The sequence below is a fragment of the Callospermophilus lateralis genome, chromosome 2, assembly GCF_048772815.1.
Source record: "Callospermophilus lateralis isolate mCalLat2 chromosome 2, mCalLat2.hap1, whole genome shotgun sequence".
NCBI classification, from domain to species: Eukaryota; Metazoa; Chordata; class Mammalia; order Rodentia; family Sciuridae; genus Callospermophilus; species Callospermophilus lateralis.
In genome coordinates this window covers 89,253,653-89,325,741 of record NC_135306.1, presented here as the reverse complement: position 1 = coordinate 89,325,741, position 72,089 = coordinate 89,253,653, and the positions used below count along the sequence as shown (strand labels likewise).

Genomic DNA, 72,089 nt, shown 5'->3' with positions numbered 1-72,089 from the left:
ATGCTGAACACTTCTTTACTAGTTTTTCACAAGATTTTTGAGAAACCTATTATTGCAATGATATAATCTAGTTTTTGAATTTTTTAAGTGGGAAGTGTATTTGAAAAAGTGTGTTTTATTGTAAGAAAGTCTTTGTATTTGGGCCAGAGATATTCACAGGGATATTTACATTTCAAAGACTAATTGGGCTCCATTGTAATGGTTCAAAAGGTAAGGGGGGAAAAGGTGGGGGGAGAAGCTCTTTCTTTCTCAGGTGCTGATTCTTGAGAAAAAAGTACTTTTCTGGTGTTAATTTACCCAGAATAGTGAAAAAATTCTGTTTTGATGGGAACTTCTGTAGATTTTGAACCTCTGAGTACCTCTCCCTATACACTAGGTTTGAAGTAATAAAACATCCTTAAAATGGCCTTTAGGCCAATTGATTGAGTAGAGTAAAAAGTTTTCTCTCTGAACCTGGCTTCAGCCAAATAAATCTACTTTCTGATATTCCTCTGGTGTCTGACCTTGTCTCATTCTACTACACTGGTTTGTTTTACTTAGGAAAATGCATTTAAGTTTTATTTTGGTTGTTGAGCTAATTAATAGGCTACTCTTTTCTTGTTGAACGGATTTTTAAAAAAAATACATATACTTCTCCATTAATTTGCTAAAGAATTTTTAGTAAATTTGCTATATTTCCATATATTCCATATATTAATGCTACATTTAGCATCAATTTGCTATATTTCCTCCAATTTAAATTGTTGTTGAATAAATTTGCTGTGGACATTTGCATATGTGAAAGTGGCTTGCCCCATGCTTTGAATATAACCCTTGCCACTCTGCAACTGAGGCTTTTTAAAAGAGAAAGGAAAAAGGGGGACATTTCTCACTCTCTCTCTCTCTCTCTCTCTCTCTCTCTCTCTCTCTCTCTCTCTCTCTCTCTCTCCTGTTCCATAACTAGGAACTAGATTGCCTTTTCCCATCCATTAATCAGACAGCTTTGAGAACACATCCACCAGAGGAACCAAAAAAATTCAGACTTCAAAGATGGCCCCAGGAGATCTAAGGAATAGCTATCTCCCAAATTAACAAGTGAACAGTTACTCTTCTTTACAGGAAGTACCTGGCAGGCAGTCTTTGAATAGTTTATTTTGAAAAAACTTTTTGTTCTGCCAGGAATGGTGGCTCATGCCTATAATTCCAGTGCCTAAGGAAGATGAGGCAGGAGGATTAAGTTCAAAGTCAGCCTCAGCCAAAGCAAGGTGCTAAGCAATTCAGTGAGACTCTGTATCTTAATAAAAATTTAAAATAGAACTGGGAATGTTGTTCAAAGGTTTAATACCTCTGAGTTCAATCCCTACTTCACAAACACAGAGACACAAACACACACACACACACACACACACACACACACACAGAGAGAGAGAGAGAGAGAGAGAGAGAGAGAGAGAGAGAGAGAGAGAAGATTCTATTCCCTCGGATGAGCAAAATCAAAGCCTCTGGAACTGGAGTCCCCTGTGCTTCTTCTTTACTAGCAAAGCAATAATAAACCTGCTTTGCCTTTTTCTCAAAACCATGTCCTCCTTATTAAATTGGCATCAGGGAGAAGGATCAAGGTTTGGTAGCATATACACCATTTCTGTAGGCATCATTTTATAAATAATGAGTCTAAAATGTGGAAGTGTGATCACTGAATCATATGGTAACTTTATTAAGGATAAAAAATACAGTACTTTTTTCCCAGAAGACTGTGTTGACATCCAAGCAACAATCAAAAAAATTCCTCTGCTCCACAACCAATCATTATTTCTTACTATTGTGTTTTGTGTGAGTGTCTGCCATTTAATAGTGGCTAGCAGAGTCTACTATTAATTTTAATTTAATTTCCCATTTGACAAGTGCTGTTTAGCATCTTGCAGATGTTTTCATGCTCTTTCTAGAGCTTATTTGTGAAGGGTCTTTTCATGTCTTCTTCTCTTCTATACTTTTCATTCACTGGAACTCTTGTGGCACAGTATTCCACCATTTAAACTAATTGAACATGATCATTAATTGAGGAATTACTATTGTGTATTTTGATTATTTCATTATTTAGAAGATAGACGTTTACAACTTTTCTACAAGTTACCTGAACCAGTTCTCAATTTTCAGTTGTTTATTACATCATAATTTTAAATACCAAATTACCACACAAAAGGAACAATATTAAGAGACAGTATAATATAAGATATATATAATATTTCAACATTTCCCCACAGTACATCTTTTGATATTTTCAGTGACATAAAATACAGACATCTATTTAGAAATAAAATGCAAAATTATTTTTTTCTTATTAAAATAATACTAAAAATCCATATTTTTATGGCATGAATATTAAAGCCACACATTTTTTATATATTTCTGTATCATTTGAATTTTACATTTTGATCTCTTGTGAAACATATAACACAGAAAATTTAAAAAAAACTGTTGCTACATAAGGCAACATACTCTTGAAAATGTGAGCAGCATAGACTGATGTTTAATTGAATCCATAGCTGGAACTCCTCCTCCTTCTTTGAATACATTGCAATGTGGCACACACCTGTAATCTCAGCTACTTGGGAGATTGAGGCAGGAGAATCAAAAGTTTGAGCTCATTCTCTAACAACCTAGGAAGACCATATGCAACTTACTGACCCTGTTTCAATGAATAAATAACTAAATAAAGTATTGGAGTTGTGGCTCAATGGTTAAACACCACTGAGTGTAATTTGTGGGCAAAAAAGAAAAGAAAAAAGATTTGATCCCAATCCACTAAAATGCTTTAAAATTATATGTTGTATACAAATTATATGTTGACATCTTTAGAATCATGATAGATGAAATTCTATTTAATTTAGAGAAGTTTTTCACAGCTGTTTATAAAGGTACTAGAAACTAATATATATTTTATATATTCATTTTATGGGGTACATTATGATAATTCAGTACATACATATAAGTAGTAGTAATTATAGTAATAAGTATTTTCATCTCTTTAAATGTTAAATATCTTTATGTATTGCAAATTTATTTGTTTGTTTGTTTGTTTGTTTGTTTATTTATTTATTGGTTCTGGGGTTAGAACTCAGATTTACTTAGCCACTGAGTCACAACTCCAGCCCTCTTTGTTATTTTACACAGAGACAGGTTACTGAGACTGATTTTGAACATAACACCTTCCTACTTCAGTCTGTAAAGTCAGTGGGATTTCAGGCATGTGCCACCTGCCAGATGCAAATTATACTTTGAAACACATTTAAAGTTATTTTCAACAATAGTTACCCACCTATGCCATAGAAGTATCAGGAGTGATTCCCCCATTTTGATCTTCATGATCCTCAGTGAACTCTTTCAATCTGTCCATTTCTACTCTTCCCGTTCTCTTGTGATCACTATTCCATCCTCTTATATTATATTTACTTATTGCTTTCTACAAATAAATGAGAACTTGTGGTGTTTTGTCCTTCTGCACTGGGCATATTACACTTAACATATAAAAAAGGTCATGGTGTACATCTTGTTAAGATAAGTTGCACAAAATAGAAAACTTACCATTTTGATCCTTTCCTTTCTTTTTTTTAAATACCCACATCATTGATTTACTTGAGTGTGTGAGTGTGTGTGTGTCGGTGTGTGTGTTTCTCTCTGTGTGTGTATATATGTGTATATATATGTGTATATATATATATATATATATATATATATATATATATATATATAAAATTTTGAAATTTTATACATATTTAAGTTGCCATCCACTAAAATTTAGGTCTTTTTTTTTTGGTTGAACTATTAGATGCTTTTTAAGAATGCAGATAAGAAGCAGTAAGCACATTTGTACTATTGTGAAAATATTCATCATCCATTCCATTATTTTTTTTTCTTTTCAAAATATCATTGACACCTTTTCTCAGCTCCTGGTAACTGCCATCCTATTTTCTGTCTCTATGAGTTTTTACCCTCAATTCCACCTTCTACATTAAAGTTTTACAGAATTGGATAATTTATGACTGACAGGTCACTTGCAATAATGTTTTAAAGGTTCATAAATTTCTCCTGAAACATTTTTTGTTGTTGTTCCAATCTCAATAATATTCCATGGTATGCAAATGTCATGTTTTTTTTTTATATAATTTCATGTGTTTGGGGACATTGGGTTATTTTCATCAGCATTTGTTGTTAAAAATGCTAGTATGAGAACTGGTGTACATATGAAAACTTGAGTCCCTACATTCAATTCTCTTTTTTTAATTTAATTTAACTAATTTTCTAAATACATGACAGTGGAATGCATTACAATTCTTATTACACATATAGAGCACAATTTTTTATATCTCTGTATGTATATAAAGTATGTTCATACTAATTCATGTCTTCATACATGTACTTTGGATAATCATGTCCATCAAATTACACCATCATTGATAACCACCTGCCCCCTCTTTTGCTTTCCCACCCCTCTGCCCTATGAAGAGCTCCTCTATGTCTCCCATGCTTTCTGTAAACACCCAAGTATAGGTTTTGTCTTTGGGGGACTGGATAACTTCACTTAGCATTATCTTCTCCAACTCCATCCATTTACCTGAAAATGTCATAGTTTTATTATCATTTATAGCTGAGTAATATTTCATTGTGCATATATGCCACTTTTTATCCATTGATCTACTTAAGGGCATGTAGGTTGGCTCCACAGTTTAGCTATTGTGAATTGTGCTGCTATAAACACTGGTTTGGCTTTGTCCCTCTAATATGTTGTTTGTAAGTCCTTTGGGTATAGACCAAGAAGAGGGGTAGCTGGGTCAAATGGTGGTTCCATTCCCAGTTTTCCAAGTAATCTCCACACTGATTTTCATACCAGATGCGCCAATTTGCAGTCCCACCATCTATGTATGAGTGTACCTTTTTCCCCCACATCCTCACCAAAATTATTGTTGTTTGTTTTCATAATAGTTGCCATTCTAATTGGAGTGAGATGATATCCTCAAGTAGTTTTTATTTGCATTTAACTAATTTCTAGAGATAATGAACTTTCTTTCATATATTTGTGGATTGATTTTATATCCTCTTCTGAGAAGTGTCTGTGCAGGTCCTTAGTCCATTTATTGATTGGATTATTTGATTTTGTTTGTTTTTTGTTTGTTTGTTTTTGGTGCTTAGCTTTATGAGTTCTTTATATACCCTAGAGGTTAGTGGTCTATCTGATGTATGAGGGTTAAAAATTTGCTCCCAAAGTGTAGGCTCTCTATTTACCTCACAGATTGTTTCTTTGCTGAGGAGAAACTTTATACTTTGAGTTTTTCTTAATTTCAATTTTTATTCCACAGGAGTCTTATTAAGGAAATTGGAGTCTAAGCCCACATGATAAAGATTAGGGCCTACTTGTTTTATGAGACGAAGAGTCTTTGGTTTAATTCCTATGTCCTTGATCCATATTGGGTGTGTGGTGAGAGATAACAGTTTAATTTTATTTAGTTGTATATAGATTTCCAGTTTTACCAGCACCATTTGTTGATGAGGCTGTGTTTTCTCAGGTGCATGTTTTTGTCACCTTTGTCTAATAAACATTCTGGAAAAGGAAAATATGCAAAAACAGGTTCTCTTTATTTATCAGAAAACATTATTGTATTTCTCATTACTGACAGCATAAAATATGTTAATTTGAATACAAAACCCATATAAAATTATTTCTCCTTTAAAAAATTTGTTTTCTACATATTATGCAAATATGGAGTGCAAACCATTCCAATTTTTATCCCATTCTTGTGTGGGTACATTAGTCATGTGTTCATATGACCATTGAAAAATCATGTGCAATTCATTCTACTGTCTTTCTATTTCCACCCATCCCTTCATTTCCTTTTGTCCAATTCAGTGAACTCCTTTACTTCCCCTCCTTTATTATGGGTTAGCATCCACATCTCAGGGAGAACATTTGGTCTTGGTTATTTGAGACTGGTGTATATCACTTAGCATGAGAGCTTCAGTTCTATAAATTAAAGATTAAATGTCATATGTTCATTCTTATTGAGACTGGTAATATTCCATTGTGTATATATACCATCTTTTTTTATTGATTCATCTGTTAAAGGGCACCTAGCTTGTTCCAACAATGTTAATTGTTAATATTACTCATTTACACACTTAAAAAGGCTAAGATGTTATTTTAAAGGAATTACTATTTGATATTTCTTAAGTATCATTTAAATTAATTTATTCCTAACTGAAAATTATGAATTTATAATGCCAGCATATTTTAATACAAAACAACTATGTACATATCTAACTTAAGAATGTTCAAATGGCATTATAAAATTGGATACTTAATAGTGCTTGGGTCTGTAAAATAAAATATGCAATAAACCTGTCACTCTTGTAAGTTGTTTATTTTAAATTATACTTTTAACAAAATTAATGTCAGTCTAAAAAATGCCTAAGATGGTAAAATCCATTATGTTTTTATCACTTGCAGTAAAAATGAAGGAATTAATGTTGCCCCTTAATCAATATGCTTGAAGGACTTATATATAACAAGATAATGGGAAGGGAAGGACCTGTGATAAGAGAAGCAGATAGGAGTGAGGCAGCTGAAAGCTGACAAAAATTGAGGAGAATTAAGGATTATCACCAAAGCTAGGAAGAGGAAAGGATGGATTTTATCTAGAGTCTCAGAAGGAGCAGAGCCTTGCTCATGCCTTTATTTCAGATTCTGACTGTTAGAATTTGGAGAGAATAAACATCTGCTATTAGCTACATAGTTTATGGCATTTTGTTATATAACTTTCAGAAAAATTACATAGTCCCATTCAGGGCTGATCTGTCACATAACTATTAACCACACGTGGGCAAAAATAATAAATAAACCATAAAGCGATTACAAATTGAAAAACTAATTTTGGTGTTTAAAAACATTAACATTTACCTACTATTACTACTACTACTTGAAACACTTTAGTCATTGACTGGAGTTACTATGGAATCAGGACAGAATAGTTATGTAATTAGTTATTATGAAAATTTGGTCTAGTAGGGTGTGGATTTAGGTATTTTCATTGTTATTTTGGACTCATGCAAAAATGAAAAAAGCTCAAATATTTGAAAACATATAGAGATAAGAATTTGAATTCTAATTTTAGTACCTCACTATTTTTAAAACAACAGGTAGTTGTTAAATTAATTTAAAAAACATAGTTTTCTTTATTTCCATTAATTTATGTTTTATTGAGAGAAATATATCCATTTCGGCTTGCTGGTTTAGAATTTAGTGTAACAAAATCTGAAAGAACTCTCTAGATACTAAAACAACAAAACATTGCTTTATGTTATATATATATGTATGTATATATACATATATATGTATGTATATGTTTACATATATGATTACATGTATTTAATGTGTACATACTCCACAATGTTCTTTGAAAATTGCATAATATACATTGTAGTTAACAAAAAGTGTTCTTTTATTACATTTCAAAAAAATACACTTTTTTTATAGCTGCACATCTGAAAATAAAATGGAAGTAGGTATAAATATGCAATTTTTGTTTAAAATGCTATTTTTAGGAAAAAATATAAACTAGACTGATCTCTTATTAATAATAAATTAGCATAATATTTATAATAAATATTTTAAGCATATACAAATTTATTAAATTTTCACTGTGATGAGACAGGAATCATATTTCTACAAAATAGTTGAAATGCTAGTGTTATATTTATTGTAAAAAAATTATATATTAATTACATTTCTAAAGATGGCAGAAGAAAAATTACATAAAAATTACTGTCAGCCTCATTAATTATGCATTGATTCTAAACTTTATTGAGATGCTAATGGAGTTCTACTAAAGATACAGGTGATAATGTAACTGAGAAGACTTTACCTACAGCTTTTTCTTCTGCTGTAAGGTGCTTAATGTCATGCTTCTTAGAACTTGAACATACAATGAGTTCTACAGTTTAACTTACAATGCATGTGCTCATCCATAAAATGTAACACATTTTTTTTCTGTAACTTCTGGCAAGATTTCTATAAATAAAATTAATAATACAGAAATTTCAAGTTCTACAATTAATTTATCAGATTCATTTTCAAAAGAATTAGAAATTTTCTAGTTTTCCATTGTTATATAATATATCTGCTACCTTGTGTCCACACTATAATGTTTCACTATAGTATCATGATAGAGTTAAATATTGTAGAATTACTCACTTTTATTTTCCAGGTATTTCTGCTATGATTAGTTATACTTGATCATATTTATGCATTCTATACAAATGTTTTTGTTAAATTTATACCTTTTAACTATTATCATTTATAGCTTAACTTTATTACTTATCTTTTTTAATTCAAAATATCCTGATTGTTTATTTTTCCCCAAAACAATAACAGTGCTATTTATTTCAGTGAAGTGTTGTAGATTTTTTTAAAAAAACCTTAGATCACTTTTTCGAATTATTCCCAGAAATACTGATGCAGATATTAAAAAGAATTTTTATTTTTACCTTATATCTGAGTGCTGATACTAGGGTTTTTATTATACTGTTCCCTTAACAAAGATGTGTAACATGACATTTCTTTTTAGTATTTATTTTCAGTGCATAAAAGCATGTTAAGTTTTAAGTTGCAAGGAGGCGAAAATCAGTGAAATATTCTTCATTATGTCTCAATAAGTAAGAGAAGATGATGCTGCTAGAACATGATTCATCTTACTTCTGCTAGTCTCTTAAGCAATTAAAATTGGGAGAACAATCACCTATATTGAAGAATCACTGGAAGGACTAAATTAGAGAACTTCTATAATTTGTTTAGCTGATCAACTAACAAAAGGAATTCATTATGTTAATTTCTTTTTTGTTTATATTTATATCTTATAGGTACATCTGAAGTAATGTGACAAGAGTAAATATTTTTGAAAGAAAATTCTCATGTAAGTATAAATAATAGGAAAAGCTACAGAAAATAAATAACATGAAGACAATTTGGGAGGCTGTTAGTAATCACATTTCAGTAGCTGTGGTTGAATGGGCTCCAAGAATGTCATCCAACAGTGTATGAACAATGCATAAAATTTTTCAAACATCTGTGTGGGAAAGGAACCATTCATAACCACCTGATTTACAACAAACTAAACCCAGAAAGAGTAGCTGTCACAATTTAGATCGCAGAAAATCAATGATACTGTCATGGATTAAATCTCTCTGATACTACAGCACTGTTGTGAAATGACCACAAAGGACCACAAGATGGATCACAGTGGCAAGAGTCACTGCTATTTTTGTTGGGCACTGTCTATATGTCAGCTGTCCCCATGTCATTTATTTAAAAAAAATGGAAAATACTATAATATTTATATATTTATTGCTACATTTTAGATATAGAAATAAAAACAGAAAAAATATAAGTAAATTGCCTCAGTTCCCAAATAGCAAATGGTTCAAGTCTTGATGACTTGACATGACAGAACACACATCTTTGAGTCCTTTGTAGAGGACAAGGTGACTGTTTCCTTCCTTGTCATATAAAAAGCAATAATATCAAATTGCCTTTTTAATCTCCAAACATGTTAATAAATAAATGGATAGACATATAGATAAATTTTTATATCAATCAGAGATAAAGAGAAAAATAAATATTTTCCAAAGTCCTTGATATTATTTTTATACTTCTATATTTCATTCTCAAACCCCAGTCTCAGTAAGCCTCCAAATTAGGATTCTTAAGTCATATTTATGATTAATTGACTGATATTAACAAAGAATGGTGGCAAAACCATGCCCACTATGCACTAGATATAACTAGCTAGCAACTAGTTATTAACACAAAGAAATATAAATAATTAAAGTATTATAGACTAAGAAGTCTAAGCCAAGGTGCTGCCAGGCTCATTGTTTGACAAGGGCCTGATTCTTGGTTGCAGAACTGGGTTGACCTTATGTTCTTACATGGCCTTTTCTGTGTGTACTTAGAGGAAGGAAGGAACATTGAGTATTAGAACTTCAAAATTCGAGGTTTTTTTTTTTTTTTTTTTTTTTTTTTGGAGGAGGGAGACACACTTTTAATCCATAGCTATTTACAATTGACTTTGAAGAAAATGAAACCAAGTTTTAGAAAGTGATTGAAAATCATCAGTGTACTGAGTGGATCCTTTTTTTTTTGGTTTTGGTTTTGGTACTGGAGATTGAACTCAGGGTCACTAAACCACTTTGGCACATCCGCAGCCCCACTTTTTGTATTTTATTGAAAAACAGGGTCTCACTGAGTTGCTAAGAGCCTCATGTCACCATTTCTGAGGCTGGCTTTTGAAGTCACAATCCTTCTGCCTCAGCCTTCTAAGCCACTGGGACTTAGGATTGTGCCACCAGGTAACAACAACAACAACAGAAACCATATATTACTATCATGAAGTATTTTTTACATTTGACATCATCTTTGTCACAAAACATTTGATTTTTTTTCTATGTGTGTCTAAATTTTCATAAAATGTGATAGACGATAGATTCTTTTATTTTTATTGATACTGGTACATTAGAGTTTATATGGGCACAGTTGTGAATTATACATGCACAACAAATCAAGTCCAAGGTTGTTTGTTTTGTAGTCGTTTTTATTTTAGTGAAAAGTGTTATTTTTACTCTGATGCTCTCTATGCTCCATCAAATTTGTATCTGTATTATCATCACAAAAATAGAGTTGGCTTTATTCACAGATTTTATTTCTGTGTATTTTTCTTTGTTAATTTAATCATAACTTCAAAATGAATATCCATGGACGATTTGCTTTGTAGCCATTCATCTCAGTGAATAGTGGTAAAATTTGGTAAAATAGTGGTAAAACAGAATAGTGATAGAATTTGAATTGCTCAACATACGTTTTTAGCTGAATACTTATGTTGTGCCTTCTTTCAGCTCTGATATTATAAATAAGTGTCCTTTATATAGTCTATGTTGTATTTGGGGGTAGGTTGGTTGGTGTTTCTTGTTTGTTAAAATTTTGAACAATAAAAACACTATCAAATATAGAATTGAATTGCTGTGTATTGGTCCTTAGTGCAAGAAGGCTATGAGGTACCTATAGAAAACATATATGTTTCAGAAAGCTTCATTCAGACTTATGTTATAGTGCTGTTAACTATGAGTTATTAGCGAATCAGCATATATTAACATCAATATATATTAAACATCTTGAAACAAAAACACACATAAAACAGGGTACATTTGATCAGCTGATGAAAATGTGACCAGACTGTCAGGGTAACCTTGTATCTCTTAGGAGTGGTAGGTAGGTTGTTATTCACCAATAAGTGTTCATGGTAACATTATAAAACTTAACTATTCTGAATAATGGAACCAAATATATTTTTTTTAAATATTTTTTTAGTTGTAGTTAACACAATATCTTTATTTACTTATTTATTTTTATGTGGTGCTGAGGATCAAACCCAGGGCCTTGCATATGCTAGGCGAGCACTCTACTGCTGAGCTACAACCCAGCCGCTAATTTTATCTTTATCTTTATTTTTGAACTTTCTAACTGAATTGAAATAGCAATTACAGAATACCAGGTGTTTTATATTATATGGATGAATATTCAAAAGGTTTATTTAGATTTCACAAATTAGATGGAGCAAGCAAGCCATTATTGGAACTGATTTTTCTAATGGACACTGATGGACAGCTAAAAATATTAAACTGTGAATTTCTTCTGTTAATGGAACCAACAAAGTTACATTCATCATTTTACCTTGACTGTGTAATCAATTTTGAATCAGAGTTGAGTTTCTTTTTAAAAAAGTAATTTTATCTAGATAAAAAGTCTGCCTTTATAGAGCAATATATAAACACTTTCTCTATCTGCTTTTATCCATTGGTGTATTTGACTAAGTCTTAAGCAGGGTCAGCAGCACTGGGTTTTTCTTTTGGGTACTCTTTTTGAGAGTCAGGTGTCAGTTATGATACTTACAAGAGGTAGGTTTTACTGCTAGGTATTTTTCAGATATTAAGTATATGTTAAATTGATAACTGGCTTCACTGTGTGTGCATCTCATACATAACTTTGAGCTAATGCCAGAGCCTTAAAAAATCACAAATACATCCCAGCTTATTTCAGTGTTCCCACAAAATATCATTGGACAGTTAAAAATCTAGGATATATGATAAGTTGGTTAGGGAACTGAACCCATGGGCATAAATTGGGATTATCTTGGGGAAACTGACACACATGGACAGTTTACCTTTGAAGAATCTCAAAACATCAAATTCTTGATTACTGTTTTCCCATCAAAAAAAGCTATGTCCCCCAATATGATTCACTTGTTTGTGACTATTTTGTAATTTCCACAGCATTGTGCACTCAGAATGTGAAGCACTCTGCTCTGTCAGTTGTATTCATTGTTTCAGTTCTTGTATTACTGGATCATTTTCTCTTCATGTTAAAACATTTATTAAATGTTTCATGATTTCAATTTTATTTATTTATTATTTGATTTTTATTGTTGGTTGTTCAAAACATTACATAGTTCTTGACATATCATATTTCACAATTTGATTCAAGTGGGTTATGAACTCCCATTTTTACCCAGTATACAGATTGCAGAATCACATCGGTTACACATCCACTGATTTACATATTGCCATACTAGTGTCTGTTGTATTCTGCTGCCTTTCCTATACTCTACTATCCCCCCTACCCTACCCTCCCCTCTACTCTTCTCTCTCTACCCCATCTACTGTAATTCATTTCTCCCCCTTGTTTTTTTCCCTTTCCCCTCACTTCCTCTTGTATGTAATTTTGTATAACTCTGAGGGTCTCCTTCCATTTCCATGCAATTTCCCTTCTCTCTCCCTTTCCCTCCCACCTCTCATCCCTGTTTAATGTTAATCTTCTTCTCATGCTCTTCCTCCCTACTCTGTTCTTAGTTACTCTCCTTATATCAAAGAAGATATTTGGCATTTGTTTTTTAGGGATTGGCTGGCTTCACTTAGCATAATCTGCTCTAATGCCATGCATTTCCCTGCAAATTCCATGATTTTGTCATTTTTAATGCAGAGTAATACTCCATTATGTATAAATGCCACATTTTTTAATTCATTCATTTATTGAAGGGCATCTATGTCTGTTCCACAGTCTTGCTATTGTGAATTGTGCTGCTATGAACATCGATGTAGCAGTGTCCCTGTAGTATGCTCTTTTTAGGTCTTTAGGGAATAGACTCAGAAGGGGAATAGCTGGGTCAAATGGTGGTTCCATTCCCAGCTTTACAAGAAATCTCCATACTGCTTTCCAAATTGACTGCACCAATTTGCAGTCCCACCAGCAATGTACAAGTGTACCCTTTACCTCACATCCTCACCAGCACTTGTTGTTGTTTGACTTCATAATGGCTGCCAATCTTACTGGAGTGAGATGGTATCTTAGGGTGGTTTTGATTTGCATTTCTCTGACTGCTAGAGATGGTGAGCATTTTTTCATGTACTTGTTGATTGATTGTAAGTCCTCCTCTGAGAAGTGTCTGTTCAGGTCCTTGGCCCATTTATTGATTGGGTTATTTGTTTTCTTATTGTTTAATTTTTTGAGTTCTTTGTATACTCTAGATATTAGGGCTCTGTCTGAAGTGTGAGGAGTACATATTTGTTCCCAGGATGTAGGCTCCCTATTTACCTCTCTTATTGTTTCTTTTGCTGAGAAAAAACTTTTAGTTTGAGTAAGTCCCATTTGTTGATTCTAGTTATTATTTCTTGTGCTATGGGTGTCCTATTGAGGAATTTGGAGCCCGACCCCACAGTATGTAGATTGTAGCTAACTTTTTCTTCTATCAGACGCCGTGTCTCTGATTTGATATCAAACTCCTTGATCAATTTTGAGTTAACTTTTGTGCATGGCGAGAGAAAGGGATTCAGTTTCATTTTGTTGCATATGGATTTCCAGTTTTCCCACCACCATTTGTTGAAGAAGCTATCCTTCCTCCATTGCATGCTTTTAGCCCCTTTATGAAATATAAGATAGTTGTAATTTTGTGAATTGGTTTCTGTGTCCTCTATTCTGTACCATTTGCCCATCCGCCTGTTTTGGTACCAGTACCATGCTGTTTTTGTTACTATTGCTCTGTAGTATAGTTTGAGATCTGGTATCGCTATACCGCCTGATTCACACTTCGTGCTTAGAGTTGATTTTGCTATTCTGGGTCTTTTATTTTTCCATATGAATTTCATGATTGCTTTATCTATTTCTACAAGAAATGCTGTTGGGATTTTGATTGGCATTGCATTAAACCTATAGAGAACTTTTGGTAATGTCGCCATTTTGATGATGTTAGTTCTGCCTATCCATGAACAGGGTGTATTTTTCCATCTTCTAAGATCTTCTATTTCTCTCTTTAGGGTTCTGTATTTTTATTGTAAAAGTCTTTCACCTCTTTTGATAGTTTGATTCCCAAGTATTTTATTTCTTTGAGGATATTGTGAATGGAGTGGTTGTCCTCATTTCCTTTTCAGAAGATTTGTCGCTGATATACAGGAATGCCTTTTATTTATGCATGTTGATTTTATATCCTGCCACTTTGCTGAATTCATTTATTAGCTCTAATATTTTCTTTGTAGACCCTTTTGGGTCTTGTAGGTATAGAATCATGTCACCTGCAAATAGTGATAATTTAAGTTCTTCTTTTCCTATTTTTATGCCTTTAATTTCTTTATTGTCGAATGCTTTTTCTGCATCTATTGAGATGATCATATGGCTCTTATCTTCCAGTCTATTGATGTGGTGAATAACATTTATTGATTTTCGTATATTGAACAAGTCTTGCATCTCTGGGATAAATCCTACTTGATCATGGTGCACAGTTTTTTTCATATGTTTTTGTATCCGATTCACCAGAATTTAATTGAGGATTTTTGCATCTAGGTTCATTAGAGATATCGGTCTGTAGTTTCTTTCATTGAAGTGTCTTTGTCTGGTTTAGGAATCAGGGCGATGTTGGCCTCATAGAATGAATTTGGAAGTTCTCCCTCTTTTTCTATTTCCTGAAATTGCTTAGAAAGTATTGATATTAGTTCTTCTTTAAAGGTTTTGTAAAACTCTGCTGTATACCCATCCAGTCCTGGGCTTTTCTTAGTTGGTAGTCTTTTGATGGCTTCTTCTATTTCCTCAATTGATATTGGTCTGTTTAGGTTGTCTATATCCTCCTGACTCATTCTGTGCAGATCATATGACTTAAGAAATTTATTTATGCCTTCACTATCTTTTATTTCATTGGAGTATGAGGATTCAAAATAATTTCTAATTATCTTCTGTATTTCTGAAGTGCCTGTTGTGATATTGCATTTTTCATTCCGTATGATAGTAATTTGAGTTCTATCTCTTCTTCTCTTCATTAGCATGGCTAAGGGTCTGTCAATCTTATTTATTTTTTCAAAGAACCAACTTTTAGTTTTGTGAATTTTTTCAATTGTTTCTTTTGTTTCAATTTCATTAATTTCAGCTCTGATTTTAATTATTTCTTGCCTTCTACTTCTTTTGCTGTTGTTTTGCTCTTCTTTTTCTAGGATTTTGAGTTGAAGTGTGAGATAATTAATTTGTTGTTTTTTTTTTTTTTTCTTTTTTTAAGGAATGAACTCCAAGCAATGAATTTTCCTCTTAGGACTGCTTTCATTGTGTCCCATAGATTCCGATATGTTGTGTCTGTGTTTTCATTTATCTCTAAGAATTTTTTAATTTCCTCCTTGATGTCTTCTATAACCCATTGATCATTCAGTAACCTATTGTTCATTCTCCAAGTGATGCATGATTTTTCCTTCCTTCTTTTATTGTTGACTTCCAGTTTCATTCCAATATGATCAAATAAGATGCATGGTATTATCTCTACTCCTTTATAATGTCTAAGAGTTGCCCTGTGACATAATATATGATCTATTTTTGAGAAGGATCCAAGTGCTGCAGAGAAAAAAAGTGTAACTGCTTGTTGTTGGGTGGTATATTCTATATATGTCAATTAAGTCTAGGTTAATAATTATATTATTGAGTTCTATACTTTCTTTACTCAACTTTTGTTTGGAAGATCTGTCCAGTGGTGAGAGAGGTGTGTTGAAGTCTCCCATAATCATTGTATGGTGGTCTATTAGACTCTTGAACTTGAGAAGAGTCTGTTTGATATACATAGCTGCACCATTGCTTGTGGCATATATATTTATGATTGTTATGTCTTGTTTGTATATGTTTCCCTTCAGCAGTATGTAGTGTCTCTTAATCCCTTTTCATTAACTTTGGCTTGAAATCTATTTTATTTGATATGAGTATGGACACTCCTGCTTGTTTCTGAACTCCATATGAGTGATATGATTTTTCCCAACCTTTTACCTTCAGTCTATGTATGTCTTTTCCTATCAAATGAGTATCCTGTAGGCAGCATATTGTTGGGTCTTGTTTTGTGATCCATTCTACTAGCCTGTGTCTCTTAATTGTGAGTTTAAGCCATTAACATTTAGGGTTATTATTGCGATATGAATTGTTCTTCCAGTCATATTTGTTTATTTATGTTACTTAACATGGTTTGTTTTTCCTCTTTGATTATTTTTTCCCTTTCCTGTACTACCTCCCACTTTTGGTTTTCATTGTTATTTTCCATTTTCTCTTCCTTTAGTGTTTTGCTGAGGATGTTTTGAAGAGATGGTTTTCTAGCTGCACATTCTTTTAACTTTTGTTTATCATGGAAGGTATTAATTTCATCTTCCATCCTGAAGCTAAATTTCGCTGGATACACAATTCTTGGTTGGAACCCATTTTTTTTCAGCATTTGAAATATGTTGTCCTGGCTTTCGGAGTCTGTGTTGAAAGATCAGCTATTATCCTGATTGGTTTACCACTAAATGTAATCTGCTTCCTTTCTCTTGTAGCTTTTAAAATTCTCTCCTTATTCTGTATTTTGGGCATCTTCATTATAATGTGTCTAGGTGTGGATCTCTTAAGATTTTGCACATTCGGCATCCTGTAGGCTTCTAGGATTTGGGATTCTGTCTCATTCTTCAAGTCTGGGAAGTTTCTCATATTATTTCATTTAACAGATTGCTTAATCCTTTGGTTTTGACCTATATTCCTTCCTGCATTCCAATGACTCTTAAGTTTGGTCTCTTTATGTTATTCCATATTTTTTGGATTGTCTGTTTATGGTTTCTTAACAGTCTCGCCGAGATGACTATGTTCTTTTCAAGTTGAAATACTTTGTCTTCATTGTCTGATGTTCTATCTTCTAAGTGTTCTACTCTGCTGGTAGTATTCTCATTTGAGTTGTTAATTTGGTTTATTGCTTCCTGCATTTATAGTATTTCTGGTTGTTTGTTTTTTATAACCTCTATCTCCCTGTATAGTTGATCTTTTGCTTCTTGTATTTGTTTATGTAATTCATTGTTGAAGTGATCTTTCATTGTTTGATTTTGCTGTTTAATGTCTTCCTTGAGACTCCAGATCATCTGAAGCATGTAAATCCTGAATTCTTTATCTAACATTCAGTCTGCTGCAGATATTACCTCTTCTAAAGTTGAGTTGACCTGCATTGCTTGTGGTCCTTTCTTTCCTTGTCTTTTCATACTGCTCGCATTTTTTTTTCTGCTTGGTGAAACTGTTGTGTTATTGAATTTCCCCCCTATATATTTATATTGCTCTTGTATAGTTGCAAATTTTCCCTTGCAGGGGCAGACGGCATCTGTGCTCCTCCTCCAATAGGGGTGATCAGTCTACCACACTGGCTGGCCGCTAGGCCTGTTCTCCAGGTTGCAGGTCTGCCTACCTTTCAGGGGTAGGTGGTGGTTGTGCCTCTTCTCCAATTGGAGTGATGTTTCAACTAGGCTGGCGGGCCGCTGGGCCCCTTCTCCAGGACGCGCCATCTGCCTACCTTGCGGACAGCAGCTGGGCCCTTCCTCCAATTGGGGTGATGTGTCTTCCACGCTGGCGGGCCACTGGGCCTTTTCTGCAGGTTGGTCGCAGGTTTGCCTACCTTGCAGGCACGGGTGGCGGCTCTGCTCTGCCCCTCCTCCAATTGGGGTGATGTGTCTACCATGCCGGCGGTGGGTCGCTGGCCCTGTTCTCAGAAGCTGGAAGGTGAAGAGACTTTCCTGGGGAGTAACTGTGTGAAGAATGTAGCAGCAGCTGGAGGTCTCGAGAGCAATTCCATATGCAGGGAGGTGGTATATTTCTAGGTCACACTGGTGTACACAAGCACGCATGCATGTGAACTCTGCCATCCTGTGCATGCCCAGCCTCAGAATGTGGCCACAAATTTACTGCTTGCTGAGCCTGCCCCGCCAGGGCACCGGAGGAGAGGGCCAAGTGGGGCCAGGGCTGAAACCAGCAGCAAGCCAAGGTAGGGTTTGGGGTTGGGTCGGACCCCAGTGACCCGCAGGTATCCCTCTCCTCACCCCCGGGCCTGCCCCTGGCACACGTCATGATTTCAATTTTAAAGTAAAGATAATAACACTAATAAACCATGCAATTATTTTTCCTGAAATTAGTTTTTTTCTGTTATGTTAGTACAAATGCACAGTATTTGAAAATGACAAGAAACTAATTTATATATATCTATATATATATATATATATTTGATACAACTGGATTATCTATGTATATAATACCACTTTATACTTTATTACAGAATTAATTGAACAGATTTACTCTTTATTTATTACCATGAGAGTCTTAGAAAATAGGTTAGTGACAAAGCTCTTTGGAAGAGCTGTTTCTAGAATATTATGTCATTTGCTCTCATAAGTTCTTGACAAATAGGCATTGGGCTATATCTTAGTAATTTACTTTGTTTTCTCTTAAATAATACAATAGTAGAAATATCATTTTTATATGACACTTCATGTAACTTTTTTGTACTACCCAGTAATCATGTTTCCCAGAGAACTTCAGGTTTATTATCTATAATAATCATACTAACAATATCATAAATAGAACATAAATGTGTAGCATGTACCAAAATATATTACACTTTAAAAAATTATTAAGTGCAATGAGGTACCTTCTATTGTTCCTAGAACCTTAAAAAAGATGTTAATGGAAAAACAGGAGTTTAGTTCAAATAATGAATCAATTTTGATTTCTTAGGCCTGACAAATGTTTCTATGATTTTGTAAGACGTGAACTTTAGGGTAAAATGGGTAAACAATGTATGGAAATTCTATACTATGTTCATAAATCTATTTTGTTAATCTAAATTTATTTCAAAATATACTTAAAGTAAATAAAAAACAAAGTTTCTTGATTTGAGAATTATAATTTGGAGGTAAAATTTCTTTGTAATGGGTTTTGAAAAAAATAAGAATTATTACCTTTCAGAATCCAGACTCCATGAAATGGAGATGTAAGGAAATAACGTGGTCATAGAAGAGTGGGATTTCAACTTTGAACACTGGCATGCTCTTCATGAACTCATCCTAGTACTTAGTATAGGCTTTCTTTTTTATTCCTTTAAGGCATTTGTATATTTTTTTTATCATTTTGTATAGCACCTTATTTTAATACAAGCAGGCCCTTTAAATTGTTCCCATATCCACTCTTTCCCTCCCCCTTTGTTAGTGTACTAGAGACAAAAATGTCAATGTTCTGACTCAGTGGTTTGGAATTAAGACATTGTTGAATATAGTTTTGTTCAGTTACTGGAGCTTTTAGGTCAAATTGTAGACATGGTTAATCTCTTATTAATTAGAATAAATAAAATGAACATACCTTAAATAGCCTTTCTGAAATTGAGCTAAAATAATTTAGAATTGATTACTGCCTATTAATATAAATTCTGTGTCATAGTAGACTTTAGTATGAGAACTCCAATTTCTATAAATAATAAAAAACTGTAAGGAGAGAACGCTGTAGTTTGCTGAAACTGGTATGTAATTTCTCATTAACAAAATAGCCATGCTAGTCTTATGAATGGCTTTTTGCTTCTGTTGCCAACCTTTGTAATTTTAGTTAACATTGTAACTAAAAGATACAGACATTTAAAACCATGGTTCCATCTTGAATGAATGTTTTTAAAAAATACTTATTTTTTTAATTTTAGGTGGACACAATATCTTTTTTTTTTACATTTATATGGTGCTGAGGATCGACCTCAGTGCCTCGTACATGCAAGGCAAAATCTCTACCACTGAGACACAACCCCAGTCTCTTGAATGACTCTTGTAGAATAATTTTTCAGACTTAGAGATTGTTGTTTTGCTTTTATTTATTCAGAATTTATGTTGTTAATCTTATGTTAATAGGATTTACAAATCTACTTTATTGTTGAATAACATTATTGGTCCAAATTTGGCAGGGGAGTTTGGAAAAAATGATAATTATTTTAGACCAATCTTAAAATCTTTTGATCATCTAATATTTCACACACACACAAACACACACAAAAAATGAAGCTATTTTTATTCTGTGCTAGAAGAGCATTAAAAGTGCTGTTTTTATGGACATGCTTACCATTTAGCTAGTTGTCATTTTTGTGGTCATAAAATCAAGAATACGTAATATATATTGCACACTTTTTATGAGCCAAGCCCTTTATTTTTATTTAATCATCACTAAACCTATGAGATAGATTGGAATTCCCTTTATAAATGAGACAGGGAGAGTACCACAGGTATTGCTATGCTATTCCTGAGGCTATGGGGCAGAAAAACAAGAGTCCTTTGTATTCATTGCCCATGGTTTGGTTCATATTTTTAGCAGCTTCCAGAAAATGCTGACACTTTTTCATGGAAAGATGGCAATCTTCAGATTAGTTCCACTTTTTTTCTGTGATAGAGTACTAGATCTCACTCTATGACTTAGAGCAGATTCTCTTGGGGAGAACAGCCTACATAAGTTCCCCTTGTCCTTATTCTAGCCTTGACATGGCATTCTACAGAGCACTAACATGCCAGTTTTTCTCTGTTACCTGGTATTTAATGTGTTAACTGATTCACTGCAGAACACTCACCAATTGTGTGCTTCATTGATCATATGCCAGGAACTTTTGGCAGCTCTGGGGAACATGCTCACAACATGCCTTTGGTCGATTGGATAGCTAGAAGTTCTTAGTTGGTATGGAAACTTGGATCCAGAAAAACTTGCCAGAGCCCAAGATAGAGTGGTTGTGCATCTGAGAGGTGAAAGTCACCTTTTCAGACTCAGTCAGTTGTGCTGGAATGGAGTTTGCTTTTTAAACAATTATGTCAGTCCCCTTTGTAGATCACCTCACTTCAGATTGCTTCCACTTTTTCTACCACCACACTCAAGATAAAACTCCAAGACTTATGTTTCTTCTTACTTTCTGCTTGCTTACTCTGTTTTTACACACACTTGCCTCCCTGATGTTCCTTTGATACTCCAAGCCTAATTATAGTTGACTACTTTCACTTCCTTCCAAATGCCAAACTCTTATTGCAGGCAGTTTAGTCTCTAACTTGGACCAATTTTGGTAAACTTTTTTTTTTGGTTACCAATGATTGAACACAGGGGCACTTAACAAATGAACCTCATCCCCTGCCCTTTTTTTATATTTTATGTGGAGACAGTGTCTCATTGAATTGCTTAGGGTCTTGCCTTGCTAAATTGCTGAAGCTGGTACATTGAACTCACAAACCTCCTGCCTCAGCCTCCTGTGCTGCTGAGATTATAGGAATGCACCCTTGTGCCAAGCTACTGGAGGCAACCTTAAGAGAATTTTTAAGGAGTGGGGGTACTAGGGATTGAATTTAGGGAAAGTCAACCACTAAGCTACAGCCCCAGTAGTATTTTGTATTTTATTTAGAGACAGGGTCTGAGATGCTTAATGCCTAGCTTTTGCTGAGGCTGGCTTTGAACTCACCATCCTCCTGCCTCAGCCTCTGAGTGGCTGGGATTACAGGTATCCACCATGGTTACTTTGACTTAACACATATAGTTTGAATTACCTCCTGTATTGACGTTTTCATCTTGACTTGAGCTGGAATCCTCCTAGGAGGAGAGATTGTAGATATGATGATTGCACATGTGTCATGGTTCTTGATCTCTTGGTTCAATGCAAATTGAGTTTAATTTTTCACCTGCATTTAACAGAAGGCTAAAATATTTACCCATCCCTTAAAACCAGTAGTGAAGCAATACATGAAGAGAGAAAAATTCGCAAGTGTAATATACATCTTTCTAGAGGCTTAAAATTACATACAGTTATGTTCATAAGTTCATGTCTTAAAATGGTATCTTTGGTTCATGTAAAGCCACTTTATTTACTCATATTCCTTTTTAATGGTAATAGCAAACATATAAATGGCACTTAGTGTATTCCAGATGTTTTATGTATTTTAGTTAATTCTCATAGCAATCCCTTGAGGTATACCATTATGATCCCCAATTAACAGATAAGGTAAATAAATTAAGACCCATTTAAGTAATTTGTTCAGAATTATACAGCTTGGTGTGTCAGAGATGGGATCCAAACCCAAGTTATAACCACTGGTTGTATTGATCATTCAATTCTTGAATTTATAATTCTAAGCCTGGTTTCTCACAGCATACACAGCAGGTCAGAAGTTAAAATATAAGAGAGCATGGTGACCTAGGATTCCCACTTTGATGTATCTTCTCCTAATGAAGTAATTCCTTAAGAACACAAAGCTGCATATGCAGGGGAGTTCTGTACAGTGTTAACAGTTTATGATAGGAAAATAATTGAAAACAATACAAAATATTAGTGATGGAAGAGATGACCTGAAAATGATAGAGATGATGAAATTAATGGACAAATGTGTTAAAACAGCTATTGCACATATGATCCATATACATAAACATGGAGAATGAAATTGAAGATACCAAAAACTAAACATTGGAACATCTAGAAATAAAATTAAGTAAAAGTTTTGCTAAAATTGTCTTTTAAAAGATCATTGGACTTAAGAACCTGTTGAAATTTTAGATACCATGAAGCAAAGAAAGGAAACAGTTTTATGAAGATAATAGAGGCTCTGTTACCTGCAGGATAATAATAATCAATAGTCAAATATATAATGTATTATAATAAAATTGTAGAAGTAGCTATGTGATAAGATGAAATATAAATATAAGCAAAGATACGCAAAATATTTTTTTCACTTTAAACAAAAACAAAATCCAAAACCAGCTTTTATATTGTTATTTTCTTAACATTTAAAATATGATAATGTTGATAGTTCCACATCGTCATGTGAAACAATTTTTTAGTAGTGAGAAATTGATAAAGAAAAAACCCTTATTCTCAGATCCACTAAGCTGGGGAACTTTCAGAGAAGTGATTTAGTAATAGATGCTTTTTTAGCCACTTATTTTGTCTTCAGTTTTTCTTTCTGTTTTCTCTATATTTTACTCTTAATACTAGGTGAAACACATAATATTGTATGCTGACTTCTTACATGCAATGATATGACTGTGTATTAACATTAAGTACCAATTTGCAGAGTTCCATTTTCCTGAATAACAAAGAGAGGTAAAAGGAATTTCATATTTATCTAGTTCCATACTGTCATGTTCCCTTCTGACTTGGCACAGTATGTCATTTCTTAGATTTAGTTGTCATGAAATTTCTTAATATCAATTATTATTTTTAAATATTTTTTAGTTGTAGATGGACACAATACTTTTATTTTATTTATTTACCTTTTTGTGGTGCTGTGGATCAAACCCAGGCCCTCATATGTGCTAGGTTAGTGCTCTACCACTGAGCCCCAGCCCAAATATTCTTTTAGTTGTTGATGGACCTTTATTTGTTTATATGCAATGCTGAGAATCGAACCCAGGGCCTCACACATGCTAGGTACGTGCTCTACCACTGAGCCACAACTCTAACCCTAATGTCATTAATTCTTAACCACAAATATTGAGAGCAAATGCTGTGTGTTTTTGAGAACAGTTCATAAAAAAATTTCATACAATATTATGAGTTTCACCTAGTATTAAGAGTAAAATATAGGGAAAAATAGAAAGAAAAACTGAAGAAAAAGTAAATGGCTAAAAAAGTATCTATTACTAAATCAGGTGAGCTGTGTTAGGTTGATTTCTGTGGGAGATCCAGCAGTGAGCAGAGTAGGCAGAGTCCTACCTTCATGAAGCTTGAATTCGTATTTCTGTAGAGCAAGAATAGCTGAAGTAAATAAGACACATTAATTTCTCTTGTTGCTTTTTCATTGTATTTTTAACTAATTTTGGAGTTTGATGATTTTTCCAGTTCTGTTGTTAGTGGAACTAAGTTGAAACAATAATATTCTTGGACTGGCTTCTTCCATTCCTGCCCCTTCCACTTCTGTTAGGGCCTTTTGTGTCTTGTTGGATGGCCCTTGTCTAGATTTGGCTTAGAGTGGAGCTCCCTGGTGACCTGGGACTGTAAGGTGCCTTCCAGTATCCAGGACCTGGGGAGGGGCTGGAGGGTGCCTGAAGGCTGGGTCTGGTTGGAGCTCCGGGTAAACCTACTCTTGGGCCTTGAACCCTGGGGTCTTTGTGGGAGGTGTCTGGCACAGAGCTGGAAATCCCGACCCTTAACCTGGTCATGTTAGAGCCTGTGTTCATTTCAGGCCAACATCTCCAGGACCAGGAGTGAGTCTTCTGTGTGTGGCATGGCTTCCTGTGTCGCCCTGTGGAGTAGGAAGAAAGAGTGTCTCCTGGGCACACCATATGAAGCATAGACAGAATGAAACTGTGATGACAATTTAAGATCAGTTGTCTAGATTTTGAGAGTTCAGCAGAAAACTCGAGTCTATGGTGGAAGGCAGCGTGGCTTGGTAGGACAAGATGGCAAACTGGGAGACCACCCTGACACTTGTTGATGTGTCAAATAAGAGTCCCTCAATGATGGACTGTTCTTTCCCAGCTTTTTATCTGTTTCTGTAGCATTGATGGTTCTTCACTTTTCTCTCTCTCGACTTCTACCTTGAGTTGTCCTCGCATCCCTTCTGTTAGGCATATGTTGTATCTCGTATCCCTTCTGTTTGGCATATGCTTCTTTATGACATCATTTCTGATGAATTTTTTATATGGACCCTCATGCTTTGTGTGGCACTTTACATACCATAATGCCAGCTGTCCTCTGAGGGATAGCTGCACACAATGCTGCTGCCCATCTAGACTGTCGCAGCCTAGCTGAAAGAATGCCCAAACTCTTCATGTGCACAGCTGTCTTACTTCATGAAGCAGTGCTATGCTGCTGAGAACATTCTCAAGCATCTTTTTGAACCTGTACTAGGAGTAAAGGAGGGAGAGGTACTGCAGCCCACTTGCTGGGGGCCAGATTGCTGGGCTGTGGGGTGTGCATTTTCATCTTCCACTCTGCCAGAGGCCTCCAACTGCCCTTGGAACTTCTGTCCATTTATGGGCTTGTAGTAGTGTGTATTGAATTTTCATTTTTCCACTAGGCCACCAGCTTTTACTTTGTTGTTAGGTTCTGTGTGTCGTGAGTTTCTGTTCTGTCTGTGTTGTAATCAGGATAGTAGTAAATGCATCCAGAATCCCTAATTTCTAATAATTATGTTCTTTAGTTCTCTTATGGAATTTTCATTGCTGATTTCTGTAGCTTCCATTTGTTGTTGGAATTCTCCATCTTTCACCCTTTTATATACATCTATTTTCTCCAATATTTTAATCACAGTTATTTTTACCTCTGGGTAATTTCTCAGCCTATATTAATTATCTTTTTTCTCTAGATTACTAATCTCCTATTCTTTGCCTTTTGCTATCTAACAATTTTTTAATTGTATGCCAGATGGTGATAGATGATCACGGTGGCAGAGAAGGCTTTCCCCCTCCCTGCTTGGCCAGGCTGGTGAAGAACTGGTGCAGGTGAGAGCAAACTGGGCTGGGGTCCTTGCTGACCTTGGAAAGGCCTCTGCTTCCTGTCTGTGCTTGGCATGGTTTGGCTGGTCAGCTCTGCTCAGCTCTGATGACTTGCTAATTCACTTTCCTGGGAGATGTTAATGTGTGATGCTTTTGGCCTTTATTCCTTACACATCCTGGAGTTTTGTGTTTAAAGCAAGCATTCTGGCTTAGCAGAATTCTTCTCTCACATGCTACCAGTGGAGCCCTCAAGGTCGCTTTAGACACACCTGGCCTGGTCTCTCAGGCTTCTAAGCACAGCCCACAATTTAGCAAAGTCCCTTAGGAAAAATGAACCTTGTGTTCAGGACCCATCACACATGCACTCTGCTCCTTAAAAGGGACACACTGACTCCTACAAACCTTGCTGGCTTTGCCCCCTTGGTAGAGTCCCTTAAGGCAGCCCAGTCACAATTCTTAGTCTGCACCTGTAGAATTAGCACGTGTCCCCAAATCAACAAATGACCCTGAGAAGAAACCAGCAGTCACTTTGTTCCTCACTTTGAAAGAGCTCCTGTTCTGGAGTTCCAGTTCATCTCATTTTCTTGTGTTAGCAGCCCTCTCGTGTCAGTAAAAATACAGTTGTCATTTTTCTCCCTCAGTTGCCACTTGCTACAGGGGAGCTTGGTGCTGGGGCCTACTGTGATTCACCCTGCAGAAGGCCCTTGACTTTCCTTGTTTTACTGGATTTATGCCTCTTCTCATTAAGTTATTTCCTTTTTAAAAAGTCAATTTTGCCCCTGCCCTTATTTCTCTGAACAATACAAATGCATGTTTTAAGCCCTTAGCAATTATTTGAGTTACTTTAGCTTAGACGTGACTACACGCTTCTGGGTTTGCTGTCTTCTCGCTGAGTGCTGAGTTTATTCCCCCTCTTGGAACTCTGTTATTCTTACTCCAGGGGTTATTGATCACCTTACCATTTGACTGACTATGAGGGTTGCAAATGGGAAGGTAAAGTTTTTCCTGCAAGCTACTGACTTCTAGATTCAATATTGACTTGAAGTGGTCACTTGCTGTCTCCACTGCAGCTAGCTCTGTGTGCTCCACTGAGCATACTTCCCACGATTTTAATTTCATCTTTCTTTTATTGTTGTATTGGCCCAGCCCCTGTCCCAGCTCTGGTTTCAGACAGTGAGTCCTAGTCTGGAGGCTGGGGACTCCTAGTCCCTTCACTCCCACCAGCAAGCACCCAGGTGCCACTGCACACTTCGGGGCAAGCAAGACTCAAAGGATGTGGCTTTTCTGTTTCTGACTCTTCTTCTCTTTGGTTATATCTTTCTTTTTGTTTTCATGTTCCATATCTCTGGGCTATGTTTTAGCAAGGACTAGACAGTTCATAAAAAATGTGAAAGTTGGGCTGAGGATGTGGCTCAAGTGATAGCACACTCACCTGGCATGCTTGTGGCCCGGGTTTGATCCTCAGCACCACATACAAACAAAGAGGTTGTGTCCGCCGATAACTAAAAAATAAATATTAAAATTCTCTCTGTCTCTCTCTCTGTCTCTCTCTCTCTCTCTCTCTCTCTCTCTCTCAAAAAAAAATGTGAAAGTATTGTAGTCACTAGGCAAAAATTCAGGGACACATATTATCCCACATTTTGGGTAAATTTTTTCCTGATTTTAATTTTCTAGTACATTTACTAGGTTCTTTTGGTTTTTCTTTTAAACTAATAGGTAATATTCCATCCCAAACTGATTGAAAGTACTAATGATACTTCTTTTTCTTCTTCTTTTTCCACATGCTTTAGATGATGATTGGGATAATTTTGTTTCTAAGAAAAGAAGATAGATCTAAGTTTGTTTTCCAAGAGATTACATGATATATTGATGGAAAATTACTAGTACTTTAATTTTTCTGCTTTACTCTCATGTTCTGTAGGAACTTAATTTTTAAAGTCTGGGTTTTTTATAGAATTTAACAATTTGTTAATGAAGAGATGGTTAATGATTACAGAAAGTACTCAGTCCTCAGAACTGCTCTTTAGAGCAAGCGGACCTCATGTTCTGGGCAAGTACTCTGCCACTGAGCCCCCTGCACAGCCCCTAGATTTATACTGTTTTGATGCTAAATTTCACCAGATGATAATGACATTTCAGCTCCAATATTCAAAATAGATAATTTGCTAATGCTACTTGGTGTCAGTCAACTGTCACTATAACAAATGTCTGAGCTAGTCAAATTTGAAAAGATTTACTTTAGCTCACAGTTTTAGAGTATCCAGTCCCTGATGAGGTGAACCCATTGCCTTTAGGCCTCAGGTGGTACTGATGGCAAATTAGAAGGACTCTTCTCATGGCCTGGTGGTGAAAGAGGATGAGGAAGGGGCAAGGGTCTCACTATCTCCTTCAAAGTCCCCCTTCGTGACCTGAAGACCTCCAAGTAGGTCCCACCTTTTAAGGTTCTGTTACTTCCCAGTAACAACAAGTTGGGGACCTGACCTTTATCACATGGGCCTTTATGGGACTTTTATCCAAAACATAGCCTAAGTGTAATCTGATTTTTAAAACTTCTTAAAATCAAGGTAATTGATGATGAATGTAGAAAAAAGTATAGATACTATAAACAGTATCTTATTTGAGGGTACTTTGGGTGGGTGCACCTTGGTGACTTTGCAGTAACTATCATGTATCATGCAGCAACAAGATGAAACCTGCAACAGCAGTCTTTTTTGTATTGAAGGCACATTCTGATAAATCACAGAAGATCATTGCTGACACCTTCTTGCTTTCTCCTCGCAAGGTAGCAAAAGGATGAGGCAGCTTCTGAGGTCTCCTTTACAAGGGAACTAATATTCCATTCCTGAGGGCTCTGCCCCTCTACCCACTCACTGCCTAGAGGCCACCCCTGACACATTGGAGGCTAGGATTAAAGCTGTGAATCTTGGGAGCAATGCAGACATTTTGACCATAGCTAGATGGTTGTTTATGTTCAAGTTTTAGGTGTGTTTGAAGGAGAAAATGAATTAGCATATACACCAAATATATTTGATTTATGAGACAAATACCTTACATCCCTGTAACCATCACATCCAAGGAGAAAGCCACTGAATAAAAACAGCTGCCAGTTACATCACTCCTTAGACATACTTTTCAGGGTTTGAATATGATTCCCTGTGTTTATTACTTGAGAATTTTGGTTCTTTATCCACTTTTGGAAGTAGAGAAGCTTGAAATAATACACTGCTTTCAAGTAGATCAGTAATTTTGGTTTGCTATTATTGTATTCAAAATTTTCTCTTCTGCCCCCATTTAATTTCACCAGATGCACACAGTTTTTTAGATGAAATCTATTTTTCCTTCTTACTGCACTATTTAGGAGACTTAGGAAGGGGTAAACAATTGAATGACAAATCAAAATCTTTGTATATTTAGAGCAGAATGAGAAATCGCTCCTAAAAACTGTGTTTCAGTAACATTTCATGATTATTGCATCAATATTGCTTTTTTCATAGACCAGGGAAATAACTGGAATTTTAGCATTCAGGGAGTTAAATATTGAAGTATTCTCACTTTTAGAATCACTGGAAGGCACAGTGCGTGTGTGTGCGTGCAGGAAACTTGAGGAGTTCTGAGTCTCAAGTGCAGTGCAGTGGGAGAGTTACCTTTCTGTTCAGAGTATGAGTCCCAGAACCTTACTCTGCTCCTTTCCACCTTGCTTGTCCTCCTGTTTGAGTCCTGTCTGGTTGCTCCTCCTCACATTCCTACACCATGTTCTACCAAGTCCATAACAAAGAAATGCTTTGTGTTGAGTCAGTGCATGTTGGTGCTATTTAATAACAATCATGATTGAAGAGTTTATCTCAGAAAAAAATGCTGGAGGCACACATTTGCTTAGGGTGTGTGGTCTTCAGTAAATTCTTTCTATCTGTATTTTTTTATTGCTTTCACATTCTCTCTCAAAGATCAATGAATTTAATGAAATATACCTTTGCCTCCAATTGAAAATGAGTTCTCTGGTACTACTATTTGAACACAAGTAGTGGACCTAACAGCATTTGAGGACTGGGGAAGTGTTGGGAGCCTAAGGTGGTTAGTTAGAGTAAACTGTGACCTTCAATCGAAAAAGTGTTTAAAGAAGTAATGCTGTTTATTTCAAATAGCTGCAAATATTTTTAGTTTTTTTTTATTGTCCAACTTTTTTAGAATTTTTAAATCATTTACTTTGTGTTGTTAGGGGACAAACCCAGGGCCTCACATGGTAGGCCAGGGCTGTACTGAGCAACATTTTGTTCAAGTTTTAGTTATCAATATCTATTATTTTTAACTTTTTAGTTGGAAATACATGGTTTTGGGAAATGCTCTTGCTGGCAAGAAATAGAACTATTATGAATATTAAAAAACCAGACTTTTCTCAGAAGGTGCACTTCCCTCGATATTACAGTGGGCCAGAGACAGTGACGGTGAGGTCGTGTGTGGAGGGAGCTTTGCCTTTGAGATTTTTATGGTGACACGCTGAAATAATCACCAGGAGCATGGCAGCTAAGGAACTCTGTGACCCCTGCACTCGGAATTGGAATACCAGGTCGGTACAGGGTTGTTTCTTTAGAGCACCACTGAAGTCTAAAGAAAATACTGAGTCCCCACTATTCCTCTGAAGTGACCACACTAGGTTTTGCCATATTTGAAAAGAACCCTTTTCCTAATGATGACACATTTTTTTGTTTTATTTGTTTTTGTGTAGGTTTATCAGGTCCCTGGAGAGCAGTTTAGTTTGTTTCTTCATAGAACCAAAACCAAAAAGCACACAGCGGGCCATATTCAGTCCTTGGGCACAGTGAAGTGGGGGGAAGCACTGCAAAGATGGTAGGAAGCAAAATGGATGCGTTGTGGGAACAAGATACAGAGTGTGCCTAAAAAAGTCCAAGTATGTCAGGAATTTAAGAAAGTAACTAATGTAAGGGAAAAAATTTATAAGAGGTCCTATATTAGAGTTCTCCTGAGAAACCACTAACAAATAGATTATTATAAGGAATTAGCTGACAGTTATGGAGGGTTAGAAGTTCCAGCTTCTGTCATTAGCAGGCTACAGACCTGGAAAACCAACAGATAGTTCCAATCTGAATTCAGAGGCCTAAGAATCCACAGAGCTGGTAGTTGAAGTGTTAGTCTGAAAGTCGGCATTCTCTAAACCCAAGAAGGTCTGAGTTTTTTGAGTCTGAAGACAGGAAAGGCTGGTATCCCATCTCAGGCATCATGTGGCCACATCAGCTCTCTCTTCTAGGCAGGGCTTCAACTCCCCCCACAGGAGGGGAGCAGTCTGCTCACTGGTCCACTGATTCAGAAACACCCTCATTGACATGCCCAGAGCAATGTTTGACCAGTGCCTGAGCACCCCCTGGCCCAGTCAGATTAACACATGAAATTAACTAAAACAGCTCCCTTGGAGCTGAGTGTGAGCCAGCAATGAATTGTTGAATTTACTTTTAAAAATGTGACCCTGGAACGAATGAGCACTGTTCTGGATATCAACACTAAAATAAACCTACTTGTTCATTAATTCAGTCAGTAAGTATTTATCGATCCTCACTTTTTTCAGGGTCCTTTGCTAACTGCTAAAAATCTAATGATCAGTGATATGTAGTTGGCTCCTTCTTCCCCAGTTTCTTGGTTCCTTAGTTAATTACAGTTGTTATGAACCTTGATGGCTGTTCTAGCAGTATAGATGTTGAGATCCTTACCTGGTAGCTTTCGAGCAGTGTGTCGCAAAGACCTGCCTGGTAAGTGACTCCTGGGCTGAGCTCCAGGGAGTAGAGAAGAGGGGTGAACACTGTAGCAGGGAGCAGACAGCTGGGCAGGTCCTAAATGTGAAGGGCTCTGTGCCCAGAGCCAGGAACTTTCCAAGGAGGTGAGTATGCTCACCATGAGCCGATGGCTGGTCCTGTTCTAGAAGACAGAGATGCAGGGTTTTGACTCGGTGTGCTACTAGGAGCAGATGGCATCTTCCATGGAAATGAGCTGGTCTAAGAGCATTGGAACCTCCAGGTACCAACTGGGAAGAAGACATCCCATTAACAAGTTTTTTTTTCTAAATGAATTGCTCAGTGGTATACAAATTAAGGATAGTGTCATCCCCTGAGTTCTGACTCGGAAGACTTCTTGCTGCTCCGCAGTGAGCTGCAGGTTTTGTTTTTTCAGAGACAGATTAACAGTAGTAAATTATCAGTTTTATTTGCATTCAGTGAAATTGACTCTCTGTGGAATACACTTCCATAAGTTTGACAGATACACAGTCATGAATCCTTCCCAGTGATGATAGAGAGCAGCTGTCACCCCCACATTCCCATTTGTTTCTCTTTTGTAGAACCCTGCCCTCATGCCAACCTTTGGAACCACTGACCTGTCCTTATAATTTTGTTTGTCTATGTGTCATATACATGCAGTCTTACATGCAGTCTTCTGAATGTGGGTCCTTTCATTTACAGAATGCATTTAAGATTTATCCACGTTGTATGAGGTATTGGGTTTTTTTCTTTAATGACAGAGTGGCCTTCTCTTGTATGGATACTTAGTTTGTTTACCCATTCACCAGCAGAAAAAATTCTGGGTTGTTCCCAGTTTGGAGGATTATAAATAAAGCTACTATTAACACTTATGTACATTTGTATGTGTGAGTGTGTGTGGCTGCAAGTTTCAGTTAGTAATACCAGGAAGGGGCATTGCTGAGCCCTGATAGGTGCATGTTAGGAAGCTCTAACCTCACAAGTGATTGTGCAGGTGGAGGTGGCTGTGTGCATGCTCTGTAGTGGCCCAGATCCTTGCTCTTTTCAGGATTCATTCAGTTCAGAGAGTCTATGGTATCTCCTGATAGTTTTGATTTGAATTTCCCTAATTATAAATTTCCCTGATTATAAATTTTCCTAAATAATTAATAATGTTGGACATTTTATGTTTAAAGATGTAACACTGGAATGAATGAGCACTGTTCTGTATATCAAGTATAAAGTAAACCTAATCTGCCTCTGAAAAACCAAACCTTCAACTTACTGTGTAGCAAGGAGTCAACCTCCTCAGAACTCAGGGGAATGACACTGTCCTTAATTTGTGTAGCACTGAGCATTTTATGACACCCCTGTATATTTTCTGAAGTGTCTGTTTTAGTCTTCTTCCTATTTTAAAAAAAGTAGTTTTTTTATTATTGTTTGAGGGTTCTTCATGTATTCTGAATATGTCTTAATTCTGAAATATATTCTGTCAGTCTTTTGTTTAACTTTTTATTCTATCAGTGTCTGAAAGTTAATTTTGATGCAGATAAAAGTTTTCAATTTATTTTTCTTTTGTGGATCCTACTTTTGGGGTAGGGTCTAAAAACTTTTTACCTAACTCAAAATCACAAAACTATTTTCCTAGATGCTTTATAGTTCAACACTGAAGGTTTTGATCCATTTTGAGCTGATTTTTGTATGAAGGGTGGGATATGTATTCAGGTTCATCTTTCTTTTTTGCATCTGGACATCCAGTTGTTATTATTTGTGGAAAAAACTTCTCCTTATTCAATTGACTACCTTTGTAGCTTCATATAACATTACCTTCCTGTGTTAATGTTGACCTGTCCCTACAGTCTCTGTGTGTGTCTATAGCAAATACCAGGCTGTCTTGATCACACTAGATTTATCGTACGCCTCAAAAATTGGTAGTATACATTCGTCAATTTTGGTCCTCTTTTGCAATAATTTTTATCATTTTAGATTTTTATGATTGCTTGTTGAAAGCAGAATGTGTTATGGAAACAATTGAGGTAGAAGTAAGTCATTCTTGAACCTGTAGATGAGCCCCTCATATTTTCCTGTGGGGCCTTCAGTGTGGGGATGAAGGGGGAGGTAGGCGATTTGAGGGTTGATATTGTTGCCGGCTGCCCCCTCTGGTGATACCTTGTGCTTGGCGTGGGGTGGATTTCCAGGTGGTTTTACTCCTTCTCTGTCTCCTAGCTGCTCTCAAACCCTTCTTTCCTCAAACCTCCCCTCAGTGGGGTAGTGGAGAGGGTGGGGGCTTCTTTCCAATTAAGCCAACATTGTGCCTTTTGCTCTTGGGGGTGGGTGGTCTTGGCGGTCCTGCCCACTCCCTTGCTGTGGCTGCCCCGTATTTGATGGTTCCCTGGGGCAGTAGTTTTTTCTTCCCCCTTCCCCCTAAGGCTTTTCCATGGTGTGTGGGTGGGGAAGAGTCTGAGGAAGAAACTCATTCCCAGTGCTTCCCAGCCAGGACTGTTGCTGTTTAACCAATGAAGACATAGATGAAGCCCGCGGGGTCAGTAGAGAAGGTCAGATGGAGGATGCGAACCCTCCGCCTCCCTTTTATCTGAGGCCCCCGGGGCTCCACTCTGCTCTTCCTCCTCCAGTCTGTATCTCTCCCGATCCCTGTGGTCTCTGCCCCAAGGACAAGTGCTGGCTTCTCTGCACAACTGCAGAGAAGTTGGGTCTTCATGGTGGCCCTGTGACCATAGTGCTCTGATAGATTCAAAAAAGTCTTGAACTTGTGACTTGTCTAGCTTGCTTTGCTGTGAAGCCAGGAGAAATGTCTTTCTAATTCCCCATACCTGAGGAAGTGACCCAGAGTGTGTGTGGAAACCTGCAGTTCCACAGTGACAGTTTGAACTCCGAGAAGATTATTGTCCTGTCCATCTGAATATGTATCATCTATTAGTATATTCCTTATAATTTATCTCCAGCAGCTTTTAAAAAGCTAATTAGCCTCTTTTAAAAGGCAGTAAGTAAATTCATCATATCAAGAAAAAAAGAGCAATGAATGTATTTCCTTTCAAAATCTTCCTCTGTGCTTTTGGCTGCCTTGGTCTGGAGTTGCAAGGCACCTATGGGCTTGTCAGCATTCAGACTCAAGGCAGGAACATCTAACTCAAGCACTTGAAGCTGAATGAAAGAAAATATTAAGAATATAAGGCTGAATATTAATGAAACTGACAAATGAAAGATACTTAATAAGACATATTCAAAGTAATGAGCTTCTTAATAAGATATTTAATAAGATATATTCAAATTCATGAGCTCCATTAAAGGATATTTAAATATATATATATATATATATATATATATATATATATATATATATATATATTAAGTCAGACCCATTAACATATTGCTGCTGTTAAATATGTTGATTGATATTTTTGTCTGAGTTTGATAACCTACACTGTTGCATTATTTCAAATGGAATATTATATGTATACACAAAAACACATATCAACATGTAAAAATCTATTCTAGACGTTCTAAATTATTCATTATTCATGAATGTGTACTTTGGAGGAGTTTTCTTTTTATAGATTATAAAATAAAATTGAATAGAAATGTGGATCTTGTTTTACTTGGTCTAAGCTATCCCAAATAGATGACTTTGAAATAATGAGAGGTACCTGAAAATGGGAATTCTGAGTTTACTAAAGTTTTCATCGAAGGCTTTTTTTTAATTTTTTGGGTACCTGGGATTGAACTCAGGGGCACTGGACCACTGAGCCACACTCCCTGCCCTATGTTGTATTTTTTTAGAGAGAGGTCTCTCCAAGTTGAGAAGCGCTTGACTGTTTCTGAGGCTGGCTCTGAACTCACGGTCCTCCTGCCTCAGCCGTCTGAGCCGCTGGGATCATAGGTGTGTGCCCCTGTGCCTGGCACTTACCTAATGCTTTAAAATATTAAAGTAGCATCTTCTTTACTCAGTGCCTTTCATTCGTGATGCAGATCTATGGCGTCAGTGATTTGTGAAGACCATTTTGAGCACTGGAAACCTGCCAGTGTATGGCATTGGCTCTCTACAACCCTCAGGGTCAGGTCCACACTTCATTGAAAAGCTCACAAAGCCCAGCATTTACTCTTTTCCACAGTTCTTTCTTCCACACTTTGCTCAAGGGTATTTCTACAAGCCCATGCAGGTGCTGTTTCCTTAACTAGGTTTTCTTTTCCCTTTCTATGGGCCCCAACACTTGACCCTTGCTATTCATCCTCTCCCCTCTCCTGGCTTTGACCTCACCAGCCTCAACCTCCACACCCCATTCCCCTGACCTCATCCCACACCTATTAGATTTGTAACTTGAAACTTACTTAATGTCATTTTTTTTTCTTTAAACTATAAGCATCAAAAGAGCACATCTGTAACTGGATACCTGGGAAGCCAAGGTAGGAAGGTCATGAGATCAAGGTTAGAGCTCAGTGGAGAGCACTCTCCTAGCATGCACAGAGCCCTGGGTTCTATCCCCAGTACCGCAAAAGATTTACAAGAGCACGTCAGGACTGAATCAGTTTTGCTCTTCAGCACACACCCAGAGCTTGGCATGGTGCTCACAGTTGGTCTTAAGTCATGATGTTTTGGCAATTTGGGATGGGAAACACATAACTTCAATACCCTGTGCTCATTGATATGATAAACAGTGATAGAATTGCTAACATAGAAAATTAGAGTTTATCATTTATTATTGACACATTAGTAAGTGCAATGGAAGAAGACTCACTAATGCCATGACAGCATTTAATAAAGATTTGACCATAGAAAGTGACTCAACCTTGAAGACCAAAGAGAAGCCAGGCACATGAGAGAAGGAGTGTGCAGACCAGGCACAGGAGGCTGGAGCAGCTGTCTGGTAAGGGTTACCGGGGAAAGCCACGCATGGCTGGAGTCCCTGGGGAAGGGTGAGTGGCAGCAGTAGAAACTCCCTGGAGGGGCCATAGAGGCAGGTGGGCCACCCTGGTAGCTTGGGGGAGAGAGAGTAGGAGTGTGGACTTGAGTGATGCTATTCCAATGGGGTGATATGGAGTTGGCAGCTCAAACTTTTTCCCTCTGCTAATCATTAGATTCAGTCTAATGGGAGCAAAGATGTGCTTTATGGAAAGGAATATATACATATATTCATTCATCCTCTTTCTCTCTGCCTATCTGTCTGTATCCATCCATCCATCCATGTATGCATGTCAGCATTGGTGATCCAGGGGTTTTTAGGGGCTCCCCTTGCTCAGGGACAATGGAGATCTGTGATCACTGATAAGTGAAGCACAGGTCCTTGCGGCAACCCTGTGGAGTCAGCGGATGCTCCCCATCATAGCTGCAGGCCTTGATTTGCAGCAGCCCACAGTGTGGACCGTGTTTTGTTTTCTGTCAGCAGTGTATCACAAGTATTTTCCTCAGTGGGCTGAACATACCCTGAGTGGGAGGCTGATAAAAGCAGCCCCTTCTTCATGCATCACCCTGAATGATTTCAAAGGGAAGAGAAGCAGCTGTGAAAGTGTTCACATAAACCACTGGGGTGGTCTCTTCTTTGTAGTCTAACAATAATATTGCACCCTGGCTTGCATTCCTCAGCTGAAGAAGAGCAGAGGTGCCTAAGCGAGACATGCTTCCTTCTTGACAAGTCTTAAAACCGCATCTGCCATGCCAAGGAAATGACACCCTTGCCCTTCTGGGGAATTTCTCTTCAAAGTAAGCATGGAGAAGTCATCTTCATAGATTTATTACATGTCTGAATCAATATTTATCTCATACAGTTACTTGAACTAATGTGTAACAGCTTGGTATTTACTTAAACAATCCAAAGGGTTTTTATTTCCCTCCAAGCTGCAGGAATATACAAAGAAGTCTTGTATACATGCAGAAGACCATCGTATTAAGAATACTCTGCTCCACAAGTAGGTCTAAGTATTGTTGTTCCTGTTTTGTGATTTGTGGGTCAAGAGCCATCTTTGTGTATTTCTGAGTGTCCTATGAAAAAGTTATCTTACAAAGGGACTTTGTAATACATGTGACGTGACCAAATATATTAGCAAGATGTATTGAGTTACAAGATATAATTGAGTCTAATACAATGAATATCTGATGAATGTTATATAGATAAGCATGTCAGTAGATATCATATCCATATCAATTTATAACATATAACATATATCATAGTATTATAATAATAGATATAGATGTCAATATATCAATAAGTATATACTACAAAATAGATCATGGGACATGGTACTAAAACTCTAGTAGTTTAATGTTGAACACTCATGAGTTTAAAAATGTGAAAAATGACATTCCTTGATGGTGTGACTATCTGCTGTTCTATTTTACAATATCACCATAGCTCCTTCAACAGCTCAAATTACCTCTTTTCATACAAAACACATAGCAATTATAAATGCACAAAATAAAAGTGAATGTGCCATATAACATTATGCACAGTACAATATAGAGCAAGTTCTGCATGAATGAAATCAATCACCATGTGCTTGTCCGTGTTTCTGAGAACCTTAAACAAAAGGAAGCATTAAGACCATCTCAGGGGTCACAGGATATCAGAGTCAAATGCCAAATTTGTTTCTAGAGAACAAATGTGTCTGAAAAAGCTATTATAGATGGTAAATTTAAGCAGATGTACATTTTCTCGATCCATAAGAAAATTGTCATTTGTTCACTTAAGTTGACACAGATTTCTACAGAGCAAAGAGTTTTATGAAATAAGAGCTGGTACAGATTCGTATCTTAATCTACACATTACATAGACAGCTTTGACCCTTTAAATAATGACAAAATGAAGGGGTAGATGAAATTTTACTAGTGTGTCCACTAGCATCTATCTAAATGAGATACATGTACCATTTCAGCTGTATTTGCAAACATGAGGCTTTCACACAGACACCCAAGATGTTATTTTAACTGCTCATTTTACAGATTTTATTTCTTTCATCAAAGAGAAACAAAATGTTTTATCTCCTTATTGCAGCAAAGATTAAGTGTAACAAGTGAAGTGTAAGCCAGGCGCCCTGCAGCTGGGTTGAATCAGGAGTTTTCACACAGGGCTCAGACTGCCTCCTAGGGGATTCTTGCTTGCCTGGGATGCTCTTGTGCACTGCCATGAGCGACACATCCGAGCAGTGCCCCTTGGGCTCCTGAGGTGCCCGTGCCTTCCCCTCCCTGTGGAAGGGCTTGCTGGATGCTGCAGGGAGCCGCAGGTGGTTTCTTCTGTCCCTTTAGTATTAGTGTCTTTGTACTCACTTAACCTCTAAATACTAAATGCAACTGAAATTCTTTTAAGTCAGCTAGCAGGAGGGATAAAGCCTACTATTACAAGTGTGTATTTAGGGAAAAAAAAGAAATGAAACTTCAATTGACTAATACTAGCCAATTTTTAAAGAAAATTATGCTTAATTTTAACTGTATTTTTGAACAGTTGAGACTTGTTATTATAGACAAATTGCCTGTTGAACAGTGAGATTGGTGAGTTTGTATTGCCATCTATGTTCACATTTTCTGTCCTTGGTGAGGATTGGGTGAGGGGTCATGGGCTTGAGGAGTCATGATTCACAAGAAGAAGGAGGGCAAAGAGAGATGGTAGGGAAGGCCCTGTGCAGTCACTTTCTCCAGAACTTGCATTCCCACACTGCAAACCAAATAAACATCTTTGATAATAAAATTTCCTGAAGCACTCTGTTGTGTTTTGTGTGGCAGAAGCAGCTGTGCATCAGTCTTATCATGAGTGCTGATTTGTCCATAGGAAATTTGTGACGAGGGTGAGTAGCCAAATGTCCCATGGATAATAGAAGCAGCAGCACAAGATCCACTTGGCACCTCCTTGGTTCTGCTCTTGGAAGCAGAGGAGCATAGTTACTGCCCCCCACAGTCCTGGGAGCAAACTCTTTATTCTCCCCATGTCAGAATGAGGAAAGTGAGTCACAGGAGAAGATAATTTGCCCAAAGACATTAAGCCCAAATATGAAAAATCCTCCTCTACTGTTATTTATTAAATAGACTTGACTCTGTAGACAATGTTATTTTCTCAGCAAGTGAGTTACCTAGAACAGAAGCCTAAGCTAGCAATGCCGGTTAAAGACCAATTTAGTCCAGCAAAATACCAGGGTCATGCATCCCTGCTAAATGGAATCTTTTTTTACAGGATCTGCTGCTTATATATTCAAATGCAAATGATCTACTTCTCTGTGACATTCTGCTACTCTGTAGATGGACTGATGGGTAGTGCACGATTTATCAGTCCTAACAATGAAACTGTTTCTTACAATTCTATTGTTTTCTAATTTTCCTTCTATATGGAAATCAAGAACTTTCATGTTGGTATGAATATGGTTTTTCATAAAAGAAGACCGAGTCTTAGACTAGAACACAGAAACAGGGAAAAGTACCTGTCAGAGGAAAATCGAACTTGATTAAGATTCACACTGAAACATAACTATGTGACACAAGTCCTCAGGGAATAAATGGTGTGTGTGTGTGTGTGTGTGTGTGTGTGTGTGTGTGTTTTGTGCACACACATGTACACACATATAAATGCACGCTGCTTCTTGTAGTTTTTATGTTCTTGTCTGTTTATCTTTCCTTTGCCCATAGGCCCCAGCATGGATCTCTGAGAAGTAGTTCCAAAGTTCACACTCCTGAAGTCTTCCTCTGCAGACTCTCCTTCTGCCTCTCACACTGGGTTCCACACACTCAAATTCCCTATATGGATTTTTCCTTGGAACATAGAACCCCAAATTTCTAAAGTTGCTCCTCTCTCCCTCCTACCAGACATTTCCTTTGGTTCCTCTCTGTTAACCAGTTCTGTTAATCAGGTCTGACCTTCTGAAACCTCTCGCTCCTCCCTGGTCCTCCCTTTGTAGCCTCAGCTCCAGCCCCAGGAATTACCCTGGGCCCCAGAAATCCCTGCCTCTCTCCCTCTTCCCTCAGTGCTTCAGATGTCTGAGTCTCAGCCAGGTTCACATGGCACGTTCACAGTTACTGACTCTGTGACCTCAGCTGGCCAGTTCACTTCATCTCCCAAATAGGGATGATGATGTTCCCCTCACAGGCTCCTAAGGGGGACAGAATTATGTGGTGACTATTAAATTCTGAGCAGGGAACTTGGCACCTAGGTTGCATGTTAGCTATTCTTAATTATGACCACCTCAGTGTGACCCCATGGTGAAGTCATTGTTTCTCACATATTTAGAAGATTCATAAACTGCTTCATCAACCTATTGCATCTCAAATCCTCTCCAACCTTGCTATCATCTGTCTTGGATTATAACTATTCATTCATTGATTTTGATGTTCAGATCCTTATTAACTAATGGTTTGAACATCTTTCATGTGTTCTTTATCCATTCATATGTCCTCTTTGGAGGAAAGTCTGTTCACATTCTTTCCATCATTCTAAATTGGGTTATTTACTTTTTATTCTTGAATTGTGAGAATTCTTTATGGAGCCTGGATATAAGTCCCTGTTCAACACATGATTTACAAATTTATTTTCCTATTCTGTAGTTTTTTATTTATTTATTTAATGTTTTTCTTTGATGCAAAAAAGTTTTATATTTTGATTAAGTCCAAAGGGTTAGTCTTTTATTGCCTCTGTGTCTGTGTGTGTGTGTGTGTGTGTGTGTGTGTGTGTGTTTTCCTAATGAATCTAGATAGATTTCTACCACTGCAACCTGTACTAGAATTTTGGTTTACGTGATGGGTACTACAAAATAGTAAATCTGAACACTTAGAATTGGCTCTGGTTGAGTTTTAGATTCTAAGCAGCAAGCAAAGGCCTGAGACATAGTGAAAGATCAATGAATTCTTGTTGAATAGATTAATTCAATCCTTAATACTCTTTTTCAATAAGAACATTTAAAACTACCCAGAACAAAATCCCGAATAATTCAAGAAATAACAGTTTTGCTCTTTGAATAATTAATTCTGGAAACTTTTCGTTTATCAAAAATGCTGATATACACTTTTTAAATTGAAATTTTAATTCTGCAAGCATGCATAAAAGTACATTTCAACCATAACATCAGGAAAAGTGAGTTCCTGATTTTGTTTTGGAAACACCAGGATAAGTGATAAGAGATGCTTCATTTTTAAAATTAAATATTTATTTTTGTAGTTGTAGTTGAACATAACAACTTTATGTTATTTATTTATTTTTATGTGGTGCTGAGAATCGAACCTAGGGCCTCGCATCTGTGAGAAGAGTACTCCACTGCTCATCCACAACCCAGCACCTTTTTTTTTTCTTTTTTAAAAATGTGTTTGCTGGGGCTGGGAATGTGGCTCAAGTGGTAGCGCACTCGCCTGGCATGCGTACGGCCCCGAGGTTTGATCCTCGGCACCACATACAAACAAAGATGTTGTGTCTGCTGAAAACTAAAAACTAATTATTAAAATTCTCTCTCTCTCTCTCTCTCTCTCTCTCTCTCTCTCTCTCTCAAAAACAAAATCAAAAAAATATGTGTTTGCTGCCAGGTGCAGTGGCACATGACAATAATCCCATGGCTCATAGGGATTGTAAGTTCAGAGTCAGTGAGGCTCTAACCAACTTAGTGTGACCCTGTCTCTAAAAAAAGGAGGGGGGAGTGCTGGGGGTATCACTTGGAGGTTAAGTTCCCTTGCATTCAATCCCCAATGCAAAAAAGAAAAGAAAAAAAAGGGATTCCACCTCTTGGGTCCCCTTCTTCATCTGGGAGAAGTCTTTTCTGCTGTCTTTAATAAAGCTTCTACTTTCCACTCTGACCTTGCCTCAGCATGTTTCTCTGGTATTATACTTCAACATTGGGGAAGCAAGGACTCCTCACAGGTAAGCACCAGTAACACCATGGCTTGGAATGTCATTGTTAAATGCATCATCATACTTGGCTATTTGTAACACATGCTATTTTATTAGTTTGTGTTCAACTTCAAGGCAGAGCCCTGCTGAATAATTCTCGTTAACTCCCATCATGGCCCAGTTCAGTATATGGTTTAACTCTGCTCAAATTTGCTTTTTTTCCGTTGTACATGGACACAATACCTTTATTTCATTTATGTACTTATTTTTTTTTTTGTGGTGCTGAGGATTGAACCCAGTGCCTCAGATGTGCGAGCCAAGCGCTTGACCACTGAGCTACAACCCCAGCCTTCAGATCTACTTTTTGAAAAACATCAACAGGTACAAAGATAAAGGTGGGTACACAAGTGCAACAGAGAATGTGGCTTAGCAAAGTGAATTCTGAAAAAAGTCAGGCAAGCAGGAAATGAGAGACATCAGTATTGGAAGATAGCAATCTTAAGGTTTTAAAAGCCTGCACCTCCTCACAAAACATCCCAGAAGATATTTCATGGGGAAAAATTAAATGAAACTCTGAAAGCAGACATCAGCAGCTGCCCTGCCCTCCGGGAGCCCCACCTACTCCTGTCCTCACTCCTGCCTGGAACCAGCCCGGGCCAGTGACGTCAGGACTTGGCCATGCAGAGCTCAGGAGGCAGCCGAGGCGCTGGGGAAGGAAGCAGTAGGGTGGCTGCCTCTTCTGCACCTGCCTCCCACTGTCTCTCTGGGCTCGCTGAGGGGCGGAGGTCTCCAAGGCTGCCTCGCGCCCTTCTTCTCCTTCCCTCCATGTGCCCTGGCGACGCTGCTGGCGCCGGGGTCTTTGGAAGTCATGGAAGCATCTCTCAACCTGGCTCCTCAGCAGAGCAGACCGTTTATGAGCTGCAGGGAAATACTAAGAGCTATTTCTTGTCACAAGAAGGCTACGGCCTATCTTTCTGATGCTCTGAAGCTGACCAAGTCTGAGCAGGCTCATTTATCACTGCAATTAAAAGGGGATAGCCACATGGAACAGCTCATCCTCATCCAGGAGAGGTGGAAAAGGGCAAAGTGTGAAGAATTATCAAAAGCTCAGAACACAGAAAAGGATGTAGCCACCCATCTTCAGGCATCTGACAAACCCTCTGCTGAGGATGCAGAGGGTCAGAGTCCCCTTCTTTCTCAGAACTACAGCCCTTGTACAGAGAAACCCTTCTCTGAAATTCAGGAAGTCTTTGACAGGAATACAGAAACACAACTATTTTTACTTCAGCAAAAGAGTGAGCCAACACAGCCATGTATTGGAAGCAAAGCCCCAAAGGATGATAAAACAATTATTGAGAAGCAGGCAACCAAAATTGCAGATTTGAAAATGCATGAGGAGTTCCTTGTGGCTGATAATAAAAGATTAAGGAAAGAAAATAAAGCACTAAAGGCTGAAAAAGCCCGACTTGTAAAAGATCCAGTAGATAAGGAGCTGGATGTGGATGCTGATTTTGTAGAATAGTCAGCATTATGGAACTTGCCACCACGTTCAGACACTGCTACACCTTCAACCTGGCAGGAATTTGCAACAAATACTGGGAAAGCCAAGGATATTCCAATACCCAATCTTCCTCCCTTGGATTTTCCATCTCCACAACTTCCACTTATGGAGCTGTCTGAGGATTTTCTGAAAGGACTTATGAATAATTGAAATGGAAGGCTTTTGGAGAGATCAGAAGAAATACAGCAACACAGTTAATCCAGGAAAGAAGAAAAAATTAAAAAAGGGGAAACCACATACAAGGGTAATTCCAGATGTGCTTTACCATCTGGCTGATTGGCAGGAGCAGCATTGCCAGGATGTGGGAACCAGTCACTGTGAAATACATTGCACATCTGATCTACCCACCAGAGCTAATGGTTCCCACATGGCATACAGTAAACTCTTGGAGGTTCACTTTCTCCCGATGCAAACCAAATGGCTACCTAGAATAATTTTCTCAAGCTCCAATTATTTTTCTTCAGGGTTAAAATGTATAAAATTGTGTTATGTATAATTAATCTATAATTGCATAAATGATAATGTAAAACCTAAATAATATGGTGGCCTGAGGGGCTGCCATGTATTTGAAACATGCTTTCTATCATGCATTGACTGTATGCCTTTGTTATGCACACTTTGTTTAACTAAGGTGTATAGGATAGACACCTTTCTAGATGAAACCATAATACCCACATTTTGCACTAATAACATAATGCTGACCTCAAGACTATCAGGAGAAGTATTTAAATTTCCATTTTATGAAGAAAGGAACCAAATTATCAGTTATGCTTTTTTTTAAAAAAAATACCAGTTTACATAATTAATCAGGGTGCATTTTAAGTTCTTTTTTATATAATGCATGACTTAAAAATACTAAGGAATGATCCTTTGTTTTTAATGATGCATAAATGGAAGTAATGTTAGTTGGCAATATTTGATTATAAGAAATTAATAAAGTAATTGTATTTTATATAAAAAAAGAATCATCCATTGATGTCATCCTACTTGTGGTGAGGTAGGCACAAGAACATATTGAGAAAGAGTAAGAACGTATTGGACCAAAAGTCAACCATGTTACTTCAAAGTAGTCAATATACATTTTAAACTAACCTGGTTTAACTAACGTCATGTTTTGCATGGGCACAAAGGTGTTGTATCTGATTCTGCACCATTTTTTTTATTTCTATCAGGAGAGTACACTTTTTTAGTCATTGAAATATTTCTTCAACGTGAAATATTTTTTTAAGGTTTGAGGGGTGGGGCCGGCATCGGCACGGGGCTGGGGAGGCCGCCTCCCTGGGCCTGCCCAGGCGGTCGCCACTGCGATGCTGCTTCTGGTCTGCAGGCGGCAAGTGTGCCTGCCACAGTCCACCAGGGAGCTGGTCCGAGCCCACCCGTCTCTGGAGGAAAGAGCCAGACTTCTCAGAGGTCAACAAGTGGGACCCCAGGGCCTTCTGTATGTTCAGCAAAGAGAGCTTGCAGTGACCTCCCCAAAGGATGGCTCCATCTCCATTCTGGGTTCTGATGATGCCACCACTTGTCATATTGTGGTCCTGAGGCACACAGGTAATGGGGCAACCTGCCTGACACATTGTGATGGAACTGACACCAAAGCTGAGGTCCCCTTGATCATGAACTCCATAAAATCCTTTTCTGACCACGCTCAAAGTGGAAGGCTGGAAGTGCACCTCGTGGGAGGCTTCAGTGATGACAGGCAGTTGTCACAAGAACTTACTCACCAACTTCTTAGTGAATTTGACAAACAAGAAGATGACATTCACTTGGTGACATTATGTGTGACAGAATGAAATGACCGAGAAGAAAATGAAAACCACTTTCCAATAATTTATGGCATTGCTGTCAACATTAAAACAGCAGAGATATACAGAGCCACATTTCAAGATCGAGGCCCTGAGGAGGAGCTGCGAGCTGCCCGAGCTTTAGCTGGAGGCCCCATGATTAGCATTTATGATGAAGACTGAGCAACTTCGGATAGGCCTGTATTCCTGGATTCCATTTCCATATGTGGATTTCTGGTTGCAGCAAGATGATAAGCAAATACTAGAGAACCTTTCCACTTCCCCTTTGTCTGAGCCCCCGCCCCCACTTTGTTCAACATATCAGATCTACCTTGATGTTTTTAAAGAAATACCCCTCTCCAATGAATATGCTGTTTCCTGGAAATAAAGCTCTCCTCTACAGGAAAAACGAAGATGGCTTATAGGAAAAGATATCTCCTACAGGAAGATAAATGTAGGAATTACCAAAGAAAGCTACTTTTTGACATGACAAAGACCATCGGTGGGTTTGGAAAGAAGATAAATTTGGATTATACACCATTGAGTCTTAGGTTTCCTTCCTTCCTCAGCGTCCTTCAAATGACTTTCAAACAAAATCTTATTTTGGCAAAGGCAAAAAAAAAAAAGAAATACTTAATGTATATGATTTTTGTCATACAGTTTTTCCACTAAGAACTTTAGTTCAGAAGCTTCAGCAATGAGAATTAGGTTAAAAAAAAATAGCATCCCATGTAGAAACACCTTTTAAAAAAATAATAAATTTTTTTATATTTTGTTTCTTTACTTTTGACATTTAGACTTTTTTCCTCCTGCTAGTTTTCTCTTCACCCAGGATTTATTCTGAGGATTTTCATTACTTGAGATGGGTTTTACTAGTTGTCGGTTTACTCCAGCTCTTCTCTGCTGCTCTTTATTTGTGTGTGTATAGCAATAAAATGTGCTAGTGCAGTGGGCCAATCAGCTTTTAAATCCTCCAGGAGGCATACAGCAAGTGCTGACTCTATGGTAGGCATTTCACTAGAAGCAAATCTAAATTTTCCTTGTTTGAAACTTCTAAAAGAAATCTTCTAAGTTTGCTGAAATAGAATTTCTGAAGGTAATTAATGGACAGAGCACTTTAAAAGGTTTTTATTCTGTCACATGAGTTAAAGATTTTCTCAGAAGACATTTTACCATTTAGATCCAATAAAAGTGGTATTCATTAATTTTTATGGATGAACATGTATATGCATTTTCATGTAAATGAAATCTGTTATAGTTTGAGATTTAAAAAAGATAAAAAACTCTACAATGAGATTTTAAAGTTTGTCATAGCAGTTTAAAAGTATAAGGGAATAGAAGTGATTCTATTTGTCATGTTTTAGTTGCTGTGACCAAAATACCTGACATAAACAACTTAAGGGAGGAAGGTTTCTGTTCTGGCTCATGGTTTCAGAGCTCACAGTTCTGGAAACAGGACTTCCCCACCTCTTCATTATTTTCTACTCTTTAGAAATTCTAGAACACATTTTTATTGGTTCTTCTTGGGTCAGATATTCCCACTGCTGCTGATCTTCACACTGTGTGGGTCGGGCTCCAAGTACCCTATTTTGAGTTGACAGATAGAAGAGGTGAAGTGTGAAGTGGAAAGTGGGAAGGGGAGGTTCAGGGGGAGGGAACTAATCTCACAGGCACACCACGCAGGGTGTAGATAAACTGTCCCCCCTTGTTGTGACTCTTACCTTAGAGCAGTAATTCATTGTCTAAAACACAAAAATTACATAAGATGTTCGGTTAATGAAAGCATCACTGTGGCCTGTGTAATAATACTGTGTAATAAATAGCCACAATGTCTGAAAGTCCCTCAAGGGAACACGTGCATTGAAGTATCACATTCAGGAAGTTCTAGGCTCAGGTGTTAACTGGGAAGCTCTGATTTGGGCTGCAAATCTTTCAGCTGGTATTCCTGAACTAAAAACCCATGGTCCTCTTTCTGGAACTAGTGGGCTAGCAGGGCCATATTGTTTTAATGATCATGACAGAGGTACACAGCAAACACATTTCAAGCCTCTACTTTGTCATATTTCTATATCCAAAGCATGTGTCTTGGGTGAGTTCCAAGTCAAGAGTCAGGGAGGACCCTCCACCTTGAGTGGGAGGCACCCTGCTGGTGCTCCAAGAGACGGGGCAGACCATCTCAGCCTGCAGCTTCAGTACAAGTCAAGCAACTCTTCTGTTTTCAGCAGTCTTAATAGAGCTTTCTCCATTTCATCATCTCCAGTATCTATTAAGCGAGGAAAAAAATGAAGAAAACATTGATGAACTGAGACTACATAGTCAGTAACCTCTATCCTTTCCCTCTGTCCATCTCACAGATTCTAACAGATGGAAAGACTGCTATCATGGCCTTTCGGATTGGGCTATAGAAAGAACAAACCAGGAAGTAAAGCAAAGCATGTGGGGAAAAACTCACATTCAAGTTTTATTTTTAACAGGCCTTTTCCTACTTTTTTTCCATTTTGTAATTTTAATAGCTTTTAAAATTATTTCCATTTTATATTTTTTTGGTAAGTTTCCCAATATTTAACTAAATTAAATATATTTTAAGTTTTCCTCTGATTTTATCATTGTGGATGCTATTACCCCCTCCCTCCTTTTTTCTTTTAAATATGGGAAGGCAAATTAATCTCATTTGCAAATTTTCTGTCATGCTGCTCTGATCATATTATTTCCTTGCTCATAGACTTTCATTGGTTCTTTCTTGCTTATTGAAGTAAGTCCAACTACCTAGCTTTTTAGGAATCTTGTATAAATTAAATGTAATATGAGATGTGATCTATTTTGTGGTTCATGAGGGACCATCGGGTCTATCAGCAATTATGATTTTATTGAGACTTGACTATACAATTTTCTTTTATGAGACATAATTATATAATTCTAAGATTTATAATCAGGAGAAATAGTTAATACAGACAACAAATACTTTTTTGGTGTTCAGCCAAAAAGTAATTTTGATCAACTTTGAAAAAATTCAGTAATTTGTCATTGCTAAGAACATGGATCCAACTTTTCATATCCATGTTGTATAAAGATAAGGATCTTTTCTTATATTTAATTGTTCTCTACTATTGATTTTGAAGTTATAAAACACTGGTCATATACTTTAGAATAATGATTTCTCCTGTCCTCTGGGACAGGAGAAAGACATTTGCTGGGTTTTGAAATTTTCCTTCTCTTTTTATATTTGCCAGCTTGGCGTTGGTGCTGTTGATCTCCACAGCTTTTGGTGCTGTCATTGTTGTAGAGCTGGGTTATTTAAGGTTTTGATTTTGTTTCTGTTTTGATTGGGAATGGAAGGTGATTGTGTTCAATCTCTTAAGTGCCTGAGCAACAGGTAAGGGAACCCCCAGTATTCTTTTTTTGTTTTGAAGAATTATAAAGAAAAGAAATATAAATTGCTTGTGAAAGTGTTGAATAAAAAACTAAGACATGAGAAAAATGATTCGTAGTGTATCTATCTGTACAGGAAAATACATTTTAACTTATAGATTTTGTGAAAGTCTCAGCCTCTTCCATTATAACTAAAGTTTATCCAGGATAAAACCATTATCTTGCTCATTACAATATTACATACCTCTTTGATAAATCAGTTATGGATGATTTTTTTGAAAGTTTATAGTTCACCAAGGTGCTTAAGTGTAAATATAATTTTTAGGGATAACTCTCCTTTTTGCCATGCTGGGGACTGAACCCAGGTTCTCACACACACTAGGCAAGTGTTCTGCCACTTAACTCCATCCCCAGTCTAGTGTAGATAGAGTTTTTAAAAAACCAGGTGAAAAACCCAAAGTCTTAATGATGAAATATCTAAGTATTCTGAGGCATAAATTTAGTTTAGTAAGTGCCTCATTAACATATTTGTCAGGCATTAGGATTTGTTTTTAATAGTACAAATTTCAGAATCATAATAAAAGACAGTAAGAATATTCTTTTGTATCTCAGTGGTGAGTCTTGACTTTAATTTTTTTAAGTAACTGCATAAATATGAATTACTTCTGATATCAGTCATGATTTTCAGTTCTTTAATAATCTAAACATTTTGCTTTCTCTACTTCTTTTCTTTTTACATTTCCAATTTTATGTAATTCAATAAGTAAAAACTAATGTGAAAGTTTTACACCTTATTTTAATTGAGAGTTATCTAAAATTTTGGAATGGAAACGGTGTAAAAGTTTTATCTCTAAGAAGAATGAATCATTTAGAACAGGTCTACTATGGATTTGTAAATAATGAATGAAAATCTACCACTTTTAATATTCCCTGATGAAATGTAGATATTACTTGTAAGAACAACTGTTTCCTGCCTTGAAGATATGCCATTAAGAAATAATGAGAGTTCTATTTTGAAGAATCTCTATTATTTTTATTAAAAAGTAAGTTGCAAATTATCTGAAACCATCCCCAAATTCTAAGTGTTAGTTATTGACTAATTTTAGTTTTGCAAGATATAATAGCTACTTGTATATTAAATAATTTCAATAGAGAAATAAAGTCCTGTGTACAAATTATTTTTAACTCTTTGTTGTTCTTTGGCTTGGAGGGGGGGGGGAGAAAGAACTACTTACTATTTTTGATGTATAAAAAAAGCTGTCTAGTAATCAAATAAAAATCCAAATGGCTTTCCTCATAGAAATAGAAAAAGCAATTATGAAATTTGTTTGGAACAAAAAGAGACCCTGACTAGCTAAAGCAATCCTTACCAGAAAGAGTGAAGCAGGTTGTATCACTATACCAGACCTTAAATTATACTTCAGAAGAATAGTAACAAAAACATAATGGTATTTGAACCAAAACAGACTGGTAGACCAATGGTACAGAATAGAGCCACAGATACTAACCCACAAAATCACAGTTATCTTATATTAGACAAAGGTGCCAAAAACATGCACTGGAAAAAAGATCGCCTCTTCAACAAATGGTGCTGGGAACACTGAAATCAATGTGCAACAAAATAAAATTAAACCCTTATTTCTCACCATGCACAAAACTCAACTCAAAGAAGATCAGAGACCTAGGAATTAAGTCAGGGACCCTGCATCTAATAGAAGAAAAAGTAGGCCCTAATCTTCATCATGTTGCATTAGGCCCCAACTTCCTTAATAAGATTCCTATAGTACAAGAATTAAAACAAAGAATCAATGAATGGGATGGATTCAAACTAAAATGTTTCTTTTCAGCAAAAGAAACAATCAGTGAAGTGAATAGATAGCCTCCATCTTGGGAACAAATTTTTATCTCTCACACATCAGATAGAGTACTAATCTCTATGATATATGAAGAACTCAAAAAGCTAAACACCAAAAGAACAAATAACTTAATAAATGGGCCAAGGACCTGAACAGACACTTCTCAGAAGAGGATATTCAACCAATAAACATATTTGAGAAAATGTTTATCATCTCTAGCAATTAGAAAAATATAGATCAAAACTACTTTAAGATTTCAACTCTAGTCAGAATGGCAACTATTATAAATATAAACAACAATAAGTGTTGGCAAGGAGAATGGAACCACCGTTTGACCCAGCTATCTCGCTCCTCGGCCTATACCCAAAGGACATTAAAAACAGCATACTACAGGGACAAAGCCCCATCATGTTTATAGCAGTACAATTCACAATAGCTAAACTGTGGAGCCAACCTAGATGTCCTTTAGTAGATGAATGGATAAAAAATGTGACATATATACACAATGGAATATTACTCAGCAATTAAAAAAATAAAATCATGGCATTTGCATGTAATTGATGGCGTTGGAGAAGATAATGCTAAGTGAAATTAGCCAATCCTAAAAAAACAAATGCTGAATGTTTTCTCTGATTTCAGGAGGCTGATTCATAGTGGGGTAGGGAGAGGGAGATTGGGAGGAATAGATGAACTCTAGGTAGAGTCCAGGGGTGGGAAGGGAAGGGAGTGGGCAGGAGGATAGAAAAGATGGTGGAATGTGATGGACATCATTATCCAAAGTACATGTATGAAGACACGAATTGGTGTGAATATATTTTGTATACATCCAGAGATTGTGCTCTGTGTTTTTAATATAAATTGTAATGCATTCTGCTGTCATATTTAAAAAATAATTTAAAAAATAAATCAGATCAAAAAAATGGTGTTCAGTGAATGCAAATTATATATTGTGTTAGTCCCCAAAGTTGACATGTTTCTTAGAATATACTTTAAAGTTATTCAAGAATCTTAATTATTTTGATTTCTTTAAAAAATAAAAAAAGGAATATTGCTTATTCTGTGAGTATACCTTTGTAGGAAAATATTTTACTTAACAATATTGGAGGATTGGAGGTAATAACCTATTAATGGTTTCTTTTTTATTTTCTTTCATTTAACATGAACATTTAGTTTTTTATCATATGATTGTTTCATATTTTTATGGACTTTTAAAAAAAGTAAAAAAGTAATTAGATAATTTATTTTAATCAAGTTCAAGAATGTTGCTTACAGTGTTTATGGTGCTAACTTAATAAAAGCTTGTTACTTTTTTCTTCTGAGTAATTATATATCTTTTATTATAGGACTGTTATACAATACACAGAGTTCTTAAGATTTACGCAATTTTCCTATAAAAAGTGAAGTAAAAATAAAAGTAAATGTCAAATATCTAGTAGTTCTATCCTAAGTCTCCTAGTTATTTATCAAGTTTCAGGAAAACCTTGACACTAGTATATTATAACAGAGAAACTCACTAACCACACATAGTATAGTTTGATTTTGAAAGATTGCTTGTCTGTCTTAGGACTACAACATGTATTCAAAAGTAATAAGTAGGTTATTTTCTATGTGGTCTTTTATAATTATAGAATCCATAAAGTATGTAGTTTTTTTGTATTTGTTAAATCCTCAAAAATATTTTAAATTATTGAAAAGCTAATGATTGTTGCTGGGTTTAAGAATTTCTTTTATCTGTTTTTGGTTGTTTAATGTTATCCTATAGCTTTCAGTGTGGAACCAATAGCTTTCAGTGTGGAACCACTAAAAAGAAGTTTGGTATATAAGTAAGTGAATTGGCAGTGAATGACCTAGAATAGATGATGAAGCTAACCAACTTTAATTTTCTCTAGTTCCATTAACAAGTCTAGTTAGAAAACTGGTCCAAGGATAATTTGTAACGTGTATTTCTTAATGTTTCTTTTGTGATGTATTATTCTGAAGAGGGAGGTTAGTAAAGAGAAGGAAAATGTCTGCCACCTTTCAGGATAAGAAAGGTTTTGGGCATTTATTTTAGTATGAAGAGTGAGGAAGGGATCCAACTGCTATTTTCCCAACTGAGTAGCCCTAGAAAAGATATTTCTTTTTTTAAATTAGATTGTTTATTAACATACTAATATAATGTGATGTTTTGATACAGGTATATGTTGTGGAATTATTAAATCAGGCTAATTAGCATATCTCTCACTTCAAATACTTATCATTTATTTGTGATTAAAAATAACGTCCTACGTTTTAGCTATGTTGAGAGAATGGATTATTTATCAGATGGTTTGAGCCTATTTCATAACCCCAGTGGCTGCTGGAAGCATGGGCCCTAATGATAGCATCCCATTCTTTTTTGCAGAGGAATTTTTCACACTTAGGCTAAGGGCAGGTTGTAGCAGTTTCTCTTGAGCTTTAACCCTATATCAAGGAAGATTGCCAGAAAACACTGTGGAAGGAAGATATTGTTCAGAACTCTGGAGAATTGCTCTTCTCAAGTTACATTGTAGGATTATGCCTTCTATTTCTTCTATAGATGCTACAAAAATAGCCTTATAGAACCAGTCCACTGGGTGCATGACCTGAAGGGCTACTTGTAGGGCATTGTTTAACTCAGTAGTCCTTTTTCTTTTTCTTTTACCACAATCCTTTTCTTCATTCCCTTTTATGTAATCCAGTGAACTTCTCCCACCCCCAACACCACCTTATTGTGTGTTAGCATCCACATATCAGAGAGAACGTTCAGCCTTTATTTTTGTGGGATTGGCTTATTTCACTTAGCATGATATCTCCATATCCATCCATTTAACAGCAAATGCTATAATTCCATTCTTTTTATCACTGAATGATATCGCATTGTGTATTTATACCACATTTTATTTATCCATTTATTGGTTGTTGGGCACATAGGTTGGTTCTGTAACTGAGCTATTGTTAATTGAGCTGCTATAAACATCGATGTAACTGTGTCAATATAGTATGCTGATTTTAAGTCCTTTGAGTATATACTGACAGTGGGATAAGTGGGTGATAGGGTGGTTCCATTCCAAGTTTTATGAGGAATTTCCATACTGTTTTTCAGAATAGTTGCACCAAATTGCATTCCCACCAGAAATGTATGAATGTACCTTTTTTCCCAACATGCTCACCAATATTTATAGTTAGTTATATTCTTGATAATTGCCATTCTGTCTGGAGTGAGATGCAATCTCAATGTAGTTTTAATTTGTATTTCTGTAATTAGTAGAGATGTTGAAATTTTTTTCATATATTGGTTGGCCATTTATTTTTCTTCTTCTGTGATGTGCCTGTTCAATTCTTTTTGCCCATTTACTGATTGGGTTATTTGGGTTTTTTGCTATTAAGTTTTTGAGTTTTTTATATATACTGGTGATTAATGCTATATCAGAAGTACAGGTGTCTTTGAGAGTTTCTCCCATTCTGTAGGATCCCTTTTCATGTTTTTTTTTTATTGCCCCTTATGCTAAAAAAGCTTTTTAGTTTGATATTTTCCTATTTATTGATTCGTGATTTTGCTTATTATGCTTCTGGAATCTTGTTGAGGAATTTGGTTCCTTAGCCAACACCATGGAGATTTGGGCTTACAATTTCTTGTAGTAGGCACAGGGTCTCTGGTCGTGTGCCAATGCTACATCACTTTTGTTACTTTGGCTCTGTAAAGTAGTGGAAGGTCTGGTATTGTGATGCCTCCTGCTTCACTCTTCTTGCTAAGGATTGCTTTGGCTATTCTGGGTCTCTTATTTTACCAGGTGAATTTCATGATTGCTTTTTCTGTTTCTATGAAGGATGTCATTGGGAATTTAATAGGAATTGTATTAAATCTGTTTAGTACTTTTGGTAGTATGGCTGTTTTGACAATATTAATTATGCCTGTACAAGATCATGGGAGATTTTTACATCTTCTAACATTTTCTTTAATTTATTTCTTTAGTGTTCTGAGGTTTTTATTTTATTTTATTTTATTTTTGAGAGAGAGAGAGAATTTTAATATTTATTTTTTAGTTTTTGGTGGACACAACATATTTGTTTGTATGTGGTGCTGAAGATCGAACCTGGGCCGCAGACATGCCAGGTGAGCACACTACCGCTTAAGCCACATCCCCAGCCCTGTAGTTTTTATTATAGAGGTCTTTCACCTGTTTTGATAGATTGATTCCTAAGGTGTTTCTTTTTTTATTAACCTGTTGTGAATTAGGACAGTTTTTGTAATTTCTCTTTCAGCTGATTTATCATTGGTTTATAGAAATGCAATTAATTTATGCAAGTTAATTTTATATCTTGTGACTTCACTGGACTTGTTTATGAGTTCTAAATGTTTTCTGGTGCAATTTTTGGGTGTTCTAAATATAGGATTATTCTTTTTGCAAATAGAGATAGTTTGAGCTCTTCTTTTCCTATTCATATCTATTGAATTTCTTTCTTTTCCCTAATACCTCTGGCTATAGTTTTCAGCACTATGTTGAATAGACATGATAAAAGAGAGAAGCCTGTCTTATTTCAGTTTTTAAAAGGAATGTTTTCAATTTTTCACCATTTAGAATAATGTTGACTATGAGTTTAACGTATATAGCTTTTACAGTGTTGAAGTATGTTCCTTCTATGCCTCCAATTCTTCTTGTGTTTTGAACATGAATAGATGGTTTATTTTGTCAAAAAGCTTTTTCTGCATCTATTGAGATAATCATGTGATTCTCATCTTTTAAGTCTATTGATGTGGTGAATTACATGCTCAAATCCATTGATTTTGTAATTGAAAAGAAAGGCAAATGTGACTTTTGTACTCTGTTTTCTTACTCATCTAGAAAAGGTTGATGATAATGTGTCAGAATTTGAAAGGAGAATAAACTGTAGCAAGGATTTAGGGAAAATAAATCTTAATGGGTTTGTGCATACGTCTTCAAGGAAAAACTCACTATATGTTAATTGGAAGACATAATGTAGTGCCTCATCTTTGGGATGGTAACTAAATATTTAAGTCAACAGGATGGTGGATTGAGCATCTCTCACTTATTCTAACATTTTTATTACCTATAAAATGTATTTTATTACCAATATTTGAAAGATTTTTAAAAAGTTTCCAAAGAGAAAAGACAGAGGCTTATATTATATCTTATAATCATATCTCTAATTAAAAGATAATAATGCTGTTTTAGAAGAAAGATATCACATACCACAATGTTAAACTAACTTCATGTATGTGTTGGTTTGCTGGTGATAAGTGACACCCTGGAAAAAGGAGTATTTTTGTGATGTCAGGGAGGCGTTTAGGGTACCAGTACCTTTCAGAGTTTTTTTTCTTAATTGCTTAGTATTCTCTCACTTTCTACATTGAAATGAACCAGATGAGGATAAAGTTTCACAGTGAGAATGGTTGTATAAATCTGAGAATGTTAAACCTGATGTGACAGTTTTCTTATGAACTGAGAGACTAACAGTCTATTCACTCAATTTGCTTTTTCAATTACTTTTGTTATAACTTTGTGCCATGTAATTCAAGTTGACCCAAGTACCTTAGTGTTTTGTAAGAGTTTGATAGTTAAAAATTTTATTTTATTGTTTTAAAAGTGAGTTGTGATGTTGTGGTCTGCAGAATTAAAAGTAATTTTTTTAAATATAGTAAGATTTATGGTATTTTTAAATAATGAGAAGATAGACAACTTTGAAGATAACCATTCAAATAAATATGTGGACTGTTGAAAATTTTGGTGCATCTTTAGTGATCTGTTATGTCTTTTACACCCTGAGGTGATCACTGTTGTATGAGTATAGTTATTACTTATAATTTTGCTATGCATGTCTTAAGTATCATTTTTTTTGTTTGGTTGTGCTTCTTTTGAATATTCAATATCTAGCTGCAACTCTTATATATCCTTTGGAATTACATTGGATTTTTTCCACTTTTTTGCTTCAGTGTTTTGCTTCACGTGTGCAGCTCCCTGGGTTTTATTATACCAAATTTATCCACCAATTTTACTGCTTATACTAAATTACTGTGACTGGGGTTATAGCTCAGTTGGTAGAGTGCTTGCCTTTCATGCACAAGCACCAATCCCCAGCACCACAAAAAAATGTATCTTATGGATGAAATCACTACCTTATGTGAAAGCCACCTCTTTTAACTCTCATTAAAATTTGTATGAAATTAAATACTATGTCATTAATCATATGGTTTATGTGATATGTATTTATTCATTTTTTTTTCAGAAACCATTGACATTAAGGGATGTAGTCATTGATTTTTCTGAAGAGGAATGGAAATGCCTGGACCCTTCTCAGCTGACTTTATATGGAGATGTGATGTTAGAGATCTATAGAAACCTATTCTTTATTGGTGAGCCTTAATTTCATTCAGAACTTCTAATTCAAAACCAACACTTAATTTTTTAACTGTATAGAGTATCTTATGCCAGCTTCTATTTTGCATGAAAAAGTTTTAGTTTCTTGTTTTTAGGACAAAGATTGGGCATTTGTTTATGTAGAAAAGAAAATGTAAAGATTTTTCTTTATGTTTAACTTATCATTTCTAAATAGTGCTCACAATGTAGAGAATAAAAATGGTCTCAAAATATTTTAGTGTTTTTGTCTGAAAAAAATAATTTGGAAAATAATTGTGTAGAATCTTATAGAGTGTTTTATCTTTATTTTTTTCTATGGAGGACAACATTTAAAAGACTTCTGTTGTTACCAATAAAATAACAAAATATGATATATTCTCTTTTCCATCAAAAACATCTTGCTATCTGTAAGTTATCTTTGGTCACCTTTCTGTCATAAAGAAATAACTTTGGGATTTAAAAGAAAACTGATGGTAGACATATATCAAAGTGGGTAGAAATTAATGAAGCAAAGAATACAGATAAGCAATTCAAATGTCAAAGAGAAATTCACATTTTAAAATGTTAATTGATATGCTAAAATCTGACACAATTAAATTTTCAAGCCTAGGTTTGTTTCTTTTGCAATAATTAAAGAGAATTCCATGTTCTATGTTTACCATGCTTATCAATTTTTAAGTTCCTTCTTGTTTTTCAGTGATCTTCCTACATTCAAATTAACAAAGCATTGAAGGAAAATTAAAAATAAAAGACAGAGACAAGAGGCAGAAAAGGTAGCATAATGGCATGGAGGCCAAGCTGCCAAGCTTTACTTATATCAGTAGGTTAATTTAGGTCATTGGCATCACTACTACATATTGTTCATTTTATTAAAAGGCAGATTAGAAACTTAGCAACATTATGGACCTTATTCCTCAGTTGCAATGTGCAGTGTTAGGAGTTTTGTGGGGCTCTGAAGAAAGTCCATTGTATAAACTTACTGTTATGTGGACAGGTTTAAGCTCAGTGAAACATTGTGCTTATCTATAAAGAGAGTTCCTTTATTCCCAGGAGCTGTGTGCCAGAGATCATATCTGAGGCTGATAACACTCTAGTACAGAGCCTTTTCAAGCATGGAATTACCAGAGCAGCTTGACATTGCACGTGTATTTTATTATTTTACTAGTTCCTGGGAAAATTGCAAGGCATTATAAGGGTGGGAAACAGAGTGCCTGTTATCCCTGGGAGTTTGCTCACCAAAGGAATGCTTCTCTGTATATTTGCACAGTCAGAATTCCTACAAAGTATTCCACAATACATGTGAGGATATTCATAACCTGACATTTATTGGTATTTTGAGGCTCCCTAGAAAATTTGCTCATTTCCAAATATTTCTAAATAAAACAATTGTAATATATTAATATTATAGAAGAGTTTCTTTAATATCATTTAAATATTTATTTATTCAAAATTTTCTCATCAGAGCTTTATATAAATGCTTATACTAGATATTCTGTGAAAGTTTTCTAGCACATAATGAATAGCAGTATTTCACAATACCTGCTCCTAGTGGTTATGTAAGTATAGCTGATCAATGTGGTTTAACGAAGAATTTTCAGGACTGGGGCTTTAGTTTCGTGGCAGAGGGCTTGCTTCACACATATGAGGCATTGCGTTTGATACTTAGCACTACATAAAAATAAACAGATATAATAAATATATTCTGTCCATCTATCACTACAAAAAAGTTAAAAGAAATATTTCTATTATAAAACAATTATCCAAATTTTGGGGGGTTACATTTCTCTAATTCTTGTGTGTGTGTGTGTGTGTGTGTGTGTGTGTGTGTGTGTGTGTGTGTTTTGAGTTTCACTCTTTAGAGAGCTTCAGTGTTGTTCATTAAGTTTTCTCACATCAGTGATATTCTTTTTATTTCTACATCTGTATGTTATAATTGAATAGAAATTATCATGATTTGTCACTTTAGGATAACATTAGTTGAAATTAAACTGCACTTGAATCATGTGCCAATCTTCAATCAAGTTTTCTATGATTTTAGTTATATGTATAAATTTTACACCTTTTATCTATAATTTTATATAGTACCTTGATTTTTAATAATCAGTTCTTGTGCTTAATCATATAATGTATCTAAGTTTTGCTATACACACACACACAAACACACACACACACACACACACACACACACTGCATATTGAACGCAGAGGTTCTTATAATATTGAGCTACATCATCACCCCTTTGAATTTTAGTTTATAATAGAATCTTGCTAAGTGTCTGAAGCTCAAATTCTATTTAAATGCCTCAGTCTTTGTTCCAATTAGCTAGAATTAATGGCATATTTATTATCTCTCCATATATGAATATGTTTTTTTCTCTAGGAGTAAGATATAATTTTTTAAGGTACCATAAAGATGTTTACAATTATGTTTATCTTTTATGTATTTGTCAAATCTTTAATTGTGATCAAAACTGAATACTGTATAACTTTCCTGAACTTACTCTCTTATATATTTTGAATTTACTGGTCAATAATGTTCATTTAAATTTTTTTGTAAGATTTTTTTTCTAGAAAGTATGTATCACATAAAAAGTAAGTTCATTTTTCCTCCAAACAAGTGCTCTTTTGTCTCACTTTTTCATCCCTGATGCCATTCTTTTTGGTCTCTATATTTGGCTGCAGTAGATATCTCTCATATGTAGAATTACCTTGTATTTTTTTGTGCGTGAATTACTATTTCATTTAATATACTATATTAAAAGTTGATCATTGTGGATATTATATAATTTCTTTGTAAAGTTTTAAAACTTTTCATAGTTTATTCTAAATTGTCTTCATGTAGTCCTGTGAAATGTAATTTGATTGGCTTGCCACATTGGTATCTTTTGAACGTTGTTTTAATGAGAATAGATTTGTAAATATATTTTGATTTGACCATCAAGTTGAGGGATAATTGATGTACTTTCAGTTTTATTACTCATGGCTTCCTCATTTAACCTCAAATTAACATAAATCTATTGAATATTTTAACTTTTATTATTTTCATATAAGGAAACATTTTCTTTAAATTTTAATATGTATAGTTATATATGCACTCAGGATATTCCATTGAATTGTTCAAACAACTTATTTTGTACATGCAAAAATAATATTGATTTTTTATTGGTATTACATGGACTTCATAGATTACATTGGATGCTATAGGCATTTTCTGTAGCAGAGGTTTTAAACCACTGAGCCACATCTACACCATTTTTTGGGGAAGGGTACTGGGGATTGATCTTAGGTGCACTTGCCCACTGAGCTACATCCCAAGCCCCATTTTTTATTTAATTTAGAAACATGGTCTCCTTCAGTTTCTTAGCACCTTGCTTTTGATGAAGCTGGATTTGAACTCGCAATCATGCTGTCTCAGACTCTCAAGCTTCTTGAATTACAAGTGTATTATCACACCTGGCTGGCAGTTATTTTTATGTTTAATTTTGTTACAATGTCTAGATAAGTTGTTTAGGACCTTGCTTAATTGCTGAATTTGGCTTTAAATTCATATTAATAAATTTTAAATATCACTTTTGCTTTTGATTTCCAATTTATTATGTTAAGTTACAATGCAACTTCAATATTGTAATATCTGTTAACATTTGTTTTATGCTTTTAATCTGATCTCTTTGGAATAATATTCCATAGACTTTAGAGAATATTGCCTCTATAAACCAAAATGTTTTTTAATATTTTTGAAGAGTTTTTTTAATTCCTTGGGTAAAAATGCAATGGTATTTTTTATTCTTTTCATTAATTGGTGATTGATGTTTTCCATTATTACTTTGTTGCTTTCTATGATGTTGAATTTTTTCCTGTATTCTTTCTGTATATGAAAACATTATTTGAGTTACAAATATATTCACTATGATTATATTCTAGGGATTTGTCATATTTATTTTTATATAATATTCTATTTTGTCTCTTTTTTGTATAAATATTATCAACAATATCAAATGTAATATTTGTTTTATCCTTTTGTTTTTAGTCTTTTTGTGACCTTATATCTAAAAAGACCTTTTGTAGATTTACATCTGACATAGTTAACATGTTTTTTTAGGTTTTATCTTGTTTGTAATATTGTGTTTTGATTAGATTTTTTTTCAAAATACTTTATTGATACTTAAATTATTGATGAGGAAGAACTTCTATCGTTTTCAAGTTTTGTTGATTTCTTATAAGTTTCTACTATTAAAATATGCCTTCATTTGTAGTTCATACATTTTTATGGTGATATTTTATTTTTTTTCTATTTCTTTTTTATCTTTGATGTTTATTTTGTGATTACTTTGGAATTTTTTAAGTGCTTAATAACAGTAGAATAAATTGGAAATAACATTCTTATATTCTTAAATGAACATACAACCAGTGTAACTTCACATAATTTATCACCAAAAGAATAGGTTGTTATAATTTATGAATGCATGATATGTGAAGACACATTCTACAGTGTCATGTATAACTAAAGAAAAAATAATAAAAAAAATAAAGTACTTAGTTTGCACTACATTTTAATCAATTAATTTTGGTTTTCTAAAACAATCAGTGTCTTTAAATGTGTTGTCATAATTTTTTATTGATGTCACACCTTTTTTCTGATTTTACCAATTAACAAATATTTATGATAATTTTTATGCTTTAGTTTTCCACATTCTATAGTAGAATACAATGTTTTATGTACAACAATGAAAGTAAAATAAAATATATATTTGTAATTTTTCATTTCCACAAAAGCTTTAAAATTTTATATGATTTCTGTTGTGCAGATTTTTTATTGGAAATATTTCACTGATTATTTCTCTTACAGTAGGTCAAGAAGTAAAGCAATTTTTGAATATTTTCATATCTTGAAAGCATGTATTTTTCTTAAAGTTCCAAAAAATTGTATTGGTTGATAAAGTATACTAGGTTCATATTTTCTTTTTCTTTCAACATACATACCTATATATCCCAATTCCTTTCTGGAAGTCTTCTGCAAAGAAATCAACTGTTAGTCATAAAAGAATATCTTTGTAAATAAAATTTCTCTTTTTCTTAGTTATATTAATTTTTTTCTTGAAGAGTTTTAAAAGTTTAAATATAAATTTATTAACTTTTTTCTTTCTTTTATTTATTTATTTATTGGGAATTTATCTCAGTGGCACTCAACCATTGAGTCACCTCACGAGCACTATTGTGTATTTCATTCAGAGACAGGGTCTCACTTACCTGCTTAGTGCCTCACCATTGCTGAGTCTGTCTTTGAACTCATAATCGTCCTGTTTCAGCCTCCCAAGAGGCTGGGATTAAAGTCATGCACCACTGTGTTCAGTACTACCTGTGTCTTTTAATTAATTCTAGACTTTGATATATTTTCTTTCTCAAATTTTTAATTTATGAGAATGTGGGGGGTGGGATTGCTGGGGATCAACCCAGCCTTTTGCATGTGAGGCAAGCAATCTACCATCTACAAAGTATCCCCAGCTTGTGACATTTTTTTAAAAGAATATTTCTAGTATATAATTTCTACTTTTTCTGTTGCTTTTTTTCTGAATTTTTTTCAATTTTCTACATTTTTATTTAGTTTAATAAATATCTATCAAGTGGTTATTTGGCATTGCTTCGATAATTAACAACATATATTTTCCAACTCTCAATTGTTTGCTTGCTTGAGTTGATTATACCCTCTATTGTGTGAGCTATTATTTTCATTGGTATTTTTCTATTTAAAATTTGTTACACTAGATCATTATAGTCATTTTGGAAAATATTTGGAAGTTACAAAGTAAACAAAACAGGTCATGTGCAATGATATATTGCTGGGAGCCAGTAGCCAAGTAGGTATGACAATTTCCTTGCCAGCGTACCCCCATGCTGTTTAGTGGAAGGACTCCTGAAAGGTGACCTTGCTCAAGGACCAGGACGGATCCGTGTTTAGGGTGTTCCCGGTTTAAGATTATTCCTGCTGAGAATAGGGCATATCCTGCTGCCTGAGTTCCCCTTGAGTTCTCATGGGATTCAGAATATATTTGGGAGACAGAAGCCCAGTGGAGGTGTGGATTTGGGCAGAGAACGTGGATTTCCCCAGAACGTGTTTGTAGAAGGCCGGTGTGAGATCGGGAATAAAGAATTGCTGTTTGAATCTACAAAGCTGTGAGTGGCTCGTGATTTGTGCCCAGCCAGACTGCGGCAATATATGAATGTAATTCTATATAATTGGGTATCTAAGGCAGTGGAATGCCAGTTGGAAATAAATTTCAGCACTGCTTTAATAAACTGTCTCATAAAAAAGTATAAACATAGAAATGTCTATGGATGTAGTTTAGTGATAGAATACCAGTGTGTTTGATCCAAAGAAATACTCCCCACAAAGATAAAAAAATAACTAAATGAGAAATTTATTTCCTGCAACATTTGAGTCACAGGTGGATTTCAAATATGTTGAACTAAAGGGCTGGGATTGTGATAATATTAGTCAGTTTGAATGTTGTCCTCATCTGTGGTGCTACAAAGTCTTAAGATAATTTTCAAAGTTCTCACAGCTTTTGTCATATTCTAGTAAATTCTATATATTTCTTGAGTAATAATGGCCTTGAATCATATTGTTCTGTGGCTATCACCCCACCTTGATAAGGTTTTATATATTTGCAGAGTATATTCACCATAGTTTTGTAAGTGGAATAACTTGCTATTTTAATTTTTTTCAGATCTGACTTGTAATCAAACCAAGAATTTTCAGAAGAACAAGAAATAAAATATTTTTTTGCAAAACTTGATAAAGAGCAGGTATGGATACCAAGAGAGTAAATAGTAAAGGAATCTGAGACAGTGCCATAACTTATGTCAAAAGAGGTAAAGCACCTTATATATTCTCTAGACCACATAGGATCTAAAAAACAATGACTAGATAATTTTTCCATTTTTTATTTAAGAGAGTGTACATCAAAGGTAGGGATGAGATTTCAACAAGAAGAGTCTTTTTTCAGACAGGTTGAATGGCATTCTGGCAAGTCTCACCCATCTCTGTGGTGCTCTGTGGCTATGTGGCTCCAATGGATGATACCATGTCCAGTGCCATGCTGAATTTAGATGAAACTAGGTAGTATGTAACATGCACTGGATAGTCTCAAACCAGCTGGATTTCAACTGTGAGTTCCCAGATACCAGACATTTTTTCCTAATGGCTTCCATGCTTTTTATTAGAATTTCTTGCATAGTTCATAGATATCTTTCAGCAGCTCCATCTGACATGCACTGCTTCATCTTCAATAGCAACATGGATTTTGACCAGACTCCAAGTGAATATCCCAAAAGATCTATGCATTCTGTGGTTGTGGGTGCAATGTGAAAAACTTTCCAAGTGTGAGATCCACAGACTTCCTGGATTTTATACATGTCTGCAGTGAATTAAATTCTGTTGCCATTAGATTTTTCTGAGACCCTAGCACTACTCATCTGTGCACCTCAAGGAATATGTTTTCAACAAATTAAAAGTATTCTCTAACTGATTTCAGTCAGCTAGTTTCATAGAAAGATTTTTAGCAATACCCTCATTGATAGATATTTTTGCTGGAAAGTTGAGCAGTCCAGCTCAGATGAAGTTTGTTCTTTGGCTTAATGAAAAATGCTGTGGCACATCAGGGCAATGATTGTGTCACAGTTCCTGCAGTATTCTCCACAAATTAAAACCAGAAAATAGAATGTTGGAGGCAAGGTGGAACTATGGAGTTATGGGGCATTGGCTAAGCTGGAGAGAGACAAGAACATATATGGCAGTCACATTTGAGGAAGTGTACACTATTAAATATATTTGCACAGCATTTTGTAATTATACCCTTCCCCTATAAAATGAAAAATTTTCTATGTAGTCTACTTCATGCTTTAGTTAGTCACTGCAATAATTTGAAATGCACCATTTTGTAAATATCCACAAATATTTCTGTAGACAAGGAAGAATATGAAGAAGAAGAGGAGGAGGAGGAGGAGGGGGAAAAGGAGGAGGAGGGGGGGGAAAGGAGGAGGAGGAGGGGGGAAGGAGGAGGAGGAGGAGGAGATGATTCTTACTTTACAAAAATGATGCAATAAAAAGTTTCCCCTTGTGGCAATGCATGGAATTATAATGAATGTAGGAGTATTTGTACTAACCTACTATTTCTTAATTTAAAGGTATGTGTAGATACTCAGACAGACCTCTATATTTATGATAAATCTTTCAGGACCTGTAGACAATCTCTACCCTAGGTAATTAGCAGTATATTAGATGTGGTGTAAAACAATGTAAATTCATTAAAATTTCCTTCTTTTTTAAATCCTAGAACACACTCATGTGATCATTTAAAAGAGCTTTACAAGAATAACTGTGAAAAAGTTTTTAATCCATGCCCAATATTTATTTATCCAATCTTTCATAATCAAGAGACAAATTACAGATATAAGGTATATGAAAGCACTTTTAATAAAACTACAAGAATTCCTGAACTCCAGAGAATTAATATGGATGAGAAGCACTACCAGTGTAAAAAATATGTAAAAGCATTTAAATATCCTCAATTGTTTATAAGAGCAGTGATAAGTCCTCCATAATTAAAAAATGTGAAAAATATTTTACTCAAATTCCATCCTTTACTAAAAACCGTAGGCTTTACAATGAAGATATACCATATAAATTGAAGAAATATTAAAATGTCTTTAAGCGTTGCCCAAACCTTTTTAAACACTACAGTAATTATACTGGAGAGAAAATCTGGAAATGTAAATGTGGCAAAGCTTTTAATCAAAAATCATGCCTTACTCAACACAAGATAACTCTTACTGGGTAAAAGCCATACAAATGTAAAGAATGTGGCAAAGCTTTTAATAAAATATCTCACCTTACTCAACACCAGAGAATTCATACAGAAGAAAATTCATACAAATGTAAAGAATGTGGCAAAGTTTTTAATCTAAAGTTACAACTTACTTGACACCAGAGACTTCATACAGGAGAAAAGCCATACAAATGTAAAGAATGTGGCAAAACTTTTAATCAAAGATCACACCTTACTCAACACCAGAGAATTCATACAGGAGAAAAGCCATACAAATGTAAAGAATGTGGCAAAGCTTTTAATCAAAACTCACTTCTTGGGGCTGGGGATGTGGCTCAAGCGGTAGCGCGCTCGCCTGGCATGCGTGCGGCCTGGGTTTGATCCTCAACACCACATACAAACAAAGATGTTGTGTCCACCGAGAACTAAAAAATAAATATTAAAAATTCTCTCTCTCTCTCCCTCTCTCACTCTCTCGTTAAAAAAAAAAAAGAAAGTTATGTCTGATCTATTCTACTGTCTTTCCTATTAAAAAAAAAAAAAAAAACTCACTTCTTACTTGACACCAGAGACTTCATACAGGAGAAAAGCCATACAAATGTAGAAAATGTGGCAAAGATTTTAATAAAATATTATGTCTTACTCAATACCAGAGAATTCATATTGGGGAGAAACCATACAAATATCAATAATGTTGCAAAGCTTCTAATTGAAGGCACTCCTTAGTCAACACCAGAGACTTTGTATTGGAGAAAAGCCATACAAATGCAAAGAATGTGGCAAAGCTTCTAATCAAAGATCACACCTTATCTGACACCAGAGAATTAATACTGGGGAAAAGGCATACAAGTGTAAAGAGTATGGCAAAGCTCTTTATCAAAGATCACACATTTCTCAACACCAAATAATTCATACTGGGGAGAAACCATACATATGCAAAGAATGTGACAAAGCTATTCTATTAGGAAAAGTATTGTTGTTCATCAAATATTCATACTGGATAAGAGCCATGTAAATGTTGAAAATATTGCAAAGTTTTAAGTGTGCTTCAAGTGTTAACAAGAAACCAATCATTCATACTTGAGACAATTCTCACAAATCTATAAATTGTAAAAGTCATTTGTTGTAAGATCACACCTCATTGGTCACCAGAAACTTCATACTGAAAAGAAAAATTACAATTTCCCAGAGATAGCTCTCCAGCACTGACTCCATGAAACCCCAACCTTGCCCAACTGGCAATTACTCAGGAGCCCATGGGAGTGGGTAGGAAGCATAGTTGGATCTTTGACCCTCTTTCCTTCTGAGGACCTCTCCAGATTCACTTGTCCTTTCCTCAGTTTCTCTGTTTGAATTGATTGAATTCAGATCATCTTTTTTTCAAAGCTAACTCTGGACTTAAAGGCCTCTTTCGTACCAAACCAACACATTAATAAAACTATCTTATGCCTGAAGTCTATGATCACATCAATGTTTTTACCCATAACTTCAGATGAACAGCATGTTCCTTTGTCAATGTCTTATTTATTTATTTTATTTTATTTGGTGAGTATACTGAGGATTGAATTCAGGGGCACTCAAACACTAAGCCACATCCCTGCCCGATTATGTATTTATTTATAGACACAATTTCACTGAGTTGCTTAGGGCCTTACTTTTACTACTAAGGCTGGATTTGAACTTGTGATTCTAAGTGAAACAAGCAAATCTCAAAAAAAAAAAACATAGGTGGAATGTTTTTGCTGATATGTGGAGGCTAAACCACAATAAATGAGAGAGGAAAAGAGGAGAAATTCAGTAGATTATCCAAAGGAGCCTTCAAGAAAGGTAGAATAGATAGGAATAGAAAAGACTGTAGAATGAATCTAAAATAAGTTAGGTTGTATACATAAGAAAATATATAAATGAATTTCACCATCATGTCCACCCACAATAATGAAATTCATAATTAGGATAATTATGAATTATTGTTTTAACTGGACAAAATATCACTATTTATTTTTCTGGTGCTGAGTATTGAACCCAGATCTTTACATGTGAGGCAAGGACTTTACCAATTTGCTATATCTCCAGCTCCAAATAATTATGAATTTTAAATAAGAATTTATATGCTTGTATAATTTTATCAAAATGGATTCTATGTCATGTATACTTAAGAATAGCAACTAAAATAAATAAATTTAAAAATAGTGAATAGGTACATGAAAAAAAATTGATAGCATCATAGCCTGATGATTAAATGTCTTTAAGTTCAACTCAGAATTTACTGAATCTCTCCCTATGTGGAGTCTGCCAAAGATTTTGAGGTCTGAAAGAAAGGTAGAAGTTCAGGATGCTGCAAGGGACTGCACCCCTGCTGCAATGATATACTGGTGAAGGGATCCAAATGTGAAGATAATTTCAAGGCCCCCCACGTTTAACTAGGGCAGAGAGGAGCAGGGTGCTTGATTATATATTTATTTAATGGCACATACATGGATATATATATAGAATTAGGAAAATCTGGAATTAGTTTTTCTGGGCTCACAATGAAAGTCAAATATTTTTTTCCTTGAAGAGAGAGACCCTTGACTCTCTTTTAACAATTAGAATTGTCTGTATTATATGACTTTTGGCACCCCTGATATTTGGGTAGCAAGATAAAGAGCTCTCTTTTGAAACAGATCAAAACAAGCAGGCAGAGGAGAGAATTTTTTAGCATTAGAACCAAACAGAACTTAGAACTCTGGTAACCAGGCACAAACATTCCAGAGAGGGTGCATTATTCAGCTCATATAAAGGGAGATGCACAAGATAAAAAGATGTTTTTATAATTTATTCAAAACTTCCAGTGTTCTAGGTCCAAAAATATCCAGAGCACATTTGCATGTTGGCTCAGCCTGCTCACCAGGACCTATGAGTATTTATCAGAAGGCATTTATGGGTAAAATGGAGTAGTTCTGAGAAGAGCAATCAAGGCAAGTCCTCATCTGCAAACACAGCTGGAAAGTTTTTTTCACCTTCCCATTCTCTCTGTGTGTGTGTGTGAGGGAGGGCAGTAATTGAGGGGCACCCACAATGGCAGAATTAGCTTATATCATGACATGGGTGGTAGGGTGGATATTTAAATATTGGTTTGTTAGTTTTTTTTTACTGAAAAAAACTATCCAAAGACCTTATTCTGTAATCCAATGTGTGGAGGTCTATGCATATATTCATCTATTTCTAATCTGTAAATAAATTTTTTCAGTGGGAGTGTCATCTTTGGAAACAGCCAATATGACTATTGTCCTACATGTTTTACAAACTTTTTGCCGAGTTCCGTGTAGACCACAAGAAAGCTACTTGTTTATTCTGTCACCTTAGGAAAGAGCAAGTGCACCAGAAAACTCACAGTGATATCTGTGGTGTGAGGTTAGCTAAGCCTTTTGGAGAATTGTCTCCTCAGGAGAAAAACAAAAACAAAGAACTGGAGATGGCCAGAATATGCAGAACAAATACCCAAGATAGGGAATCTCCTAAGCTCTGAAAATTTTACTACTTGAATGGTCTACATGCCCATTCCAAAAAATTTCTAGACTGTATTATTCTCCCTGACAAATTAATATATGTAAATCTTCAGATTACATACGTGAAGAAATATCAGAAAAATCATTTTCACATCATTGTTAGTGTTTATTGGGCACTTATAGATCTTTTCTGTTGCTACTGTTTTTGTTTTAACTATGTGCACCAGGTAGCCCATGTACCAGTCAACTCCACTGGCCTTCTAGTCCTTTATGAGACTTATATATGAAATTCCTTACCAGGAAAGTTTTGACACAAAGAGAAGTGGGGGTTACACAAACAAAGGAGGTAAATGTAGTCTATATTGTTTTATGGATGTGTCATACCAGAAAACAAGTCTCTATAGCCCCATCTGGTAAGAAGCTATGTCCTTGAATGCCTTCAGAATATTCTAGTAAGAAACTTTTTATCTATTTATTTATTTATTTATTTATTTATTTATTTATTTATTTATTTATGTATGTGCAGCAGGGCAGCCTTTCAATGCTGTTGGAATGTTATTTGATCCAATTGTACATTCATTAAACCAAGGGGCAGGGACAGTGTAGTTGTATCCTAATGGGCTGCATCAGTGTCACAGGGATCTCATAAGACAATGAGTAGATGGAGTTACACAGATATTTATTTGTCCTAATTCTTGAATTAGGACAAATAATTCAAGATACTTGCTGGAATGATTTCCTTTGAGGCCCACTCTTTGAGATGTAGATTGCCATCTTCTGTCTCCCTGTTTGTATGACATTTTCATGGGATTCTCTGTGTCCTTGGAAAGTAGGTTGCTCTAAACATTATAGCTTCAAATACAATTGATTTTACCTGCTGTCACCATTTGCATATTAAGTGAACGAATTAAAATTACCAGTAATTTGAAAAGAATATCCTCATTTAATAGTGTTAACTCACTCTTTAATAAACAGCTATTTTGAGAATAGCTTGGTTATTTTTCAGCCAGTGCCCATGTAACATTATTCTTTGTGGCTCATTGTTCTGTTCTTCAATAGATGTTTAGGTGTCACTTTTATCCCTGAATTGTGTCTAGCTTCTAGTATTGATTTGGCCAGGCCTGCTGTTTACTTGTAGTGGTGGGCTTTCCTTCCTTTTTTTAATTGAGCTGAGTTTGATATTACTTTCTCTAATGACAAATCAGTAATCACTGCTTTTTTCTCTTTATTCTTTTATCTTATCAATTTTATTTACTTTTGTCTAATTAGTGGCAGTCTATTACGGAATAGTCACTTTGTGATTAGTAAAGCATTATTTCAAGGTTTTCTTGCCTATCTCAGATTCAAGATATTTTTATAATGCTAGATTAAGTTATTAACAAGAACATTTGATATACTTTTTAAAAGATTATATTTTTAATCTAAAGATAATATTCTGAATATAAAGGTTTTAAAAATAATACATTTCAACAGAATCATGAAAGCTTGGTTTAAAATATATTCATGCAGCCAAGTGGATTTGCTTGGGTAAAAAATTTATATGTAAGTGTAAGAAGATTTTGTTGTGTTTTGTTGTTCAAAGCAGATATTTCTAAGACAATTTTCTGAATAGAATTTAATTAAAATTATGATAGTAACTGTGGCATAAAGTATTTTCTCCCCTAACTGATCATCAATGAAATCTCTTTAAGTCCAGTTTGGTCATTTGTCCACCTTGGCCTCCAAATACTGTTTGAATCTAGAGTATTTTTAAACTTATTTAGCAAATATTTCTATTTTGGCTATTGTAACAGGAAAACAAACCTGAAATATATTTAAAAGTCATATTTAAAAATTCTAAAAGCACTGATTACTTTAGAAAATGTGATAACTGCTATCTCATTTGATTTTTTATGAAAAATAATTTAGATATACACTTTATGTCAAATTCTATCATAAGAGATGCCTTTTTTGTTTGGGTGAAATAAAAAAAAGAAAGAATCAATATCTCATTGCCTTAGAAAATTGTTAGGCTGAGCAAATGTCAGTGCAGAGTTTTAGAGAAATGTTGTGGAAAACACCACTCAGAATTAATGGAGATTGAACTCAGGGGCACTCAATCACTGAGCTACAACCCGATCTTTTTTTTTTTTTTTTTTTTGTATTTTATAGAGAGATAGGGTCTCATTGAGTTGCTCAGTGCCTTGCAATTCCTGAGGCTGACTTTGAAATTATGATCCTCCTATCTCATCCTCCTGAGCCACTGGGATTACAGGCATGTTTCACCATGGCCAGCTGTGTAAGATATTATAAATCAGTATATGCATGACATTTTATACAAGTTTATATATCACTCAAAGACATATAACTTTACATTTCTAATGAAATTCTGTTTTTAATTGAAGATGGAATGACAGTCCTGCATTACTCCTGCCCATATGGTTGACAGGAAAAAGTCAGTTGGCATCAGATGTGTTCTACACCACAAGAAGTGCTTTTTA

The 72,089-nt window shown here is 35.5% G+C and overlaps 2 pseudogenes; both read left to right on the top strand.

Moving 5' to 3' along the window:
* Nucleotides 1–18,057: 18,057 nt before the first annotated feature.
* LOC143386556 (nuclear receptor-binding factor 2 pseudogene) lies at nt 18,058–44,064 on the top strand (annotated as a pseudogene).
* A 1,157-nt stretch (nt 44,065–45,221) lies between these two features.
* On the top strand, nt 45,222–46,147 carry LOC143386545 (protein N-terminal asparagine amidohydrolase pseudogene; annotated as a pseudogene).
* The last annotated feature ends 25,942 nt before the right edge of the window (nt 46,148–72,089 follow it).